This window comes from Tympanuchus pallidicinctus, unplaced genomic scaffold (assembly GCF_026119805.1).
Source record: "Tympanuchus pallidicinctus isolate F22 unplaced genomic scaffold, pur_lepc_1.0 scaffold40, whole genome shotgun sequence".
Taxonomy (NCBI): Eukaryota; Metazoa; Chordata; class Aves; order Galliformes; family Phasianidae; genus Tympanuchus; species Tympanuchus pallidicinctus.
In genome coordinates this window covers 895,895-967,592 of record NW_026294759.1, presented here as the reverse complement: position 1 = coordinate 967,592, position 71,698 = coordinate 895,895, and the positions used below count along the sequence as shown (strand labels likewise).

The window sequence follows — 71,698 nt, the reverse complement described above, 5'->3', positions numbered from 1 at the left end:
TTTACTTGCTTTCCCCATCCTGGCACACAGGTGTTACCTGCAGAACATCTCCTAATCTTACAATTGGCTTTGTAATCTCATCCTTGGGAGACTAAGTTAACCAACAAGACTTGTGCAGATTTGACCAGAAGATAAGGACAGTCCAGCCAACCACCCAGACATTCCTCCTCACAGTTACCAGCAGCACATTCTGTGAACTATTCAGGCAGAGAGAGGAAACCGTAGGGACCCGTAACTTGGTTTCCAGATGTTCCGGCAGCAGCGGGTGCAACAGTAAAGCACTGTGAGCACCTCGCCCCGCAGCCCACCCGCCCAGTTCCCCACCAAGGCTGAGGGGGGCACGAGCGCAGCCATAGTCCCCGCATGGCTCGCAGCCCAGGGAGCGAAGTTCGGCGAGTGCGAGTTGCATCCAACAGAGGGTGGGCTCAGCGCCCAATACAGAGCGGCCGTACGCTGCCTGCAGACACTTCCATCGCAACACATAGATACAATACGACATAGACTCGCCGGGAGGGAAGAGGGGAGAAAGGGAAAGAAAGCGAGGGAGGGAAGGATGGGGGAACCCGCCGCAGGATGCTGGCGAAGGAGGACAGGGGACGAGGCGCGACTGCGACCCCATCCCTGCGAAGGAAGGGGAGGCGAGGCCGGCAGCTGCCGGGCAGGCGGGAGCGCCGCTACGAGACGAAGTTACTGCCGACCACCGCTCCAGTTGCTCGGCGTAGGACAGACAATGGCCGCTCCGCAGGCGCTGTCAACTTGCGGCGCACCCTCGCCGGCCCCGAGGAATAAGCCGCGGCCGCCCGGGCCCCGGGCCCAGCCTCACCTGCAGTCGCCGCTCCCGCGCCGGCGTTAGCCCCGCGCCACCCTGTGAGGGCCCGGCGCCACCGAAGTCCCACGCCGCCTCCGCCGCCTGACACGCCCCCGTGCGCGGACAGCCAGGCCGGGCCAGGCCGGGCCGGGCGGGGCGGGGCACGAGTGCCGTTGTTCAGGGAGGGCGGGACGGGGGCGTTACCTCGAGGCGGCTCCAGGCAGCCGCGGCCCAGCCCGTCCCGGCGGTGCAGCCTCGGCGCACTGCGCGGCCGTTGTGGGTTGGCGGAACAGAACGGTGGGGCGGGGATGGTAAATGCTCCGCGCGCTCCTACCACGCCTGTCCCGCCTTTTTTCTTTCTTTTTTTTTTTTTTTAATACTGTTGGCCTCCGGGGCACCCAAGCGCTCGTCACTTCCTCTCTTGAGGCGCTTCCGGGCACACGATCTCTTCCCGAGCGCCGCTTTCTGTTGCCCGGGCGACGGCAGCTGCAGCCTGGTGGCGGCGTTTGGGAACCTTGTATGAGAGCTGTCTTTCCGGCAGTGCTCGCCTGTGGTTCCCGCCTCTGCGCCCCGCCAGGCCCCAGCAATCAGAGCGGGTGAGGGGCACGCGTCGCTGTCCTGTATTCTCTACCAGCGCTGGGGAGAGAACCAATGGACCGATAGCTCTAGCTTTATAACCAGCAGAACTGAACTTTGCAGGGCAGGTGCAGCACTCAGCTTAAAGAGTGTACTCTCTGTTGAGAAAATTTGCAATCAGCTCTTCCGGAGAATGGTTAATCTTACTAAACATCAGCAATTTTATGTAGGTAAAACATTTATCTTGATACTTAGGAAAACACTGATGAATGACCATGATGCAGCAGAAAGAGCTGTGCCTGGTGAACTGAAGAAGTCGATGCAAAAAGATTTAACAGCAAAAGTTTTATTACAGTTAAGCAAGTATTCTTACTGACGGTGCTGGTTACATGGAGGTGCTCCTCCAATTGTGCATAGCTTACACAAAAGATCTTCTGTTTATACACATAACTGGTGTTATATATGCAGAAATTTTCCAAGAGATAAGTTACATATGCAGAAGTTTCTAGGAGTTATGTCACATTTTTTTGTTACAGGTTTTCCCAGAAGTATGTTGCATATTCTGATTCTGAGTGACTGATTCTAAGCTGTACCTCCTATTTACTTAGTACAAAGACTCAGCAGAGCTTCCTTGATTCAGAGGCAGGTTCTTTCTGTTATTTAAACAAACTGCAGAACAGGGGTATCTATCAGTGAACACTAGCAAGCTTAATTATATTGTTATAACTTGTATCATGTTAAAGGAGGACGGTCTTACAACAAGTCTCCCCATTTATAATGCTACCTCCCTCACAAATGTCATCCGTAACATCTAAAGGCTACTATGGTGCTTCAGGCAAGTATTATTCATGTTATACAACAATTCACCAGCTATGCTTATAAGGATATATTAAGAGAACATTTTATTTTGTGTAATTCTTGAAATCACTGGAGTGTTCTCCGCCTGGATTCAGGTGCACAGCAGAAATCTGCATGAAGTGCGTTAAGAAAGTGCCAGAGCTGAACTACCACATTTAGAAATAAGAAGAGAAGCTATCTGCATGAGCACGTCAGCCTTGCCTTGATTGGTTCTGCTGAACATCACTTACGTCAGTTACCCAGCTTAGGGAACTAAGTTAAAGTTTGAGCTTGGTGTTGGTGATATCCTTAACTGAACAATACTTATTTTCACAAAACTAGCTTTTGCTAAGCGAAACTTGCCTTAATGGTCTGATGCTAAGCAAAACACATTTGCATAACATCCTTTACCTACTCAAGGAGCCCAGTATATCACTGTTATCTAGGTCGGTGTGGATGCCCTCTCCAGTACATCACTCCACAAGAACTCTTCCTATCATCTAAGTGATAAAGAGTTGCTCATTGTTGCAAACGAGCTATGGAAAACTTCCAACTTGGAAAAACAAGAGGAATGCGGTCATGAAGACTGCTAAATTCATTCCCCGAGGGTCTTGAGACTACCAACCAAAATCACTGAGCATATGTAAAGAGACAGGAGCCAATGTTAATGATTTTAGGGGGGAGTATTGAATATGCATATACTGCCAGGGAAAACCGGGCACATGTGCATATGTAACACAAGTACTGAATATAAGCTGAAGATCTTTTGAAAAAGCAGAACATGCGCGGTTAGGGCGGAAAAATCCCCTGGCACATTGGACGTCGTAAACGAAGAATGTCTGCTTACTAACACCACGTCGGAGTCGTCGGAGTTAGTGAATTTATTCCCGGATTTCAGATGACGTTGGAAAGAAGACTTGACCGGATTCAGTAATATAATTTCACAGGAGATGACTTAGGATCAGTAACATTTGCTGCTGCTTGAAAAACTGAAAAACACCATACAACGAGATGTTTGGGCTCCAAATGCTTGGTTTTGTTTTGCTTTAAATTCAGATGGAAAAGTGTTCGGCTGTTTCTCTCTCTCTCTCTCTCTCTTTTTTTTTTTTTTTTTTTTTTTTTTTTTTTTTTTTTTTTTTTAAGTCTGAGAGTGATCAAAGGAACGAAGACAAGGAGGCTGGAAACCCAGCCGACTTAATCCCTGTGAATAAACCTCTTCTACAACCCTTAATGGCTGCATGAATGACTAAGCTATTTGTCCCCGCTGCAAAATTCACTAAACTCATTCTGGAATCCATGCAAACAAAGGGAAATAGTAAAGAGGCATCAGGACTTAGTATGACTGAGCAGGAGGATTTTAGGATGCAAGAGAACTTGAGTATTTGCAGGACTATAGCTTGGGGTAATAATCACAGAAAGGGAAATGATATCAAGACGCATCAAAGATGAACAAATATGAAAAATGAGAAGGCTAAACTAATCTGCTAATGTGAGAAGGTTCTTGTCAATGTACTTATTGTACTTATGTACTCAATGTACTTATGCAGGCAAGTTTTGCACCTGATCACCAGTCTGTACTGTATTCTTAATAAACTATTTCAATTCTGTCTGATTGTGTTCAGTTGCGTGCACAGGAGACACACTAACAAACTTCAAAGTCTTTCTAGTTAGCAAGTAGGATGAGTGCTTTGGGAGCCAAAAATTCAAGAGAGAACTAAGGCCTGCCCTTAGAAACAGGCTACTCATGCTTTGTTTATATGAGTATCTTTAAAGTACTGTATCCTGTTTGTCTCAGGCAGTATTTGTATATGTACTGTGAATTTGACGACCCTGCTACTAATGGGAATTGAAATGGGTGAGAAGCTCCTGCTCAGATCCATTGGCCCAGGAGCAAAAGGAATCTTTGAATCTTTCAGTCCACCAGATTCATCTACACTTAATACTTTATAGGGACAGCAGGTTCACCTGGCCAATATCTGTGATCTATTTCCGTTGTTCTATTCCCTCATCGAAGCATGGGACCTTAAGGAACACACTGCTACTACCTGTCCCCTTTTTTATCTTTATAAACTGGCTTTCCATTAGTTTGTCTACAGGCATTGTGAATCTGTTGATACCTGCTCCTAAAACTCTCATAGCAGCAGGTTCTTGTGGTTTTTTTATTTGCTTGTTTGTTTTTTTATTCTTTTCTTTTCAAATGAGTCCCTACCATATTACGTGTCCTCAATTCTATCTTGGGTAGAACTAAAGAAAGCAGTCCTTTGTTACAGGACAATTTTCCTTTTGCTCTATCTACTTCCTTTGTTACTTTTGTAAATCTCAGCTCCTCGACTGCTCTCTAAATTGCTCAGCAAGTGGTAGAAATTCAACCTTTCTAACATCTCCTCATGAAGCATTTATTCCATCCTGTAATCATTTTCAGTAGGTCTCAAGCCATACTTCATAAAACTGTCTGGAAATCTTTCTAACACTATGCTTGAATGTAATCCAGAACTCATTTCATCAATAGCTCACATTCAATCACTTGCTCACATTTTAGGTGCAGACTTTCCCAGCTCCAGGCTTTTCGGGAAGTTACGATATTCCGACGTTTTTCAGCAAAGAAACTTTGTTAAAGAAACTAAAGCTTGCAGGGAAGGCTAGAGAGTGCTAGTGACACTTAGCGGTTCTACAGGAAAAGTGCACTTTTTCAAGTTCGTTTTCTGAAGCTGCTAGGTAAGCAGTGACTGCAAATGAACCTCATTCACAGATAAGTAAGCAGTGCTGCTTAACTTAAGAATCAGTACAAACTATGCTGTACATGTTCATATAGTACAAACGTACAAATGCGTATCTCATTCACTTTCTTTCCCTTACCCATGCTCATTTACTTACTTCAGGCTGGTAGTGATATAATCAACATCACATACACAGGTGGAAAATTCTTTCTCTTGTGATGAGGAAGTCTGGATTTTTCATGCACCCTTCCAAGGAACATGACAGCTTGTAATGGCAGTTAGCCTCAGCCATCAAGAGTTAATCCCGAAAGCAACACCATGGCGAATGCATGGGGAGCCAGAATTCTGAAGAAGACTGACCTTTGAGCCTAGGATTTCTTCTTATAAAACATGGCTTACATGCGGGAATCATAGTGTCTGGCCAATCAGCTCACTACAAGACTTTTCACATTTACTCAACACTTTAAAGGTGAACTTAAGGAACAACTGAATTCATCCTCCTATACAGGGCTGTTGGTGTTTAAGGAAGACAGTTCGACAGTTCCAGATAACACTCCTTCCTACAAGATGTGGCCTGAATGTCAGCCATTTTCTATAATATTCTCTTCTGAAAAAATGCAAGTAAGTTTCTGAGGAAGCTGAGGTAACTGTCTCTTTATTACAAAGCAGGCTTTCTGCAAGCCATTTGGTCCTATTTCTGAGAAGAAACTCATATGACTGTTCTGTTTTATAGGTCTTCCTCTGACCTTTTTAGCCCTGCATTTCTTATAAGTCTTTATAAGCCACCATTCCTCTATTCCTTGCCCTATATTTTATTTCCTGCATAACTGATCCTGTTAAGAATCTGCATCCTACCATAACTAGGGCTGTCCTTGTATGCAAGCAGAGATACTAGAGAGGCTGCAACTGCAAATCCCTTCATCCTTGTTTCCCGTTCTACAAAAGAAGGCAGGTCAATGTGTGCCAATTCACCTTTCTATTCCCCACATTAACTGGGACGCTAAAAAACATAAAGGAAAGATCAGAATGCTTTGCCTATGTCCAAGAAGCTAACACCAGGAACATGCAGTACCCTGAAGGCACCCTTCTCGTCTCGACTTACTTTGAAACGTGAACTGCATATGAAAGGAAAAGCAGATCAACAAACAAAAGCTAATACATATGAATAGACTTCCAGATGTTACTGAGTCTGGCTGTCAGGACAGTATATTCTTATCAACATATCATCCATTTCAACTGCATGACTCTCTAGGCAGAGTGGGAATAACCCCACTTTGAGATGTTATCTGTCAAACTGTACAACACAAAAGTTACAAATTGTTGACTGTTGTCCGGAAAGGAGCCTCTGAATGTCAAAGGTAAGCCAAGATCCTTTACCCTTAAAGTAAATCCGATGAGGTTAACAAAGAAATTCAGGCATTCTTTAAAAATCTCTTCAAGTTTAAAAATTATTCATGTATCAGATGTCTTGGCTTTACCTGTCAGTTGATACAGATTGATGTAACTGTTTGAGTTTAGCAGAAATGTAACCTGTGGAATAAGATTTAAAGTTAGCAAGCCATTGCATTTGAGTCTAAAAGCATGGAGAAAGTACAGATGATGAGATGAATCCATGGAGTCATGTAGTTCTTAATAGTAGCTATTTTAAAAGCCTGTTACTTCAAAAAGAAGAAAGTTTTGGAATAAACTTCAGAATCTGTATAACGTGCAACGTTTCCCAATAACAAACCTTAATATTCCAAAGTATAGCTCTACAGTTTTGTATTTCTTTACTGTTTGAGGGGCTGAAAATGAGAGAAATAAGAAAGGTGAGCTTATTGCATGCTACTATGTCTCCAAACTGAACAATGTTAGTTGAATATAAACTAATACACAGCAGTCCCTTAAAGTAGGCATGCTTTCAGAAGAGGTTGCCAAGTAATTGAGCAAGAGAATTGGAGTGACCAGGAACTTCTAAGCGCTAAAGAAACACTGAGGGTTCTCCTTTACAGAAAGGGAGGGAGGGTTGTTTTCGGTCACAGCTTAGTGTTTTTTGTTTTGTGGCTGAACAAGAAGACCAAAATCTAGGCAGATACCTACTGAATATTCTATTAAGGGTAGACACAGAGGGTTTTCTAAGCTTAGCTATGTGTTGAGGATACATACACCTGTCCTGTGTTCTAACTTTTCTGTGTATTAGGGTTTATTTCAGTGAAAATAAATCCTGTGATAACACTCTGTGAAAGCCTAGGAAATTGACCACTTCTGACTCGCTAGAAGCAGTGTGATCTTTCAATCCTGTTTGCACAATACTGGCAAATATTCACAAAGGCCCAAGTAAGCCATACTCACAAAATCATTATGCTTCAACTAAGCCCTATCTGTTCATCTTCTACGCACACAGACTTCAAGTATGCTACTTATTTTTGCCAACAACTCCCTAAAAATGTCAGAACTCATTTGAGGCTATCCAGTATGATAAAATCCTCCTTTTTAAGGGGCTTCTTTCTCATTCCTTTTAAGACATTTTTTTTTCTTTTTTTCCCAGAAAAATCCTTTTGTAGCTGAGATGTTACTTACCAGATTGCCTTTAGCTGCTTTCTGTACTGTGTTAAAATTTTATAGGAAATAAAGGAGAAACAAGGATAAAGTGTCCTTGCAAAATAAAATTTGGGAAGAACAAGGGAAGGATAAGGGGATCCCTGCAAAATAAGAAAAAGAAAAAGCTGAGAAAAAGATTTTCAATCACAAAAATCTGATTAAACCAAATTATTTTGCAAATATATGCCAGAAGGTGCTAGCTTAGCACCTGCACGTGAGTGTTGTTTGCTGGGCAGAACAAACAGAGATAGACTTTACAGGATACAAAGATAGTTCTAGCTGGGCAAAACAACAAACTCTGAATCCAGATTATAAAGTATGCATAAACAAAGGAAACAAAAGGGAATACCTACTGGATGGGGGATGGCTGATAGGCAAATTGAGAAGAATGTGAACATCGAGTACCTCACCCAATGGGGAAAGGGGGAAGGGCTCCCTAGTATCGGAGTACAGGGATAAAAGAGGGGTTGTGTCCCTCAGTACTCTGAGAGACCCTACAGGGTTATGCCCCAGTGAAGTCTCCCTTTGTTCGAATAAAGAAAGTCTAAGATTCTCCCCCATCTCTTTTTGGGATAAAGGTGATTGAGCAAACTAATTGGAGCAGAAATTTTCCTAACAGGAAATTTCCCCATTTCCTCCAGGCCATCTGGGAAACCAAATCTTGAAAGCTGCTATGATGGGAGTAAGTCACCTGGCCATCTGCCAGTTACTCAAGCTTCATTTCATTTACACAGACCAGAGGTTCTTTTCTGGCACTTGAAATTGAGAAACTCAGTAGAATAACTTGGCATCCCAAGGAGTTATGTGAAATTTCTTTAATACAGCACTGGATGTATGGGGGATTGCCCCACCAAAAATGCACACTGAGGGGGTACACAACTATACATATAAAGGCAAATTACATACATAGTCATCAGATTTTCCCAAAATGTGTTACATATGCATTGAGTTTCTGGGAACTCGTTAACATACTCTTCCACCCTTTTGAACCTGCTCTAAAATGTTGGAAGGAGTGTCTAGGCTCCACCTGATGGTCATTTGATGAAGCCTAGTAGTCATGCTTTTGAAGGCTTGAAGTCTTCCTCACTGTATTCTTTTAACCTTTAGAGAGGTGGTAGCCAGATGGGTTTCTGCTGATATTGCAACAGCAACTCTACCTTATCTTCACAGAACCCTGTGTTCCTGTGGTTTCTGTTCCTTAAGAAAGTTATCTGTTTGCTTTATCTATGAGGCCTAGTTTTAACAAGGCTTTACATTGATACTTGAAAGTTGTTTCTAATTGATATTGCCAAGAATAAGCAGCACCTATTCTACAGTCAGCAGAGTTGAGAAACATTCAGGTCACCAAGCCAGCGCATATACTGCCTGCTTACTTTGGTCCCAGATATTTGTGTCAACAGGCAACAACCTCACTGACATCCACTGTACACCCCTATCTTAGGGAAGCTTGCTCTGCATCAGTTCTTTTTCAACATTCTGATTTGCCAAATTCCTTAGCCCATCATTTGTTGCTGGACAACGTCAGCCTGATTTGAAACCGTGCCCTGAAAACATCTTTCTGTATTCACATTTTGCACCTTTCATTTCCTTACTTACCTGCCCCATTCAGACACAAGGTGGCAAGATTGCTTATCTACAGGAAAGGGGTTGAGGGAATGGAAGGTCAGGGATGGAATACTATGGATCTGAGCACTGCAGCCTGAGGGCAAAGCAGCAAACTGAGTAGGTGAGTTTCATCTCTCTGCTCGTAGCATTTCCCTGTCAGGTTCCTTGTGAACCCCTGTGCTGCTGCCCCATTGCAGTACTCCCATGAAACTAGTGCTATTCTTGATAGTATTAATGGAGATACCAGAAAGAGCCAGCAGTCAAACAAGAGGAAAGAAAGGAGGTAGCATGGTTTCCCTGTGTAAGCAGGAAATTGTTAGCCTGCCAGACCTGATGCTGGAAGTACAGCCACAGTACCACCTCCACATCACTGCAGAGCACCAAGGAATTTTCCTCTATAGCAGATCAGCAGATCATCCTTCTTTGTCAGCCCTTTCCTGGATGGGCTTTCTAGAATGCTTGCTTATTGGTATTCAAAAAGGTTGCTTCACCTGAAGGTTGAGACTGCACCATGACACTGCCAAGAGGTCTGCTTTTTGACCCCAGGAAAGGACAGAGGTTGGATGTTCTGGGTAGGCAACTGCTGGACATCTTCTAAGGTCTTTTTCATTTCTGTGCTCTCTTAAGTGACACTGCAGTCCCTCTGAAACTGCCAAGCAGAATAGAAATTTACCTACGTTGCTTTGAAAGTAATGCCTCCTAGTTATTTCCATGGAAACTAAAACATTGTCACAGTTCCAGCCTGGTTTGGCCTAGTTTCATTATTAATGGAGTGGAGGGATCCACAGACCCATGCCCTGGGAAAGAGGAAAGGCGGGGAAGGGATAAGGTAGGGAAATGGGCCTTAAAACAAAACAGCAGTAACAAGCTAAGGGAGAATACTAATTTAGTAAATACGATAGCAGAATGCGAAATAACACAATATAATGCAATATAATTGGAATTGAAGCTAATAAATCAAATAAATGAGAGTGTCCAAAACTGAAGGCCTTAATCCAATGCTGTAGACAAGATGGCTAGGGAGCAGACACTGCAGAGACAAGCAGAAAAAGAGAAGGCAGTCTTGCAACTCCCAGTTTTATCATTCATTTTAGAAATGAAAATGGAATAATCAAGACTTCTGGGAGCTGTAGTTCTTCTTTTGTGAGGCAAGTACCCAGAACTATAAACAGTCCATGGAACTGCAGCATTAACTCTTTAACTCCCAGTGCATTACACGATGTTATGATGTGGAATACTGGTAACAAAAAATCAGAAAACCGCAACAAGCGCATACAGAGAGCATAATAATACTATTTCATAGAGCTCAACTACAAGACACTATTTTTCAACGTAGTCACCACCATTAGCCAGTGATGAACAAGACCCTGCATGCCTATGCAGTACATTGGCATACATATTCATTCTTTTTCAGGGTCTCATAGATATGTGCTCATGTCTCTTTGGGCATGCTCAGTGGTATTTAGTGTGGTTGAGTACCCACCTATTTCTTCCCCTTTTTTCACCATCGGTTTCATCACTGAAACCTTTGTCTCACTTCCACCCTCTTTTCCCCAGTTTGGAAGATTGTCATTGCTTATCAGGCCAGAGTGAGCCACTTTTTAAAAACAACTTATGTGGAATCCAAGGAAAAAGACCTGACACATTTTGAGACAAAATACAGAAGTGTTCTGCTGTGACTCCAGTACTTCTCGTGAGGCAAAATCACTGAGGCAAAAGATAAAACATTCTACTATGTTTCCAGTGCAAAATTATCGATGAAAAACAAGGCTGTTCACCTACTAAAGCTGAAATGGAAAGTTTTAGAACTATTGCTTATGGATTCCTTTTGCTAAGCTAACACGTTAGCTCTTAAACTAATGTACTACTCCCTATTGCTAAGCAAACCTACCTAAATCAAATAGGTATATGCCTATAGCCCAACCTCCTGCTCAAATTAGAATCAGCTACGTGATCAGAGCAGGTTGCTCAGGGTTTTATCCAACCAGGTCATGAAAACCTACAAGGACAGGGACTATACAAGCTCTCTGAACAACCATTTCCAATGTTTGCCTGTTCTCACTATATCCAGGCTGAATCTCTCATTTCATATCTGCTGTCTCTTCTTCTCCCATTACATGCTATCATGAAGAACCAATTTCTACCTGCTTGGAAACCTCCTTGTAAGTACTGGAAGGCTGCTACTAGGTCGCCTACAAAGCCTTCTCTTTTCCAGACAACCTGTGCTTTAGCCCCTGATAACCTTTCTCACTAGTTTATCAATATCTTGTACTAGGAGAGTATCAGTACACTGAACACAGTAGTCTAGAAAAGGCCTAACAAACTTTGCACAAAGGAGGATAATAGCTTCCCCCAGCATTTGCCATAGAGCCTTAATTGTGACTACTGCTTCCATCCTGCAATACCACAGTCCTGGTACTACAAGCTGGTGACAGACAACAGTCTTTAACACAGTTGTTAGTGTACCCTCTAGCCATAGCTGATAGCTTTCTGAGGGTCTCTAAGCTAATATTAGTATACTGCTGCAATACAGATATATAGGGGAAGCTGTCAGGATATCAGTACTCCTTTTACTATGTCATCAGAAAAGTGAAACAGCCATATCCTTGGGAAGATCACAGACAGTTCACTGCATAGTAACATCTATTAACGTAATCTGTTTGCATGAAATTTCTACAGCAGATTATCCTACGTGCAAGCAGAGTTCATCACCACATCTCACTCTACACTTTTTATGAAAGGAAACTACATCTCAAAAAGAAGATGACGAATATCTACTTCCCTAAAAAAGGATAAACCAGACATAAAAAGGAACTCCACAAACCTATCCATATTTAGCCCTTCTTTTTTGTGGCACAGCAGACTGTTTTTTAAGGCAGTTGGCCCTGAAAGAAAATCCTGGAGACTTTGGAATGGAACTGGCATCTGAAAGTACGCTCTGAAAGATCATGCCCTCAAAGAATTTCTAAAATACTCCTGCTTGACATAAGAAATAGTAACAAACATGAGGCTACATAACATACAGAGAATTTGGAGAGGATTATTTTGACCTACTGGCCTCCCTTCATACATCACCATTATGAAGTTACTTGGAGAACTGGTTACGTAATTCTCCCTTGGCCTTCCTTTGCCTGTTCTTGTTCTTCAGCTGTGACAGAAAGATGATTCAGAGGGCTATGATGAAGGTTAAAAATATTTGGGTTTTTGCTCTGGATTTATTTGTTTGTTTCTTGTATTTTGACTGCAAGCAATCTGTTGTGTTAGCTCAATTGAGAAGGTAGTCCAGAAACAGTTAGAGGGAGCAGAATACTTAAGCCAATGTAGTGACCGAAAGAAAAATATGTGTATCTGATCTAAGAAATGTTTCTCTTTTTTACTTTTTTTTTTTTTTCAGACACTGAATTTTGTGCGGATTTAATAAACTATCAAGTCACTGCCTTCTTTTCAGTTTTCACATAGTTTATTTCACTTGAACTCAAACTACTGTATATCAAGTCAGGCTTCACATAGAAAATAAGGGCATCAAATGAAAGAGGGTGCATTCAACAGAGCAAAAGCGTGTACAGCAGGAGAGCCAGAGTAATGATGTTTTCCTTATGAAAGCAGGAAACTCAGATTACTGGTTCCAGAACCATGGTGTTCTTTTCAGAATCTTTGATCCAGACATCTGCAGAAAGAAAAAGCATAAGGCATAGTGCATGAAGAATATTTAGGAATAAATCAAAGGGCCAAGAAGTTGTAGAGAATGAGTTGTAATATCCTTTTGTCATTGACATAGACACTTCAGTTGCATTCAGAATTGGGATGCTGGGAGAACTGCACACGAGGGAAATACGGAAATGGAATAAAAATGGATCCTTTAAACTCTCCGTAGTATGTTCAAGCCTGGTCTTCATATTTGGATTAGAAATAGTGCCACCAGCTAGTGTAGTAGATTCCAAATCAATCTGCAGTCCGATCAGATGGAATTAAAGACAGAGCGGAAGTGGCTGCTTTGCTTGCTTATGGCCAGTTCTCAGTTCCAGCTGTTTCAGAGGTTCTCATCTTGAAAGCCTATTGACACTAACCCGAACTGCAAGAAGAATTGTATTCTCTTGCTGTACAGTCATCTGTAGGAGCAAAAGGAGAATGCATGGTGAGTCGCAAAACTACATAGTAAAATAATGCCAAGCTTCTTTCTCTTTAACACAACCATCCCACTCTCCTTATTTTCCCCTCTTTAGAGTGTGAATATAGGAACAGAAAAATGTCTAGAATTTTCATTTTTCTCTACTCCAGCTATAAAAGTTCCTATTATGCAGTATGATTATGTTGGCTCACAATGTCAGAGGCAGATGGTGGTGGTATGGCAGTTGAGGTTGAACCTTGTTGCCAATATTCTGTTACATTTTGTTGCCATGTGACAAGGGGCAATAGAGGAGCAGTCTGACAAATGGCACGTGACAACGAAGTGCATATGAAGAAAAAGTGTGGAATTGATTTCCCCATTAAGAAAAAATTGCACTCATTGATATTTATTGACACTTGTTGAATGGTTATGGAGACCAAACAGCAGATGTTAGTGTGAGGTAGTGGGCAGTGCATTTCAACACTGGGGACAACAACAGTAGATCACCTCTGATGGTACAGTTTTTTTTTTTTTATGAATGTGGCATGCAAGCTCTTATTCACTACTGGAAAAAAATGCACAGCCAATGGTGGTGACTATGTTGAAAAAAGGTGTTTTGTAGCTAAGGATTTGCTCTATCAAATAGTATTATTGTGCTCTTTGTGTCCGTTCTAGTTTTCATGGATATAAATAGGAGGCATTACTTTCAGAGTGACTTACATAATAGGATGTTTTTTAAAGAGAAAACCTTTTGGTAGGTTTTCCTAGTAGCCTTGTTTTTTTACTGATAATATATTCCTGTCTTACAACAAGCACAAAAATTATGGTGAAAGATGAGATAGCAAAGAGAGAGCATACTAGGTTACAGTACTTATTTCTGCAAAGACTGCATTAAGAATTCTCCTCTTGTCTTGAAATGGTATGGGAAAGGAGAGCAGGAATGGAATTCAGCATACAACATGTTCAGCTTTCTAAATCTCCAATGGTACTTTTGCATATTGCTCTCAAATTCTTTTCAGATAGTTCTTTTTATCCTGTGTGCTGTCTCATACTGAGCGTGGAGAGGTAGAGGCCTAGGATGAATTCAAGATCTCTGGGCTTAGTTCATGTAGAGCTTCAAGGAATTGATGCAAGTTGTAGCGATACCGTTAAACTTGCTAATGCTCTTTAATGGATAGCCCAGTAGTTTGTTTAGGTAGGGGGAAGAGCCTGTTCTTTGTACCGAGTACATAAGGAAAGTTCTGCTTTGAATCAGATTATAGTTTTGTGAAACCACTGTGAAAGTATTGTGCAATCAAGGTAAGAAGCTAACTGAGCATCTGTGTAGACCAGGTTCAACCAGAAGAAGACTGCTGATGATGACCACAGACCCCAAAAGACCACCACCATAAAAATCTCATCCTGTGCAAGGAGGCAGAAGCCTATGTTAATTATTTTGGGAGAAGTATTGAATACATATGTACTGCCTGGGAAAACATTTGCATATGTAACACAAGTAATGTATATAGGCTGAAGATACTTTGTACAAAACATGCATGGTAATCAGAGATGATTCACCATGCACCCAGAGCCAAAAATAAATATTGCCTGCTTTTGGAAACTCCAACTTGAGTCTTAAGCTAACAGGCTAAGAAATTATTTCCCTATTATCCTCTGGGACGTGACAGAACCTACTCGTTGTCTGGACTGTTACACTACACCTGAGAAGCATAGAACTTAATTCTGCCTTCTTACCAATTAAGGTGGCAGTACGTAACACTGATTTTAAATAAATGTCTAAATATTTTCAAGAGAGCTCAGGAGTGAAAGAAGACATGGTAAACTAACAGGGAAGCTTTCTTTCCACAGAGACATAATTTGAAGTTAAAAAAAAAAAAAAAAAACAGTCATTTTGAATATCCACCCCAAAACATAACCTCAGTGTCCAGCAGTCTCACTTCAAAGAACAGAAAAGAAAGTGATTCTGAAACGTAAATGTAGAAGTTCTGTACAGAGGAAACCCAAGCTTGAAATTGAAGGAGGAAGTACACTGCACTAAGGGACGTAAGTGGAACAAATGACATAGACTGCATTGTGTTTGAGTGGGAGGTAAGATGGTGACTCTTCATCAGTGACTGTGAAATCTCACCTGGTTTATAGTAGTCATAGACATGCACTGTGGCTGGTTTCAGGTTTTCTATTTCATTATCTTGTTCCACTGATATGTTAAGATTCAGAGAAGTCTTGTCCAGCTAGAGAGAAAAATAGACACTGGCTATCTCAATGTCATCTGCATTCCAAGTTCATTCCCTCTGCATCAAAGATTTTTCTCCACTTCTCCAGATTCTTTCATACTCTCTTTTGCCAATTTTGAGTTGTATGGTTAGTCTAGAGATTTGTATTTTCTGATCTCTAAAGTCCCAACACAAAAGACTGCTGTTGTTTTTATGAGAGTTTCAAAACAAAGTATTTCTGTTGTGCAGCAACTGCTTTAGTACTACTTGACTGAGCAGATCTATGTGGTCTTCCTCTTACCTCTTCCAAGTAGATTGTGACTTTGTCTGGTTTTATTTCTGCCTTTTTCACCAAGAGTACATTCTCCAACTTTGCAGGAAGACAAGAGAATGTGTTTTGTTAGCATCAGCTCATTAGCCTTGCCTGATGTCTCACATTTAGCTTGATATTTGTTAGCACACTACTGCTGATTATGGCACTTAGCCTAGACATGAGAGAGCCTGCCTTCTCTAACCGTAAGGGCCTGTATTCGCTAGGAGCACACAGATAACTTTCTTAGATTTGGAACAAATGTCCTTTGCCTATGATTCTACTTTAAGCATTTGTAACAAAGGTAAAGCCATTAAGAAGGAAAACACGATGGATCTTTTAGTTATCTCCTAGAAAAATAAAACATATCACTGAATAATTCTATGGGATTCATCAATGCTTAACGGAGTATTCCTCCAAATGACAACAGTGAGAAATTTCAGTGCACCCCAGATAGCTCTAATGAGGTGTTTTTCAGCTCCTTGCTAGCTTCTTACCTCATCAGTTATTCTAAATATCACAAACTACACAATCAGCTCAGCAAATAGAAAATTGCCTTGTGGAATAGCCCACTGTATCTGCACTTGCTTAGTTTATTTAACTAACTAACTAAAGTAAGATAACTTCATAGTAACTATTATACTCCAGCAGTTCTTAGGGGTTTGGGTATTTCTAGCTGAGATACATCTGGAAAGTCTATCTTCACATTTTCAGGGAAGGCCAGAGGAAAAAGTCTTACCTCTTTCACAGACTTTTTTGTAGGAATGAACCAATGAACCCTGACAGCATATCCACCTCCACCAGGACCATATTACTGGTTTCACGGTCCCCAGTGTAACTGAAAAAAAGGCAGGAGAGAAACACATTAGATGGGGAACTCATCACAACATTTACAGAGTATCATGATAAACTTTAGTCCAAATTCTGTTCTGCTCTACAGTGATATGAAAGCACAACTGCCTACGTAAAGAGGAAAAAAATCTTATTGCCCCAACTAGCTCAATATGGAGAAAGACTGTGCAGCAAATGTACACATTGCCATGTAGTGAGACGGAAGTTATCTTTGATGTTATAGATTAAGAGTGGTCTCCCATTCTTTTGTCTTCTCACCCAATAAAAGGAAGATGTTGGCATTGTCCTCTTTCAGGACAGTAGGCATGGAGAATACAAATCAAGACACACTGGTTCAGACCATGCCTCCAAATTCTCCCTGTGCTGGGAACTCTGGTTCTTGAGAACACTGGCTGTCTCATCTGCCAGTGCTCTAGGAACTGCTGTGCTGCACTGTGCTAAGACAGTTGGGCTATGGAAACCACTGCCAATGTTTTCCCTTGCTTTCCCAGGCCTTAGCTCTCTTTTCATTATCTTCTTTGAATCTGCGGAGAAGGCAGTCTGTCCCAGTGTTTGCCAAAAATAGAAGATATTTAGGGGGTTCTAGCTATACTGTGGAAGTTCTCACTGTTTTCTGGTGAAGGAAAAGCATCAGAGAATCCCATACCTAACTGATAAGTAGATGTCAAACTGTTTCCTGACACCATCACATTCTTGTATTACTGTTTCCACATCCAGGAGGAAGACAACTTCAGTTTTTGGTGGCGGGGTGTTATAGTAGAGAGTGCTCTGGTAGAAAAGAAACAATGTCTGTCAAGTACCCCAGAACTTTCCTGCGTGAGCCAAAGGTTTATTTGTGCCTCCAGCTTTTAACAAACCAATAACCAGTAACTAACACAGCTTGCTCCTGCTGTTCTTTCTGTCCAGACGTGCTACGTTGAGCCCATAGGGTCTCATAAAGCCTACGAACATAGCCCTAGGTTTGAAGGCTCAGATATCTTAATACAAGGTCCCATTCAGTCCAATGTTGTCTCAGTTTTTACTAAAAATAAAATAAAATAAGGCTTGAGAAAGCATATTAGCTAGAACACTGCCCACAAAGAGAAAGAAGCAAAATCCTATATAGAGCTTGAGGCTATAGCATTTGCTTAAATCAAAATCTCACTTATAGAGTTAGTGGCAAAACTTAACAGCTCTTTTTCTTATGTATACTCACCTGTATGTATACACACCCACTGCCAGTTGCCTGTACTGTGTACATCCCTGGGACTTCAAGGAGAGGTGCTTGATGCAAGACCAGTTTATTATTTTCGTGCACATGGAACTCTAGTGGAGAAGCCTCTTTGCCTTTCACTGTCACCTTTACATCTCTGACCGCATGAGGAATCAGGGCTGCATATTGAGCCAGGGCCTGCAGGCTAACAACCATATCCTGAAAGTAAAGAGAAACTCACTTTCCTATGCAGTAAAGCAGTACAAGATCCAGCACTCTAAATCAGGCACAATAGGGAAAAATACACATCTAATGGCCCCGAATCATGCTCTGATACAACTAGGGTATATATGCCATTGAGTTCACAGGCTTCTATATGACTTCTGTATGTGGTAAGCACGGCTTCTGAGCCCTGGGACTAGCAGTTCTAGTCCTGGGTGATCTCGCAAACAAACTAACAACTTCCCCACAGCATACCCCTTCGCAAGCAGGGCTCATGTATGCCTCTCTGCAAAGGATGGATCTGGAGAAGTATGCACACACACAACATACACGTATCACTCTACGTACAGTATCTCTCCCTATAACTTTCTCCCTATAACTTTCCCCAGATTGTTACCTGTATGGAAGCAAATCCCCCAAGAGCATTTCTTTGTTTACTGAGCCGGTGCACAAGCCTGCACTTTCATTGATGGCAAAATCTGGTTTGGAAACATGAGCCAGAAGGACATAGGCTACTATCTCAGTCATAGAGGAAGATTCTTCACTACTGGAATCTGATGTCAGATGTTCTGCTGATGCACAGAGAAAAAAAGTTTTGGAGAGAAAAACTTTAGACCCTGATGAACATTAGCTCATCCTGCCCTTCTATATCTGGAGGAGTGGCAGTTTCCTTTACAACACCAGAAATGGCTGCAACTTTCTGGAGAAACCCAGAATACAGAAGCCAATCTCTCCAGAGGTTTTTGTTCTCTGAAAATATGCAAGGCTCCAATTCTTCCTCTGGAAGCCCAGAGAGATCAAGGCTGCAGATGTGACCCCAAATTCTCATTCTTCTAAGAAACAGTTCTGCTAGGATCTGATTGATTCTGAACACAAGCTTTTTATTAAGAGCACAGTCCTGGTTTTATTCCATTGCGTGCATACTCAAAGCTATGTTTCTGTTAGTGGTGACAGAGATGAACTAGTTTTCACATGCCATATTCCAAGCTATGATAAGGAAGCCACACTTGTTATTACTACGTAGCCAGGCACTGCTTCCTCAGTGATATGCTGTGAGTATATCAGCTCTTGGATTGTAACTGTAGCTCACATTACTGTCATTAAGTGGAGAATGCGTAGGTTGACTTTAAGAGACCAGGGACCAATGGTGCACAGCATGGGGAATAAACTGAAGGAACTAGACATCTGTGTGTTGTCACAGGGCCATATTCTCACTGCAATCATGAAGATGGGATGGGACAGCTTGTATGACTAGAATGTTGTCATGGATGTCTATGTACATTTTAGGAAATATAAGTCAGCAAGGCAAGGTGATAGAGTTGCTCTTCATGTGGGAGAGCAACAGGAATGTATTGAGTTCTACCTAGGGATGAATTATGAATGAATTGAGAATTCATGGATAAGAATTAAGGGGTATCATGGGAAACACTGGAAAACAGGAAGTTCCAAAATAACATGAGAAAAAAAGTTATTTACTTTGAGGTTGACAGAGTACTGGAATAAGGTAACCAGAGAGGCTGCAAGAGTCTCTTTCTCAGGAGATTCTCAAAACCCATTTAGACTCTTTCCTCTGCAGTCTACTACAGGAAACCTGCTTTAGTAGGGGCATTGGACTAGATGACCTCCAGAGGCCCCTTCCAACTCCTGCAATTCTGTGAATCCAAAGAAGAAAGCCAAATCTTTGAAAGGCAACAACTTACCAGTTTCTTTCTCTAACTTATCCAGAAGCTCCTGTCTCATCTCCACATCCCTGGTCAGTGTGAATACATAAGCCATCAAGGCCTTGACATAAAGGCTGGTCTCATCAAATGTAACATTCTTAAGACAACGTAAGGCATATTCAGCATTATATCCTGAGAAAGGAATGAATTTAAAGTAAATTTCTCAATATATCAACAATCCTTGAGTATTACAGCTACATCTTCCCTGCAAGCCCTGCATCATTTTCAGTGACAACTGTTCCCCTAAGGTTAGCTGGGAATCATAGATGCTCTGCTTGCTGCAAATCAGGTCAGTGACAGCAAGAAAACATTATCCATGTTAAAAAGCCCTAAAAGAGTTCAAATGTGACTTACATTCTTCTCCAATTGGAGCTCCAGAAGGGCAGCAGCTATATAGGCTGTTAATGAGAGTGTATCATCCACACCACCCTGTAAATCACACAGACAGACAAAAATGAACATTGCTTGCCTTCAAACATTATGCGAACTGTCATTGTTTAACTACGAAAACTGCCTATGGATAACATAACTACCAGAGTATAGTAGCATGCTGTGGGCATTCTTGATATGGTGGTAAGTTATTGATTTATTTTTTTAATATGTTACAAGTAAACACTAGAACAAAGGTTTTATGATGCAGAATTTGTATACAAGATGTGAGTTTGTATAGAAATCAGCTGATTGTGAAAAGCTACAGGTTAGCAAGGGGAAAAACAGTAATCCAAGTCTCTTTCTCCATCAGAGGACAAGCATTCCCAATGAAGTTCTGCCAGCATCCTCAGGGAAGAGACAAGACTGCATCATAAACAATGTTGTGAGACATTATTCATACTGACAGCAGAAACTTCAAAGTGCAAAGAGAGGGAACTTCATTGTGCCCCAAAATATCTATTCAAATAAAAAGCCCATGTTGAGAAATGAGTGGAAATCAGATTAGGATAGACTATCTGTACACTCTGGTTTTAGTTTGTACTGCATTGAAGGAAGGGAGGGAGGGAAAAAGGGAACCCTTTACTTTGCTAAAATGTCAGCCTGTTTTATTTCAAACTGTGCCTTGTGTTTAGTAGGGTGACTTTGCAATCTGAGTAGTCCTGATTATTTTTCCCTTTACAGAACACATGAACCCACGTACTGCTGCACTATATCCAGTTGTTCGGTACTCTAGCATCAGGGCATGTTCATTGTGCATTTCCAGCTACAGTGCAGGGATCAATCTGGGAGTGCCAGGCTCCAGGAAAAGTAATACTTGGTGGGCAGTGAAGGGTCAACAGTGTCTTCAGATCATTCCATGTTAAAGCACAAAGTTAGGCCTATCTGGAGTCTTTATTGTGGATCATAATGCATGAGAAGAGGGACAATCCAGCCAGAGTTTTTTGTACAAGCACTATAGAATACAAATATTTCTCCCTGTACCCCTAATGTGCCTTGGCACAATCAGTCATGGTGCCATTTATCTAGAGAAAAAAAAAAAAAACAAAAGAGAACGCTCAATAGAGGTTAAAAACTCACGTAGAGAAAATATATATTGTTCTAGGCTATGCTTCACTCTGCTCAGGGAATATGTTTAACTGAGTTAAACCATGCTTTGCGCAGCAGAAGAGCCTGGGAGTTGACCCTGTCCCCATATTGGGTTTCTCCCACTCCTACTTCCACTGCCATTAGTCATACCTTCAAGTCATTATTGAAGAGCTTCCCCACACTCTGAAAGCAACCATTGGGTAACTGATGCTTCTGCAGCCAGAGCACAGCATCCTGCACATGATCTTTGCTGATGTAAATGTAAGAGCTGGCCTGCCCAAAGGACCGGGCCACAAAAGCTGTCAGCCTGTGGGCAGAGCACAGATGTCACAGACAGGAAATAGAATGGATGCTAGGTTTGGGATGACAGTACCAACTCTAGTCACTCACCATGTGTTGCCCTGGGTGTCAGACTTCCCAAAGGCACTGTAGGAGCCATCATCATGTTTGTAGAGCAGCTGACGCTGATAACCTATGAAGACAGGGGCAAAAACAACTCAGCATGAAAACATGTACCAACTCAAACTGTACTTTTAGTGTAGGAAGAAGCCATTTACAGCAAGAGACTTCACCAGCTCCTACAGAGACATTGAACCAAACTTACTACATCAAAATGCCTTGAGCATCCCACAGTACCAGAGTGACAAGAAAAAGTTGCACAGCATCACTGAAGTGTGCCATGCAGCTGCTCTACATTATTAGCTGATTTTGCAGAGTAGAGACATGCTCAGCCATTTCACCTCCCCACACTTTCCAAGCAACACTGACACCGTACTGTGAACAGAAAGATCAGTAGGAATGGCTAAAAAGGCTTTTCTCAGAAGGGACAAAGAGAAATCCTAATATGGTGTACTTTGCAAAATAAGACACTAAATTTGGATTATATCAGACATAAGCAAACACTAAGTAAATTATTTATCTGCTATGGCCACCCCTTATTCCAGTTAGTAGCAACTGTTACCCTGTTTCCACAAGGAATTGTATGTGCATCAGACTGATGACAGAATGAAATACAGGCATCACAGTATAATGGAAATAATTACCTACACCCTCCTGAGAAAAATAGGCTTAGTTCTTCAATAATATCCAGAGACAGAAATAATGATTCTTCAAAAAGATGCTTTACCTTTTTTGAAACCATTTCCTTATACTCAGTGATCTCTTTCTTTGGCACAACTCTGGCATTGCTTCCACTCATCTTGCACTCTCACATTAAACAAATTTACAGATTTACATTTACAGCACTTTTTTTTCCCCAAAAAATAGAAGAAAGGACAACATTTACCAGTTCTCAGGCAATAGAGTGCCATAACTTCAATTTCTGGGTCCAATTGTTTAGTCTTCTTCAAGTACTGGAGTATGAAGATGTTTGGTGCAAACTGAACCATGTTCTGTTCACCACAGCCAAATGGCATCTTAAGCAGCTGATCTAAATTTTGAAGTGCCAGGCCCATGATATCCCCTAAAATATGAGGTGGAGAGTAAGGAGAAAGAAAAGCATTCAGCGATATAAAATGAAAGGACTCCTGCCTTCTTTAAGCTCTACTGGAATCCTGAAAAAGAGGTCCTCATGAAACTGATGTGTATAATATCACAATTAGATTTCTTCCTGCCCCTCCTGAATAAGTCCAGAATAGCAAAGGAAGTCGTATCATTCTGGGAAGAGGCAGGGAATGCTAAACTTCAGGGGATCTGAGGAAATCCTAAGAGAACTGTCATTCCTGAGGTATCAAGGAGAGAAAAGAATTATAGAGGCCAGCCAGATGATAAACCAGAGAGATGTTATTGGTTGCTTTAGGTGGATGATTGAGAGACATCAAGAGGAGATACCGTGTTTTGCTCCTTCTTCTCCAGACACTTGGGATCCTAAGATCCTTCCATATGAAAGGAATAACTGCTGAAAAAGATTACTTGATACACATTTCTAAGGCCATCATCACACTCTTCAGATTATCTTGTGGGGAACTGGGAACAGGCCAAAGCACTGTGCAATCTTTTCCCACTAGGGCCCAAGAGCAAGGAAAGCCTTTATCATCAATCACAGAGAAAGTAGCTCGGCCAGATCCCTCCAGTGTTTCTGTAGGCAGGGTCAGGAAGAATTCTTCCGAGACTGTGTTATCTAAGGAAGGGAAAAGCCAGAAATTTACTCAATGGAAAACTTATCACACGCAATTGAGACAACCCAAAGGGGACCCCACGAGACTGAGTATGAAAGCTGAGATCTGAAAACATGTGCCTCACACAGGAAACGCCAGGCAGAAGATAGATATGAAGAAACTACAGTTGTTCTCTCAGGCATGGCACAGGTGCTCATTCTTGGACAAATTCCCCCCACCTCTGGGTACCTGCAGTAGTCCCATCCCTTCCATCCTGATAGTAGTCAGTGAATTATGTTCTATACCTGTAACACAGAGAAAGGCATTTTGGGTCTTCTCTTGTAGAATGCCTCCTGGCTGCAAGTGGAGAAAGAGTAGTTCAGAAGGTAGGAAAGGAAGTCTCCATGCCTCTGTAGGCCTGTCTGTTTCCAAGAAAGATCTAAACTTCCTCTTGCTAATGCTTCATGGGATAACACACTGTTCCCAGGTATTCTCCATCATTGATCTGACTAACCTTCACAATCAAAGGTTTTATCACTGTGTCTGTCTTTCCTTGCAATGGTGTCACAGCAACCCTGTTATCACACAGATTATGCGAATCTTCTGCCACACTGCTCACAGTGATATTCACTTTGCCTGCAAGAAGCATGAGAGTGCATCACTGAGCACTTGCAGCAGAGTTCTGTACATACAGGTGATGGAACCAAACAAAGGGGCAGGCAAATTTCACACCTCCTCCCACTGGCTACCACACATCCCTCTGCTTAACCTCACCCAGTCTAGTGGCTGTCACATTCCACGCAAAGATTTTTGCTTCATTGTCACAGAGGCAGCTGGTGAACTGGCAGCCTGGACGGCATGCACCTTTAGTTCTGGAGTCTCTATGAGGGTGGTGTGCACCTGAGTGTGTTGAGGTGTACAAACATACATTGGCATAGAATTAGCACCAGGCACCGATCAAAGGAACAAACATCATGAGTCACAAAAATGATACTATGTTTTGTGTCCTAGATACCAGTATATAGCTAATAGCTTGCCTTTAGGCTTTTACTCTTGCTCTAACACAAAATATGGGACTGGGAAATACTCACTTGGATACAGTCCTCAAGGTAGTTGAAGACGGTGGCTTTCAGGCTGAAAATCTCTCCTTGTATCACAGAGTATGGCAGAGACAGGTCTACAAAGAAAGGCTGGAATACCCTAAGTGTAGCTGAATGAGAAATCCCAAAGCCACTATCAGCAACACAGAAGACATTAGCATTCCATTCTGTAACAGTGTCAGGTACAGTAATTTGGAGAGATGCTTGACCTTTACCACTACAGCAGGAGGAGAGAGAAAACTTGTTTAGAAGTAGTCAGAAGTTTCCAAAGATCTCTGAAAAAGGTAGGCAGAGGCTATTGCCAACCTGACAGAGACTAAATCCCAAATCCAAGTTTCTGGAAAATATGTCCGTGGTTTGGGCTTTGCGTCATCTGACTGAGGTATAAGACTGGCATGAACAACATGACTGTCTGCAGAAAAGCAAGTAATACGTCAGAAAAAAGCATAAGTCACAACAGGTGAAATTACTTCTTCATTCATAGGCAATCTAGCATAAACCATAAATTATCTGTGTATACAGGGTTAGCTTTTCAGCGAGAGTATGTCCCAGAGTCTGCATCTTTAGGGAACACGACTTTAGGGAGAAAGAGGTAAATGGATTTTGGTCTGAGGCTCAGACTGACAAATTCAGCAAGTTATGGTATGGAATACGAGGGAGATAGAATACTTAATTGGAGTCACACCATTTTAAAAAGTCTGTGAAAATACTTGTGGAGAGCAAGCCACGTTTTCTGTGAAGACTACAGAACCCAAGGACAGCTAATAAGGGACATAGATTTGAGCTTTTAACTATTATTGATTAACTGGGTTATCCTGGGCTTGCTTATGAAACTCCAGCAGAGCAGATCTCCAGAAGAGATCCTTCCCCATTGGTAGCCAGCTCTTAAATAGGTCTAGGAGAGGTGCAGCCAGACTCCACCCCTTCCTGCAGCACAGGTGAATTGCCTTCACCTGTGCTCCCGTGGCTGACTCATTGCTCCCCTCAGGTGATCAATCAGAGGTTCAGGCTGTGATTCACCAGATCCCATACACTTACCCACAACACTGTCTGTATTAGACAACATCTTTCTCTCAAAGTTTTGTTGCACACAGGAAACTGGTTTCTTGATTTTAGTACTGGTAAATATTTTCATGCGCAGTAACTGGGAAAACAGTAAAGAGAGTAAATCAGTGGTAAATAACAGGCAATAAGGAATGTTGAAAATATCTTGAGATATTTTCATATTATAGCAAGTTTCATAAGGCAGTTGTTGGTAGCTAAAAAACTTTAAGATTCTGCTTGTTTGTATACACATACATAGACATTGAGAGCAGCCCTGTGGACAAGGACTTGAGGGTTCTGGTTGACAAGAATCTGGACACGAGCCAGCAGTGTGTACTTGCAGCCTCAAAGGCCAGCTGTATCCTGGGCTGCATCAAAAGAGGCATGGATAGCAGGGCAAGGAAGCTAATTGTCCCCCTCTGCTCTGCCCTTGCGAGGCCCTGTCTGGAGTACTGCATTCAGGTCTGGGGCCCTCATCACAAGAAAGACAGGGAGGTGTTGGAGCAGGTCAAGAGGAAGATCATAAAGATGATCAAAGGAAGAAACACTTCTCCCTTGAAGAAAGGCAGAGGGAGTTGGGATTATTCAGCGTGGAGAAGAGAAGGCTCTGGGGAGACCATATTCTGGCTTTCCAGTAAGTGAGGGGAGCTTATGAACAGGAAGCTGACTGATTTTTTATGTGGTCTGATAGTAATAGCACAAAGGGGAATGGCTTTAATCTAGAAGAGGTGACACGTAGGCTAGATGTTAGGAAGAAATTCTTTCTTCAGAGTGTGATGAGGCTTTAAAACAGATTGCCTAGAGTTGTGGATGCCCCATCTCTGAAGGTGCTCAAGTTGGATGGAGCCCTGGGCAGCCTGATCTAGTTATTGGTAACCATGGCAGAGAGGTAGGAATTAGGTGATCTTTAAAGTTCCTTCCATGCCATTCTATTATTCTACAACTCTGGGCAGTGCATGAGGAATGCATTGTCCTTACTCCTAAATTTTAACTTTCCCCATAATCCCCAAGTGAGTGTGGGTACACTGGATTTAAAACATGACACAAATAACTTGTAGCAATGAATGACAGGGAAGCTGAAGTTCACTAAGGCTACATATTTGTAGGCATTCAGGATGGCACAGTGGCAATCACTGGTTCAGGAAAAGTTTGACACAAATGCAGAGTCTCACCTTAAACAAATTAAAAACATCAGCATCATTTTGGTACCATGGTGCTCCCATCTGAGTCTTTTTAATGAGACTGGATTGCTGGGGCAGACAAGGGTATGCATCAAAGTCTTCCAGGTGATAAGGGAACCCCCGTCCTCCAATTGTAAAACTGTCATCAAAGACCTTCTTATATAACTGCAAAGGAAAAACAGAGGTCTTTATGAGGAACTGGCCAACAAGATTGTGTGAATGAGCCAAATATTTGGACTATAGCCCTATATTTTATTTCATAAATCTTCATAGTTGACAAAGTTAGCACTGAGCCATCTTATGCTTAAGGACATGAGGCCCAAGGAGTGGATGTAGGCAAGAAACCCTTAGGCTCAAGATCTTCACCTCTGGCAGTTCAAGCCTTTTAACTCTAAGGTGCAAAATCCGGATAAGACACATCTCAGTTTGAGTGCAAGGCATTGGCATATCTGACTTATAAGTTTGATGAGTGTTATTTAATATGTCTGTTAGAAATAAGTGCTGTGCCTTAGAACAGCATTCCTGTAAAAGAGAACACCAGATCACACTGAGGTGCCTACCTACAGCTGCAGTAAGTCCTTCCAGATTTGGATGAGGGTTCTTTGTAACAGGCTGGCCTACTGTAACTTATCTTACAACTTTGTATGAGGCATACCCATGTGTATCATCTCTGGTACGCTTCTAAATTTTCAGTTCTTGCAATGTTTTTGTTCTAATAAGTCTTAAATTCATTCAATTGAACCACAGCACTGCTTTAAGGATAAGTTTCTTCAAATCTTCTCAGAATTATTCTCAAAATGCACCTGGGTGCCAACAAAATCATGGCCACTTTTCACCAGTGACCTCATGGCCAGTATGGGTTTTGTCCCCTGGCTTCTGTTTTCTAAAGAACTGCTTGAGTGCTCAGACTGAGTCATGCAGTTATAATTCAGCAATATCTGAGACAAAAGGACACGAGGGCCCTACCAGCATAAAATTGATTTTTTAATTGTAGACTACCCTGAGTTGGAAAGGGCCCACAAGGATCATTGAGTCCAGCTCCTGATTTCACAAAGGACTATTCAAAATTCAGAACATACTTAAGATTAGCTTAGCCTCTCTGCCTGGTAGCAGACAGAAGAAGAGAAAGGAAGGTTTATGTGAGAAAAGAACTTTTCTTCTAAGCAGTAAGCACCAGCATCTCTTTGAAGCTGCTCTCCTGACCTACCCTGGCAGTGGTGCGCAACTTCCATTACTCTCCAGGTTGAGATTCAAAGCACAAGGCAAATGCAGTAGGAACATGAAGAACACATAACTACTCAGAAAAGACCTAGGAGGGAGAATGCCAGAGCAGCCACATAACAATGCATCTGGGCCTAGGAATGGCCTATGGGCCTTCTCCTTCCAGGAGCCTCCTGTCAAAGCACGGAAACAGAAGGCAGGCAGACATTAGGGTGCTAGTCATGGCAGGCTGTACTCACTATGTCTGCTGTTAGAGTATTGTTCTCCATCAGGAGGACGCTTTTGTCAACAGATTGGACAGAGCAGAGGGATCCTGGAGCAGCTTTGAGATTCAGACTGACTTTTGACCCTGGGACTTCCTGCTTGCTTGAGAAGTCCAATTCCACCTGCAAAAGAAGATAGGATCAGGCACTTATCATTAGAGAGTCTTAGGTGTATGGGCAGTGGAGTGAAAGAGAATAGGGAAGGGATGAGATGCGGAGAGAGTCCATCCTGGAAAACCACTGGAAAGGTTGCTGGAGCTGCAATGTACACAGCCCAGTCATAATTCCCCTACTTCTTTGCAGCCACCTCCTGCTGATTCAAGACAGCCTAGGCAGTGAGAATTCTTCTGTAGCTAGGTTAGCAGAATTCTCTTTACATTAGGGAGAGAATAGAGGACACTGTGCTTTCAGATCACTGGGGAATGTAGGGAGAAAACAGTGTTCAAAGGGGCATGATTTACTCGTTGGGAGGGGCTTGCCACTCAGTGCAGGGGAGGGCAAAACTAGGAATTTAGAGAAAAAGGAGGTTACTTATTTTGTTTCTCAGACAAAAAATACTGGACATTTGTTTTAGCAGGTATCCAATTTACACCTTTTGACTAAAGATGAAACAGAACCAGAAACGACAACAGACCAGAGAATATCAGTGATGTGATTGTCCTCTTCTTCCACTTTGCATTTCTACTCACCTTGTGTCTGAAGCACTTGGCTACTTGAAACTCTTCCACATCAGCCACTACTTGTCCATCCAAGAAGAGTGTGTACACTAGAAGTTTGATGTCAGGCAGGAAGTCATTGTCAATAGTTAGAGTTGATGAGAAGGAACCATGCAGATCTGTACGATGCAGGAAAGAATAGAAGAGAGGAAAAGGACTCACTTGAATCCATGCCATTTAGAATCAGCTGACTGGAGACAGGAATCAGAAGAGGGAATTCATTATTTTCTACCTGTAAACAGGAACACTTCATACAGTGCCACAGATTGCAGATTAACAATAATTTTAGAATAGTAGCCAATCCTCAAGGTTGGCAAAAATATCTCTCTTCCCTCCTCCTGCACATTATGTAAGCAGATGAACTACAAAATTTTGTATCTTCTCAAAGATACAAGCTAGCAGCAAAGTCACAAGGTCAGGAATTAGATCAATTAGATCTAATTAGATCAATTAGACAAGACTGGAGAAGGACACTCACCTGGAAGGCCACTGCACCAATCATAATGGTAACTGTGTTGATCTAATAAGGTGGACCACAGTCTAACAACTCTTTCAATAGCCCCTGCCTGTGGTTAATAGTAACATGTATAGTATTTGGCATTGTTTGGCAGTCATGCTTTCCTGAGATGTGCACATAACTTTCATGAGGTACTCACTCTCATGCTGCGGGATTGGCACCTGCTTCTTTCCACTGAAAAGGATCCTGCCTTTGGCTATCACCTGAAGAGCAAAAAGAAGAGCCATTGAAGGGCCTGAATTCTGTAAGCATGAGAACGTAAACAGAATGAAAGGGGAGAGAAGGAAATGTTTGATGGTTACTGTCACAGAAGCTCTTCTGGTAGGACGTGCCCTAAAAATCTCGTCAGCAAAGATGTTGATAGCATCTCTGGCAAGGGAATTCAGAGGTGTTTGTTAGGCCATGAGAAGTGGCTACTTATGTAGCCAGAGTCTAGCACCAGCAGCTGCTATTAAGCACCAGTGGAATCTGATCTTCATGTTACTAAGATACAATTTTTTTTTTTACCTTAAAAATGTGCCCAGTTCAGTAACTGATACTCATCAGGTCAGTAACAGATAATCATGACATCACAGCTAAGTTGTAGCCAGACTCTTGCTTTAGATTCACTTTCCTGTAAGCAGACTTCATCAGCGCATGTTCATGTACCTCTGCAGTACATTAGCATACTGTGCAAATTCGATGTTTTTTTTTTTCCCTGTACAGATACAGACAAGGAGAGGTCAGCTACCTCACACAGTTGGAAGTCTGGAGCACTCTATTGGATAGAAACCAGTCCAGTCTTTCAGTGCTACCCATGTGAAGATAATAAATACTAGACTAAATGGCAGTCATCTGCCATTGCTGCTCTCAAGGGGTTCTTCACCCAGTCTGTATAAATACCTGGGACTGTCCTAGCCCAGGTTCAGCACCTTTTACTTGGCCTTGTTGAACTTCATTAGGTTAAAAGGGGCCCACTTCTCCAGCCTGTCCAGGTCCTTCTGGATGGCTTCCCTTCCCTCCAACATACTGACTGCATTGCTTAGCTTGGTGTCATCTGCATACATGCTGAGGATGCACTCAATTTCATTGTTTAAGTCATTGATAAAGATGTTGAAGAGCACCGGGCAAAACAAAGCAGTTTTACTGGCCTCAGATAAGTTTAACATCTCCTAATAGTATCTACATGTTATTGTGAAAAGGACAAAATAGCAGTATGGTCTTGCCCTGAGATTCAGATGTCTTCTTTGCTTACTAGATAGTAGAAATCAATGTGGTCTGTTCCAGAGCTGAGTTTATTCTGGTTGAGGATATAGTCCACTTGCACATTCTGCTCTTGATCACAGGGCATCACATCATTCCTGGCCTTGATCTCAAGGAAGCTGTTGCTCTCAGAGTAGAAAGGTTTCAGCCAGTGGAAGCTCTCCCCAATCCCTTAGTTCTGCTCAGAATTGTCCATGGGTAATTTTCAAGGTAGTAGGTACCCTTCAGAGTACAAAAACATGAATAAGCAATCGGTATGACATGACAAGAGCTTGAGACAACTGAAAACACTAGGATTATACCTGAGCTACTTGGCAGATTACATATCTGGTATGTTTTAAAAGTTCTTTTGTGTAAGGTCAATACTGAAGTCAATAATACTGTCTCTTATGAAGTTTTAGCAAAAAATTTTTAATTTAATATTTTTTTTAATAAAAGTATTTAATATTTTGCCCCAATCTTCCTTTTCCTTCTATATCTTTGTAAGGACACACAACATCAACTTTTAACCATCTACCATGAATATAACACCCAAATTTTCTTAGTATTTCTCATTATATGCCCTGAAGCATAACAGGCAGCAAAAGAACCTTTGCATGATGAAACTCTATTCCTTGCAGAGAATCTACAACTTTGTGAATAATAGCTGTGAGCCTATGAAAAAAACCTAGAGCCTGCTTGAAAAGATTACAGAGCCCAGACAAAATTAGGAAACTTCACCACGGATAGACTGTTGCCTCAGGAGAAAACATAAAATCATAGAGTCATAGAATCATAGAATCCTTAGAGTTTGAAGAGACATCTGAAGATCATCTAGTCCAATGCCCCTGCAATGAACAGGGACATGCACTGCAAAATTAGGTTGCCCAAGGCATGATCCAGCCTTGCCTTGAAAGTATCCACGGATAGGGCATCAACCACATATCTGGGCAGCCTGTTGCAGTGCCTCACCACCCTCATTGTGAAAGACTTTTTCCATATATCCAACCTAAATCTACCCTCTCAGAACTTGAAGATATTTCCTCTTGTTCTATAACCACAGACTCTGCTAAAGAGTCTGTCCTCTTCTTTCCTGTAGCTCCCCTCTACTTTCCTGTAGCTTCCCCTGTCCACTACCAGGTCACCTCAGAGCCTTCTCTTCTCCAGGCTGAACAGCCCCAGCTCTCTCAGCCTGTCTCAAAGGAGAGGTGTTCCATTCCTTGGATCGTTTTTTGGCCCTCCTCTGGATGTGCTCCAACAGATACATGTCTCTCTTGTACTGAGGACTCCACATTTGGATGCAATACTCCAGGAGAGTTCTCACCAGTGCAGAGTAGAGGGGCAGGATCACCTCCCTCGACCTGCTGGCCATGCTTCTTTTGATACAGCCCAAGATACGGGTAGCTTTCTGGGCTGTGAGGGCACATTACTGGCTCATGAATCCCATACCATCTGCAAGAATACGGATAGTGGGAATACACATGTACTGCCAGGCTGGATACAATGAATTCAGAAGTTGTGAAGAGTATACAAGTGCTTCAAAGTGTAGTTTTGAAAAGGAGGTCAAGAATAGCTACCTGCCAGGCTGAGCCTGAATAAGACGTGCTGCTGCAGGGAGACAGCAGCCGCTTGAATTGGACTTCAGCAAAGACAGATGTCAGCTGCAGTTCTGCTGAGCCATCTCCAGTACATCCCAGAGAAAAAGGAGAGATTTCATCTGATGAAGTGGTCAGATTAAAGAATGATTTTAGTGAAGTCACTCACTTTTAGAAAAGTGAGAGGGATACAAAAGATGGATTAGGATCATGCTCCAGCTCAGGACAGCAGAGCACCTTTGATGAGTGTTTAGCTGAACTGTTTCAACAAAGCCTCTTGTCTCTCAGGGAAGATGGAATCAGAGAGTAATTAAAGATGCTTCTACAGATATAATCAGATGAGATAAGGAGCCAGAAGCCTGTGCATCACACCTCAGATGTCTTCCCCTTTCCTTTCCATCCCTCCTTATTTCACTGATCTTTTTTTTCTGTGGCTGATGCTCACCTTCAATGAAACAAGTGACATGTTCCAGCTGGTGGTATTCAATGAGAAGTGGATTTTCCCTTCCTCATCTGTGAGGAATGACAGGCTATAGTTAGTAATGGCCCAGATAGAACTGTTTTTAGCCCCAGTTGGACACCTGTCCAAGTATCATCCTGGGAACTTGAATCAGAAATGACTGTTAGTGAATAGATATGATTAGATACACAAAGCTTTAGTGATTTGCCAAGTTGCAATTACCACTTGCATGGCTGTCCACAGGCTGTACAGGGAGTAGTATCTCCCTGCTTCCACCACACCCATATCCTTATACCACATAGACTAGAGCTATGTCTATTTCAAGAGCTGCTCCTGAAGAGCCTTGCAGAGACTGCAGCTGGTCCTAAAACTCCTGTCCAGGGAAATTGCTAGGTTAGGGTGATGAACAGAAATTGCTTTTATAGAGGGCTTCAGTCATAGACTAAAGATTGCTTCCTTCTGCCAACAGAAAACAAGACCTATGATGTATCCTCAGAGAAGGGACACATGGGGGTTACCTGCCCTGTGTATGGTAGTCCACGTTTGTAGAATGATTGGAGATTGATAAACTCTATAGATTTCATTCTTGTCACAATAGAAATTCCAGAAAAATCTTTAGTCTGTGCTCCTATTTAGAGAGAGAAGAAATCTATTAAACTCTAGCAGTGCTCTTAGAGAAGCAGAAGACAAGATGATACTTCCAAGCCATATACAACATTCAAATTTAGAAAAGAAAATACATTGTGCTAGTGTGTAATTCCTTTAGTCTTTTGGGGGACATCTGCATTATGAGGGGGTGCATATAAGCACCTATTTCTCTTTATTGCTGATTAAGGGAAATCAGATCATTTTTACTTATAGACAACTACTACCATATGTGCCTAAAAGTGGCCTGAAGAATCCCATTCACAGTGTGGCACTCCAAAAAATGGACACCTCCAGTTGTCACATCAATGGGACATTAACATTCATGCTGAGAACCTACTACGTTATAGTCAATATTGTGGCAGACCAAAAAGGAGCAGAATGAGATTCCTGACAGCAGAAGTGTACATAAGCAGACTTGCCTGAGGTTTAGGAAAAGAGAGGATGAGATTTTGGGTACGAACTGCTTGTCAGGATGGTGCACTACAATCAAAAAGAACTGTGAGGGTTTTTTCCATGAATTTTCCAGGGCTTTGCAACTAGCTAAGAAACACCTTGGTGTCCAGGCAATCACTAAAATGACATCCACTAGCAGGTAGATGTGGAGATGAAGGGTAGAGAGGATTGGGAAATCTGGTAATAATAGATAGAAGAAGTACTAGAATAGAGACCATCATCATGATGGAAGACAGAACTACTGCAGGAAGGTCAAAGCCAAAAAATTTCAAACAAAGAAAGAAGCCTGCTGCGAGTTATGAAACTTTTCACATATTCTCCAGTACCTGTTCCAATTTCCTCCATTTCTCCTATCACAATTATGTAGTTGTCAGATTCATTTAATTCCAGAGCCTTTGTCTTTACTGTAAATTAAGCACAACCATTTTTGTCTGTCTGGAGGAATGGAAACACAAACAGAAGGATGATCTGGAGGTAGAGGAGCTGTTTCATATATGGTAAGTAATCCTAAAGAAATACTTCTAAATACTTATGGAACAGAAGGAAGCTCAAAACCTATAACTGCACAAATCCATCATGGATAACAGCAAGAGAAGAAACTCACACACTTGGATTTAAAAAAAAAATGTGGCATTTAAAAAGTTCTTCAGTTAAATTATACAGTGGTTAAGTAAGTCTAAAACAAACTCAGAAGGAGACTGCACTAGGCCCAGATCCTGCACCTAAGTGACTATGTTTCCATCTGAATTAGAGGTAGCCTCCTCCCTAAAATCTTTTGGCCGTTGTGAATAAAGGCTGACATGATGGCATTCCAATCACAACTGTCTCTCTGATGTGACTATTTTAAAAATTGGCATCCAACCAGTTACAGATTTCAAGAGCTGTGCCAAGCATTAAACAGCGACTTGGTACAGACAGTCTGCCATGAGAGGTGGGGTGAACAAAGTGTTTTTAATTGTGCCTGTTGAGTTCTCCTGAGAACCTTGCAGGGATTATTGCATGATGAAGGAAGCTGGCACTCATTTGGCGTTTTGCACAGCTAAGACTGCAGCGTTTCAGATGGAGATAATTTGCTACTGGATGAATTTTTAAAAATGCAGCAATCCATCTGGATTTTTCTATTCAGACTTGTTGCTAGCTGACATGATATTTAAAAATGTTATATTGTGACTTTGAGCCTTAAAAAGGTGCATCTGAAAGCTGTAAGAAAAACTAGGCTTGCAGCTTAACCACAAGCATATAATGAGCATAGATGTGCAAAAAAGTGTAACTAACACTGGACATAATCTTTGACAGGACACTGGTAAGTTTAAGATGATCTATAAACTGTATGAACAGTACAACAAATAGTGCATCGAGTCTGTGACTTAATGCTCTGATACCACATGTGTTGGTGGGAGCAGACACAGGGCTGAATAGACTAGTGATTTAATTCTACATAATATCATACAAACTCTTTGAAAGACCAAAGACACTATTACTTTTATAGAGCTTACACCTTCTCCTGAAACAGTGAGTCAGATATGGGCAGCCAAAAAGTATTTGAGCAGTAAAGTCACAGGAAGATAAATGGTCTGATCTATACATCTAACAAGTAGGAAGAAACTACATTAAACAGATTTCTGTGCATTAGGGGTGCAATCAGGCAGGTTAAAGGGACAGACAGACAAATAGACATTTTCATCAGGTGATAATTTCATCTATCTTATTTGTTCACCCACCCAGCTCTGTTGCTTCCTCATCTCAGAAGAACTTGAGAAATCCTGCATTTCATACTGCAACAATGTGATAAAAGTAATATCTGTTTTCCCTTGAGCAGGCTTTCCATAGGTATACCTGTGTCAAAGGAGAGAAAAATACGTCTGAAGATGAACTGCTTCGGCAGAAATATTGAACCAGGTCCCCTGCCCTATCTAGGGTTAAGTGGAGCCCAGAAGAGTGTTGTATCTTGCTTGCTCAGAAACATCATCCCTTAAAATCAGCTTGCATCCCACTACCATACATTGGGAATGTGTTTCAAGCCACTGTCTCAAGTGTGCCCTCTAACCAGCAACCTTAGTATCCTTCAGTGTCATAGTAAATGACTTATATAAAAAAGAACTAGCTTGACAGAGTGATTTGTCTCCCTCAACAAAAAGTTAATGTAAAACCACTGTACTGATAGGCCACTTCTCTCCTTCTAGCAATCTGGAGGTGATTATGGAGCCAGAGGACAGATCACAACAGTGCTTACTTGCCACATAGTTTCAGCTGAAATTCCTCATCTTCTGTGATGAAGGGAAGGTGCTCAAAATTTAATTCAACCTTTGTCAGCTCTGCAAACAGAAGTTGGAAAGATACAGACCAAGGGAAAAAAAAAAAAAGAAAAAAAAAAGTGATACCAATTAGAAATTCTGCTATAGCTACAGTCCAGAGGGGAAAGAATATAATATTCCCACTTACTCATTCCAGTGCTGTGACAGAACTTACTCCTTTTGCCTGTGCCTCCCTCTGCTGCTGCAGTTCCACGAAGAACTGCTTTCTACTCCAACCTAGTGAGCCATAAACACTATAAACAGCACAGGGTTTTATTTTTACACATATCACTGCAACTGAATGGGGTTAAGATGTGATGCCACTCCTGTTATGGCAGCTGAACAGTATATTTAGCTTAGAAGAAGAAAACAATGAGAAGCAGCAAGAGCTCATTACAGGGCCCAGCTACAACTAGAACAACATGATAGACTACAACCTTTTACCCTACCTGGCTGCAGAACCTCTAGAGTTCCGAAGGTTCTGACCACGTCCCCTGTCTGCTCTTCTCCCAGAGCAAAAGGTCTGATGAACATGGCCACATCACCCTCGTCTTTCTCTAGATATCCACAGTGTTTTTTCCTCACTTCTGCTGTCTAAGTCTTACCATATTCATTAAAACTGAATGTTTTCTGAGCCATGTCTTGTTGCACTGAAATGGTATATTTCCCAAGGGCTGCTTCAGAGGCCAGGGGAAAGGATAGATCCACAATGCCATGTCTTGACTTCACATTCAGCCATTCAGCAATGCGATTATTTTCAGGATCCTATTTTGGAAAGAGCATTCAGAGCCACCAAATCAAATTGACAGGATGGGTAGTCCAACTATACTCAGGCACAAGAATGCACTACCAAGACTTACCCTTGCCTCAGGAAATAGTACACCTTGCCACATTGTGATTCCTTCTCCCTCCAGTAAACTAAACTCTTGAATTGCAAAGGCTGTCAGTAAAGGTACTGGGAAGTGGTAACATCATAATACCTTAGGAAAGACAAGCAGCTGTGCTGCATCTATTCATCATTTTGCTTTGTGCTTTATGCTCTGTACAGACCAGTTTTAGGGCTTGAGGTTTTTGAGATTCGCTACTGTTTCTAGCTCACCTATGTGCATCATAGAGAGCTGGTTTGAATGAAGAACCCAGGGTGACCAAGTAGAAAGGTCTCCAACTGACTTATTTATTGGGTTACATTTTTGGTGCAGCCCAGTCTAGAAGTGAAAGGCACAGTGGAAGAGACGGACATCTCCCTGTGGTCAGATATTCGTCACTTACCTGCAACCATATCTGAAGATACTGTAAAAAGAAAAGAGAAACAAGCTCAGTTTTGTATAGACCTAAACAGTACACCAGAAAAGTTCTGCTCCATCCAGATCCTATGTTATGCGTCTGAGGAAGATATTACTAGAACCTCCTGTTCTAGTCTGCACTGCAGTCTTTCTCCAAAAGGCCAATAGATGAGTGGTTTCCTTTCAAAGATCATTTATCCTTATGATTTAACAAGCACGCAGGAAGCTTTACATGAGCATCTCAACGTGTATCATGCTTAGGCTCCTCCATCTAGAAACGCACAGGGTTACACTTACCTCATTTTTAATGACCATAAGGTCATCATCAAGGTTGATGATTCGAAATTTCACTGGAAATATAAAGAAAATGAGAGTAAAGCATTCTGAGTGCAATATATGCTTGCACGAATACTCTTATCATTTCCTCTGCTCCATTATTTGTGTCTCTCTTAGTATACTTCAGCAGTATTCTGGTCTTCCCCCAAACAGCTCTTCTATCACCTATCCTAAAACATCTCCCCATCTCATCCCACCTAGAACTTTGTCTAGGAGATAAACATACAGATATACATACATGCATGCTGTAGAAAATAATTTTACCTGGAAAGATTGTAAAAAAGTATAAAACAGTGTCATTTGTCTTTCTGCAGTCTGTTCATACTGTGAAAACTCTGGAGCAAGTCGCCATATTTATAGAACTTGGAGGTGCACTAAGCACGCAGCATCTACGCAGTGAATCTAAAGTCTACTTAAAGGTAAACAAGTATGCAAAAAATGACAGTAGATTTTTCAATATTTTGGAAACTTCTGGCTTTCCTTTTAGGCATCACAAGACACATTTCCCCTGAATGACACACAGGAGCAGCAGGCTGACCATCTGATGCAGCATGGATCATAAGAGTGCATGCTGCTACACATTGTTCCTGGAAATCCTGAAAATAGAGACCTGCTTTCTTCTAGTTCCAACAAGCTTAGCTTGATGCGCTTGATGAAGATATCCCACCAAATATGGCTGCTACTTTGAACATTGCCCCCCATTTCCTCTTCACCTTCATTCCTCACCTGTTCCACCAGGTTTGTAGAAGGCCTTGTCTGTCTCTATCAGAATTATGCTTTTCTGGGGCTTGACCAGAACCTTCTTGTAACCCTCAAAGAGCACATTGTCACTGCTGTGTATCAGGACATGAAGAAAAATCACCTCTTCTGACTGTCAAATTGAAAAAAACAACTGTATAAGACTTCAAGTAGCTTGAAGAAGAAACCGAGGTCCCCTTCCTACTAAAATCTTCAACTTCCTTCTTTCCCTCCACTCTCCTTTCCTTAGTCATAGTCTACTCCATATTCCTCAGTTTCCTCATTTTTTCTCTGCCTTTCCCCTTATTATGCTTGTGTCTTTCTATGTCTTTCCTTTCCTTATGATCTTTCTCACCCTGCATCTCCCCCCTTGAGTATACCTCAAACACAAGACAGATGGAATTCCTGTTTGTAAGAGGAGAGGCAGCCAAGAGAAGTGTCTTACTTGTGTAGCTGAAGCAACTGTTTCTGACGAATTTAACTTTGGCACCTAGGTTGATTGATATAAGAAAACAGAAAAAGAGTCATCAGAGACTTTTCATCTTAACCCAGAAGTGAGACATTAACTCACTCAAACAACTTCCAAATTCCTGAGTCCAAATTCCACTACGTGAATCTGTCTTTAGTGAACTTGATATCATGGGAGAAAGAGCAATCACCATCTGTATGGGAACTGCTGAATCACTGCCTGAGCCTCTGATTGATCACCTGAGGTGAGCAATGAGTCAGCCACAGGAGCACAAGTGAAGGTTCCAGCAGCAAAATTCACCTGTGCTGCTGGAAGGGATGGAGCCTGGCTCCATCTCTCCTAGACCCATTTAAGAGCTGACTGCAACTGGGAAAGGATCTCTTCTGGAGATCCCTCCTCTGGAGTTTTGCAGTGGGTTCAGGACATGGGTAAGCTTTCTATCTATTCTCTTTCTGTTATTATGATCTGTTTTTCCACACTCTCTTGTTTATTTTGTAATTATAGTATCTTTATACTTATTGACTACGTACCATCTTACTCATGAATGTTAGAGTGAATAATTGAATGTGTCATTCTCACCATTCACAGAAATGCAAGATCTTTGACAAATGACGAAAAACCACAGGGAGGCCAGATCTGGAACTGATCAAGGAAGTTATGAGAAACAAGCTAGTGGTCAGACAAAAACTTTGGGTATCTCACTATCAGAAAGACTGAACTTACCTGGATGAAGGTTTTGTTTTGTTTCTAACTACAAATGTCCCTGGCTTTCCATTACCAGGACTTGTTCTTCTATGGCCTGGCACCAAATGCTTGCCTTCTTGATGTAAGAACTGAAAGTGACTACAGCCCCTTCTAGGCTTCTGCTGACTTCACAAGATAATCAGGACATAGATATACTGATTTAGTATGGTGCTGAGGAAGACAGAGAAAGTTTATAGCCTCAGCACCAGACAGATCTCCATGGCTCTCCTAAGATGTAACTGAAGTTCTGCAGTTATGTCACAGCCTCAGCTTCGCTAGTTTAGCTAACTACAGCAGCAAGGTTTCAGTGACAGGAAGTCAAGTCGCCAACAAAATATCTACCAAGGTGAAATCCAGTTCACTGTGGATTCAGCACCATCAGCACCAATTACAGGTAACATAAAGCAAGCTCGATGTCTATGTAGACTGCAACTACAACTTATCGTACAGATACAATCTTGGAGTAAAATCATCCTCTTGGAGCTGGAAGGACAGATTTCTGAGGAAGTGAGAATGAAAAGAATGCATTTCTTATGTATTAAATTGCACTGTGATTTTTTTCGAACATTAACTTTTACTCACTGTTTAGACCATTATAATGTTTTCCAACAACCTTTAAGTAGGGTGAAATGAGCTAATACAGATCAAAAGAACAGTTTTTTTTTATTTATACAGTGAAAGATTCCCTATTTTGTGTGAATTGGTAGGGAAATACTTTTCACCTGTTTGCAGCCCATGGCAAGGCAGAGAAGGACCACATGCCAAGAGAGCACTATTGTCTGAAGTGAGTGTAAGAGCATCCACTGGTAAGACAGCAATCACAGCTACACTCACCTTGAAACCGATGCACTCAAAAGTGCCTGGCTTCTCCACATCCTTTTCCACCACTGTTTGATTCTAGGTTTCCAACTCCAAGGTGACAGCCAGGTGGACATCCTCAGTGACAGAGCTGAGGTGAATACAGAGCTGCTCCTCTTGGAAACGGTAAATGACAGCAGGGAACACCACCATGTACTGACTAGAAGAGAGGAGAGGGGAAAAAAAAAATTTTTAGAAACATCCAGAAGTTGAGACAGTCAGACCAGAATCCATTTCTGCTGCTTTCATGAAGAGGTAGAAACCAGAGGTCAGAAATGTCTAAAGGCTGCAGAATTGTAATGCAGTTCTCTTTCCATATCCAGAAATGGCAACATGCCTCTTACATGTTTGTCATCTTTCCATTAGCCAGGACAGAACTGCTCAATAGCAAGTATACAGAAACAAAATGGTGGTGTGAGGAATTACACCGAAAATTCAGTGACCAAAGCTTCAGTTTCACTTTGAATTTCACCTCTGCCAGCAGGATGAGCAAAGGGAAGATTTGTGGCTTTTATAGGTTTTTGGTGTGTGCAGTACTACATTGCTAGAGCAGCTTCTTCAGTAGCAAATGCCAGGGTTTTTACCTGCAGCAGTGTTTGAGACTCCAGTAGGAGTTGCTTCTTCTCAGTCTCCCTAATAACAAGATTTCCCCCATGCAGCTCCGTGATACTAAACAGTGCAGCATCTCAGCACTGTATCTTTCAGTGAGGACACATACACAAAGCCCCCCTCCAAAATCAAAACAAGATGGTCTCACAGTTCCAGACTTGCTTCATCTGCAAATAGGAATAGAGTCAAGGCTAAGAGGAGTGCTGATGCTCCCATTGCTTGAGCTGGGACAGACAGCTGCCAAGATCTTCCTGGGACAGAGAACTGCCTGTACTGATGGGCAGGAGCAATCCTAAGTATACCCCTCAGATGCTCCTAAGTCCAAAGAGGGGAGGGAAGTTGTTATATCTACCAGGCTAATGACACTAGCTAATATTTACTGATTTCCACCAAGGGCAGAGTGAAGGCCACACAGTACAGTTTTCCACCCACATTTAAATTCAGATGGCATTCCAGGTGATGGGGTGTTGGAGTCCTACGGGGAGATGTGGCATGGGTGAAATCTAACCCAGGCTGATGAGGACTTAGGAGAAAAGGTTATCTCAGTTGTGGCTGGCCTGGATTCTGTCTGTACCTCTGGATGAGAGCCAAAGCAGCTGTTATGCATAACGTGTGAAAAATCATAGAATCATACAATCACCAAGGTTGGAAAAAACCTCAAAGATCATCCAGTCTAACCGTCCACCTACCAATATTTCCCATGTCCCTCAGTACAACATCTAAAAGCTTCCTGAACATCTCTAGGGACAGCGACTCCATCACCTCCCTGGACAGCCTTGTTCCAGCACCTGATCGCTTTCTCAGAAAAGAACCATTTCCTAATGTCTAACCTGAACCTGCCATGCCATGACTTCAGGACATTCTCTCTAGCCCAATTGTGAGAGGAGGCCAACTTCCACCCCACCACAGTCTCCCTTCAGGTAGTTACAGAGAGTGATAAGCTCACCCCGAACCTCTTCTCTAGGCTGAACAATCCCAGCTCCCTCTGCCACTCCTCATGAGGTTTGTCACACATCAGCTTGTCACGACCCCTCATCAGCTCCATTGCCCTTTTCCGAACATGTTCCAGGGCCTCAATGTCTTTCTCATGGTGAGAGGCCCAGAACAGAGCACAGTACTCCAGGTGCAGGCCTCACCAGTGTTGAGCACAGAGCTACAATTGCTTCCCTGCTTCTGCTAGCAACACTGTTTCTGATACAAGCCAGCCTGAAGAGATTGCTCCCCAGGGCCTTACTACCCCCAGGCTGATCAACACTTCTGGCCAACTTGGTGTCATCTGCAAACTTACTGGCGGTGCATTCACTGCCCTCATCCAGGTCATCAATAAAGATATCAAACAAGACAAGTCCCAGTACCGACCCCTGCGGAACACCACTCATGGTGGGTGGCCATCTGGATGTGACGCCATTTATTACCACTCTGGGCCCGGCCATCCAGACAGTTCTTTACCCAGCAAAATGATTCTTGTTACTCTTAGTGTGCTTTGTCAGTGATCTTTCCCTTATCCAGTTTTTCATCTGTACTTCGATTCAAAATCTTTCAATTCACCTGCTTTTCCTTTGTTGACACCTCTGTTCACTCATCCATCCAACTCAAGCCTGATCTTCCTGGGCAGAAGACAGAAACCTTCTCCAGGGCTGCTCCTATCTACCCACTGGAAGCTCCTGTTATAGTTTCATTGTAAGGACTTTCCAAAGAAAGCAATATATTTTAAGGCTCCACATATTTTACCAAGTTTCCCCAAACTAGTTGTCCAGTCTTCTGCCAGCTTCATCCAGTCATAAAGTACTTCTATGTTGACACCACCACCTATCTCCTCCAAAGTCCTACCAGGCACTGCAACATTTTTTTTCACTTTTCTTGAATGGGAGCGATGGCAGCTGAACTGAGCAGGGCTTGAACCTATTTGCCTTCTAGATACAACCTCATTTGAAGGTTGTTGTCTTGATCCTGTCCTGGCCCTAGCTGTATTTTTGCAGAACATAACCAAAGGTGTACAGTATAGAATGAATTTTTTGCCTGCCCACTCTTTGATCCCAGTTTCCTGAATTTACTTTGGCATGGTTTCTACATGTGTGTTTGGTATCCACTCTCTTAGATAACAAAGTAATGTAGCAAGAATGTATGCTTTTAACCTAGCACTGACATTCAGATAATCTGCAGGTTTAAAGCACTCTCTGTCCTTGATCTGGGAACGTATTTGATTCTCTGAAATCAACAGGGTTTTGAGTTCAAGTCAAAACTAGCAGGACAGAAAACAGGTCTGATTTCAGATGCATTCCCCATGGCTCTGCATCTCCACGATGGCTGCTGATGAAATTACATGGGAACAGAAAGAAAACTGTAAGATAATAAAGTGCTAAAATTCTTCCCTTAATTCACAGCGAAGTGAGAGGCACTGGCAGGACTATGCATAGAACCATGAGTTGATCTGGCCAGAGGCTTAAGGGCAGGAGTAAAGTTGCAGTAAAAGAGGAAGTTCTACAGAAATTCAATCCTAAAGCAAAATCACAAAGAATGAATTTGCCCATCAAGATGCTTTCAGTAAAAACCCAATAAAGATACCTTATAAAAATAGAGCCCCTGTATCAAAACAAGTAACTGAGCACTCTTGCTGCCATAAGCTGTGCTGCATAAGATAGGGCTGTGGAAGATATCTCCCAGAAGAAATATCAATAAGCCTTAGTGCCTAGGCAATAAACACTGTCTCCACCCCTCCTATCAACCCACATCCCAGCCCCAGCCACGCGGTGTAATTTCTACCTTGGTTTCAAACCAAAAGAGAGATACATTCATTCTTTCAGGGCAAGAGTTGCAAGAGTTCAGCTCTGGATAAGGGGGAGAGGAAGGAAGGATATTAGCAAAAGCAGACATGAAGGAGGAACAGAGAAAAGGCTCAGATTTCCATGGAGGGATTCGACTAGCAATCAGCTATGTGGAGAATCACTCTTCTGTGGACAGCATTCTTCTGCCTCACATGGGTGGAACATGCTATGAGAACCTTATCTGCTTTGTATATGCCCACTGGTCTTGGGGACGTCCTTGGGAGTGGCAGGGCAACAGAAACAGGACAGAAGGAATATTTTCCCAGAGGAATTTCATTTTTCATATGCCTGAGATTTCACTTGATTTTCATGTGTCCTCCTTAACATGCTCTCTCTATTACATGGCTCTCTTTAATGCCTATTAGTATAGGCCGTATATTTCTGCAAGTACTCTGGTCAGATAACCCTGCTAGCTTTCTGCATGTGTTTATTTCTGACCTGCCAACATCTCGTATGTTCTACTGTGCTCCAGAATATACTTCTTCGGGGCTTTGCTTTTTTCTCCAGTAAGAAGCTGACATTAAAATATTTAGTAGGTAAATTAGATGCCTTTACAAACAAGGCAAAAATGAATCTATGGTATCTACTGTAGGTGCTTTTTGTAAAGCAACGTGTTAATTCTGGCTTAGCTGGCTAAGTGCTCCCTACAGTAGAAGTTACAGTGGGAAACACATCAGTGGTTCTTACAAGATCTTCCTCAAACCGTATGTAGTATGGAATGCAAAAGCTTAGTTTTGAAAGCCTTTTCTAGTGGGAGTAAAGCCTTTTCTCTTTGGCTGACGGAGCTTTCATTCAAATAAGTCTTTTGGTGTTTCCTACTGCTGCCTTTTGCATGAAGCTTTGTTTGGTGGTATAACTGCTGGCTTCAATAGGCTGTCTGCTGTCCCACCTTTATGTCAGTGCTTTTTGTAGCTTCATCAGAAGGTAATCCAGCCTAGCTCTAGAAATCCTTGAACAACAACCTCAGAGAGTCTGTCTCAGACTTTTCTAGCTCAAAAGGCAAGAACAGGAGATACATTAGCAAAGGGAAGTAAGAAAATGTCCCAGAGTAGAGTGTGCTCAAGTAACATTAGGAGCAAGGCAAGTTTGGGAAGTTCAAGCAGCATGCCTTTATTGCACATCCTTGTCCTGTGTTGTTGGCACCTGCTATCAGCTCCCCTGATATTAGCAGCAGATGGACTACTCAGGGTAGCTTGATAGCACTCAAGTGTGAAAGCATTCAAGGCTCATGGCCAACAACACTCTGGGGCTGCTACTGTGATTTTTGGTTTAGAGTTTGGCCCAGATAATCATCTGTTGACAGCAAGTCTCAGTCTTGGTTTTTGTACTTACAAACAGTATTGAGCAATGTAGATACTGCTCATGATGTTGTGTCATGGGAAGTCCTGGGGAACTGCTTAAGGAAGAGTCATCAATAGCTGGGATACAGATGTGCTGAGGGTGAAGAGGATCTGTGGCTGAACAGAGAGCATTCGACCAGTGACTGTTATTTCCTTCCCACAACACCTCCTAGTGGAGCTAAGGGTAAAAAGCATCTACTTCACTGAGAGTCCTGGCTGTCCCTTGAGGAAGAAAAAGGTTTGGAGAAGACTGAGGGGAAGATATGGATGCAGAAAGCCAATTAGCTCAGAATGAATGAGAATTACCCTTGGTTCCTTCTTGTTGCTTTAGTGTCCGTGCAAATTTAGCAGTGCAGTGTTGTGAAACAATCTCAGAGTGGCCTCTGCAGTAAATGATCAGTGCCAGTGAGAACAAGTCAGCTGCCCAGCCCACTTTTCTAGAGTGGTCAGAGTACTTTCAGTCCCTCTAGCCTGTGAATTAAAGTTATGAAAATCCTAATTTCTCCAAGGAGATTTCTAATATGTAACATACAGAAAATAAAAGTTTGATCAGTTAGTGCTGTAGTTACACAGCTACTTGAGAGAGCTGCTTTTCCTAAAACAGCTCTCAGGGTATTGATTGACCTTCAAATCTGTTAGTTTTAATATGAAAAATAAAATATGGACCGCAACCACCTGAGCTGAGGAACGATACCAGAAAGAAGTATGTTTGTAACAACCCATACAGAGAGGTCTGACTGGGAGAACTGTCTGTCATGAACTGACTATAGCTATCAATAAAGCCTCAAAAAGCCCTTACAACTCCACAGCCTCTGCTCACCACTGAAGTTCTTAACATCCTCATTTCTATAAGATGCATCATGGTCTCTTGCACAAAGTTCTGAGCTAATTTCCCAAGACTTTTCCAGGGATTCAAGATATCATAATCCACAGTAATCACTCTCAAGTAGATCATGACTCAGGCAGCATGTGCTGTCAGTGTTGCCCCGCTCCACAGTGACCTGAGGGCTGTGCCAAATCAGGTCACCACAGGGAGCTAGCAGTAGTACTGGTAGTGCAAACAGAGAGCAATAGCAGAATACATTGATTTTGTCAATGTATTTGTCAATGAGACAGGGAGAAAAGTCCTTCCCTCTTCAATCTGGGACATACCTGGGCATTTTAGATGTGTCACAGATCTCGGTTCTCAGGATGAGTATGTGTGCTCAAACAATGCTGTGGCAAAGCAGATAATCCTGCAGAAGTGTCTCTTGTTGTGCTTGGAAATAACCACTTTCTATTACTACATGTCAGGTGAAATCAGATGCTGTACTACAGAAATCACATAAAAATACACCAGAAGGAATTTTATGAAGTTATATTTCTGAATGCGCGCTTTCAAGTCTAAGATAACAGTAACGCTAAAATTGCTGCTTAGAAATTATCAGGTGATAGATTTACCCTTTCAGGCTTCCAAATTATGGATTTTTCTTTGTTGTAAGATTGGAGTTACCTGGCTTCACTTAGAGTCTAACTCTTCTAACAGGAGGCAAGCAAGAATTTCAGAGTACTGCTTTTGTTCACTCATTTTTTAAGAAGCAACTAAGAAATAGGGATTATAGCAAGGGGTTTTCTTAAAGTAACGACAGTAATTTTATTTGTCCTCCATTCTCCGGGGTCTTTTGTGAGGAGAAAATCTGGAAATATGTCTGGAATCATTATTACTTCACAAATTGAGAAATTCATAACCATACCAGAGCTATTTGGAACTTATGGCTTCTCCACATCACAAGTCCCATAACATGGGTGAATCCAGCTAGCTGCAGCACAGAATCTTTTTTTACATAGAAGTGCTTTCCTGTGTCACAACAGAGGGGAGTCATGGCCTGTAAGCTGTCATTTCTCCTAGAAAAAGAGGCACAACAGTGGGTTGCATCTGTCATTTTTTGGAACCTTTATCTCACTGGTACATATTCTCTTGAATCTTGAAGAAACAAATATGATCCGATACAACAAACATGAACAACCTCTGCATGTAGGTGAGGGCCCAAAACCTATTTTCTCTTCATAGGCGGAGTTCTGAATAGCAGGGAGAGGGAGTGAAATGCAGGCAAGGACCATTTTAAAGAAACTTTCCACCCTTAGCCTTGCTAATTTTTTCCTACCCTCAACCTGCAGTGTGAATTTCTGTATCCTAGTGGTTAAATGAGGAAAAGAACTGAAGGTGAAATAGAAAGTTTGAGGTATCCAGTTCATGACAGAGTTGAAGTGCATAGCAGAAAATGGGCTGACTGTCCTGAGTCCTACCACCAGTCCTGGCATTTTGTATTGAATATATTTTCCCTCAAGTCTAAACATTCTTATTGCTGTCATTTTTCTTCCAATTATGTAAACTTCCTGTTGCTCTGCACATGCTGTCTCCAGCTTTACTGCAGGGCTGGACTTTTCAGTGGCACACTTTTTGCAGCCTTGAACTGGCTTCCAAGCCATGACAGGAATCAGTCACCTGTTGTAAAGGCAGCAGGACCACCCTCAGATACGCACAACAAGAAGGTGTTACAAAAAAATAAAAAAAAAAAAAAAAAAAGAAAAGAGTTCCTCACCCATATTTGAAGATACAGGCTCACAGGAAAACTCCACAAAGGAGGGAACTCTGACAAGAGAGCCTTCCTTAGTGGCAGTCAGCCCTTAAAATGAGGACTAAGGGGGGTAGAGCCAGGCTCCAGCCTATTTGATCATACAGGTGACCAAAGCACAGGCCTTCACCTGTGCTTCCAGGGCTGATCAGGTCTTCTCTCCAGGTGCTCAATCAGTGATTCAGGCCATGACTCAGCAGTTCCTATATATCTGTCCTGTTTCCAGTCTGGGTAAAGCCAATGCTTAAACTGAGTGTTTAATTCTTTTATAAGTCTTGCCACATCTCCCCATGTCTTTGTCTGCAGTCCAGCCCAGAAAATGGAGAAAAACACCTGCATCATAAGTCACCTTGTGGGAGACACACAGCCCTGCTTTGGGATGCCTGTCACAAGCCCCACACATCTTGGTGAAGATTCTGCTCTAGACTTTGTGCAGGTAGCTGAAACATGCTCAGAGGACAGTCAGAGAGATCCCTGTCTTTGATGACTTGGCAGTCCTATTTGGCCACAAGGCACACACAAAAAAACACAGAGTTCCTATTGGTCAGTTTTAATATTTCAGGAAAATAGACTTTTTGTCCTTTGTTGTCTCCACGGGAACAGACAATCTCTGCAGTCGCTGTGACCATCACTCCTCTCGTCACTCCTGTTAACAGCTACTACATGGAGATGAGAAGCAAAGAGAAAATATTTGAAAATAACCTCCTGAGCTGTTAGCTTCTTAAATGCTGGAACTATGCCTGGTCTCTTATTAAAAGTCAGGAGACTAGAATGATCCAGTTGAGTGACTGTTCAACGTTTTTCAGCATTTTTCTCCCAAACCAGGAAAATCATGGTTAGAAGTACCTGGGCAAAATAATTCCTTCAAATCTGTTCTGTGTTTGCATAGAGTGCAAAACTCTAGCCTGCCAGTAGCAGACATGCACCGGAAAAACCCCTCAAGGCAGAGTTTGTACTTTGCAGCTGTGATCATCACACAAGCTTCAGTCAAAGGCAAGGAGGGACTGGGATAAGTTCAACACTTTGTCTGCTGTACAACATAATAGTTGCTTTCAAAGAGCTTTGCTAAAAACAGTGGGCAAGGATGTACTGCTGAGTAGGGGTGATGGGCTACAGTCTTAATTACACTGCATTACTGTGTGGAGACTGCTTCAAAGCAGGCTGATGGAACAGGAGCTTGCATAAAGGACACAAGCAATAAAAAAATGTGCAGTTGCAACTTACGACCCAAAACTGCCTGGGCCTTCCTCAGTGGAAAACTGGAAACTCCCACCGTGCTCTATGGGATGATGTCAGGATACAGCATGTTCTATGCCAAAATTCTGCTTTGTCCTTCCAGGAGGGATAGTTCCAGACCTGTCCTCACCTCAGGCTGCTACTGACAATCCATTCCCTTTCCAACTGCCAGTTATGTCATCCCACAACAAAAAATATTACATTGTCCCAGCTTCAGCTTGTTCCTTTCATTTCCCAAGTCCCTGTTTCCTACCCTGCAATGAGTGTAGCAGGTACTCAGGAGGGAATGGAATCTCTTTGTTAACTCTGCCTTCTCATTCCATGTGATGCAGTCACTATGCTTAGTCTTTCCTTCCCCACTCCCATTTTGAGGCCACCAGAGTCTTTCAGCTGTCTCTCTGGCTACAGAATTGTCCTTAGCCTAGTTCTAGATGCTCTGTTACAGACAACTGCTTATTCCTCATTTTTTCTGGATATGTACTCTCCACTTCTTAACCACTTCCCGGTTCAGATTGCTTATATTCTTCCCAGACATTCTCTTCTCTCTCTCACTCAAAACCCACCATTTCATGATGACACTTTTTGAATCACACAGGGACTTGCTGCCTACCTCAGCTACAGACAGCACTGTACATAGCCAAGGCTTGCTCCTCTGCAAAAGGAAATGAGGAAGACAATTACACAAATGTACATGCGCACAAGGAATAGTGCTCAACGACTTTGCTTGGACACAGCTAGAGAACTAGGAATTCAGCTTCCAAATACAGAGTAGGAAGGAAATTGGCAACCCACCTGGCTGGTAGTAATCATAGATTTTGATGATGGTTGGTTTCAGATTCTTCATCTTAATTATTTGTTCCAGTTGCAGAATCAAAGTCTGAGACTCATCACTAAGCTAGTGGAAGGAGGAAGGAAGAAGTCAGTGAATCTTCATCTTCCTAAGCTTGAATTCTTTCCTGTACAAAATCTCACTCATCCATTCAAGATTCAGGATTTTGGAAATGGAGTGCGTGAGGAAAACCAAACAAAATAGGCAAGCTTCCTCTCACCACAGTTTTATCAGTGTTCTCTACCACGGCCTTGGGTTTCTCATATAGTTCCTTGTCCTCTGGCCTGCTCTCAGTATGCCAAAAACTAATGCTGTCATTTTCATTTACCTTGTCCAGATAAATGTAGATGACATCAGCTTTCACTTCTACTTTCTTAATGATGGTTTTGCGCTCCAGCTGGGACAGGAAACAACAAAGAAATTTGTGAGCATTTCCCTTATGGAGTGCTGATCTGAGGAACTGTTGTCCATGTTCTGTATGCGTGGACATAACGTGGAACTGGACTCTGAGTGGGACTATGTCTTTTGCACACACAGGGGTTTTTTGGCTCTATCTTCAGTGGTCCCTCCTGGGGAATCTCCTGCAAGCTTCATCTCAGGGGTGAACTACGCTGTTCCTACTCAGAGGAACTTCTCATTCTGGGGACAAAAGGCAGTGCATTGTATATAGGACTGATCATTAAGCATGCACCAGTAAAGGCTGTTGTTATCTTATCTCACTAATAACTAGAATGCTCTTAAATACCTGTCTGGGGTTTGTGTGAATAATTCAGCATTCAATTTCATAGATGAACTGGGAAAAAAACGTATCTTACTGGCTAGAACTAAAGCCTCTCTAAGAAATCTTTCTTCAAAAATTCTCACAAATGAATGCTGGCATTTAGTAATCCAACAGCATATTATTTTGGTCCAGAATAGTGTCAGTGGAAGAAGGCGAACCACCTCTTGTAGAAGAAAGCGAACCTCTTGTAATAGACCCTTGCAGGACATGTATTGAAATGAATGTCTTTGGTTCAGTGTCAGTAGCAAAGGGTGCCCTACTAATGTAGTTACCTCATAGCCTGAAATAAATAGTTCCTAATAGCAGCAAACATGTGGGACATGTTTACCAGAGGCACTTTTATTTTTATTCCATACCCCTTACCAACTTCCTGGATCCTGGAGCTAGGACAAATCCAGACAACAAGGAGACTTCCATGATCACCATGTTGGATGTGCCTCTGCTGCCAGTGTAGCTGAAGAACATCAAACAGTCAGAGGGTCTGATTTAGGGAGAGCAGAATCCTCCCAACTCCCTCTCTACCACCACATCTTGCATGTAGGATCCTAAGCCAGGAAGCCTATCTGGGACTGAGACAAAGGCATCTATTTCTCTTCCCATCCCGTCCACCTGCCAGCTTCACCCTCTCCCCTGCCTGTGTCCAGTCCCTCCATTGCAGCTCTGAGGCTTTTCCAGCTGCAGACTGCAAGCATGTGTCTTACTGGAGGAAGAAATAGTTATTAGGGTTACCTGGCAAGAATGTGGACGGTGAGAACATGCATATTGGCCTGGCTACAATTGGCCAGCTCTGTGTTGACATGCAGACTGAAGGTTATGGAGGTTTGTGGAGTTGGCTCATAGTACCTCAGCACTGTCTGTGAGGTGGGGTAAAAGACAGACCAGGAATGATCTCATGAAATGAGAAGAGACAGAATTCCCCACCTCTCTCCCACATTCACCTCACCTCCTTACCCGAGCAAACACACAGCTTCTGCCTTGGACCTGCACCAAGAACTGCCCTGGGATCTCTGTCAGTTCTGCATGCTGCACAAGGAGACGTTTCTGGCGAGTGACTTGGAATGTCTTTCCAAAATCCCTCTGTGACTTCACCTTCACAAGTGCTTGGCCTGATGTGCTGAACATCCTTGCTGCATATTTTGCTAAGGCTTGCAGAGCAACAACTGTGTCCTAGGAAGGGAGAAACAGTCACTTCCCTGAAAGTATTATCTCTAGTGAGGCCAGATCAGAACAGGAAGACCTTAAGAAGGCTTGCCCTGTCAACTTCAAGTGGAAAAGTAGATGAATCCACATGGAGCTACTTGTTACCTGAGTGGAGGCAAAGCCTCCATAGGCATTCTGCTGCTGGGTCAGCCACACCACAATACCAGCTGCAGTTTTCATATCCCTTGCATTTAGTTGTGGCTTGGAAAGGTATGCCAGGAGTACATAGGCTGTCAATTCTATGTCCACTGACTGGGTACTATGCCAGAAGTCGGTGGAAGCTGGGGAGCTTGTTTTGGGACTCCAGTGTATTTGCCCTCCTACAGAAGGAAAAGGAGAGGCTGTCTGAAATGAAAGAAACAGAGGGTTCTAGAAACAGGAAATAAAACTCTAACCCCATCTCCTCCCACAAGAGGATTTTTAAGTTCTCCAGGCGGAGGAAAAAAATTCTGGTAAGTTACCCTTTATAGCTTCCTAAATAATATGTTGCATTTAACGTGATTCAGTTACAACACAAATGCAAGTGTAGCAGGTGTATTTTTTTTCCCTCATTAAGCCTCTTCCATAGGTTAGCATATTTGGTTATAAACTCCAGGCAAGCAAAATGCACAGACACACTACTCCAGATCCTAGCAACTGAACAAGAGGTATTGCCCCAACAGTCAGCACCTGACTTGATGGCCTGTTCCTCCAACTTGTACAGTAGCTCCTGGGTTATCTCATAGTCTCCAGCCAGGGCAAAAGCATAGGCCAGCACAGCTTCTGTGTATGTGTTGGTGATGTTGTGAACTGCATGCTGTAGGCAGTGGAAGATAGTCCGCATCAACTTGCCCTGCATTCATAGAAGAGACATATGCCAAACTCTGAGGTACAAAGAAAGTGTCAGACTCTTTCTGGTGGTTGTTCCAGGGAGCCAGACTTTATCTTTAAAGTGTGGCTCCAGCAAAACCCACTAAACTACCACTCTCTCTCGAGGAAAAAGAAAGTAGTTCAATCCCATTGTGCACTGGAAACCATAGCCACCAAACATTATTGCTTTATGCTAATGTTACAGTGCTGTCTCTTAGAAGGAGTTAACAATTTCACCAAACACTGGGACCCTCTTAGCAGCACCTGATCTGTTTATGGTCTGCAGGAGCCCAGGGTTTTGACGTTTTTCTCCACTGCAGGGAGCAGGCACAGGAGAGAAAAGGACAACAGCAAGTAGCAGGGCTCTGCTCACCTTCAGTGGCTGACCCAGCTCCAGCAGTGCTGCAGCAACATATGCTCCCAAAGAGATTTCATTATCCAAGCTGCCCTGTGGAGGGAATCCATCACCAGATATCACACATAGGGGACAAACCGTGAGGAGCCATCAATTGCCAGAGATACTCTGCAGGTGAGAGATTTCATCTAGGTGGAGACACACCACTACACCTGGAGCTTCTCATTAAGCATGGATTCCACAGCTCTCACATGTGTTCTCCCAGACTGTGCCAAGACCTGAAGCACCTTTCACTCTCTAAGTAGCGTTTGAAGGGCTCAGAAAGTGACTTCCAAGAAGAAGCATTTCTTATGCTTTCCCTGCCTCAAACCCTGTTCTCTTTCAGACTGGTTGCATGATTTGTGGAAGTGACTTTCCAGGATCCCACAACCCTTTGCCACCACAATATTTGTTCCACCATTCCCCAGCTGTGCTTCCTGACTTGGCTCTCATTTACCTTCAGAGAGGAATGAAAGAGATTTCCTTTGGTGGCAAAGCAGCCACTGGGGAGCTGGTTTTGCTCTAGCCAGCGCAGGGCATCCTGGATATTCTTGTCATCTATATAGATATATTTCTTGGCTTGGCCAAAACTCTTGGCTACAAAAGCTGTCAGCCTAGGAAGAGGATGAGTTGTGAGAGAAATAGAAACACAAAAACACAAAAAGAAAGACTAATGCTTCCCGAGGCATTTGATTTTTCCTGAGGCCTTCTGATACACTGTAGGTGCTTAAAAAATGTCTCTTTCACAGGAAAAGCAAGCTAAAAGTGAAAAGTAACTCCTCTCCCTCACCCTTGGTTCACGCAGTCATGCATGTACTATTGCATTACTCATTCATTTCACAAATGAAAAATCTCTGGCCTTCTACTTTTACCTCTTGCACCTCATCTCCCTTGAGTACGCAGAGACAATACTGAATCTCCATTCCTTTCACTTCTCCCAGCCCAGCCATCACAATGACAGTGGAATTCTTTGAAACTCTCATAAGTAACTCCCTCACTGGGAAAACAATTTCTCATTGCCTTTCCCTGATGCTTCTCCAGTCAGAATGCACCCCTCTTGGCTGCTTGGGCATCACAGGAAGAACCTGATGCTGTGTTTGGGTCCACAGAGAAAAAAAGGGATCTCCTGCCCCCTGAGATGATACCTTCGTGTTCCACTTTCCCAGCAGCTCTGCTGCCCTGCCTGACTCCTTTTTAAAGTGTCTCAAATCCCTCAATCTGTCTCCAAAACAGAGAACACACATCCTACCAGCCATTCACAGGCACATTAACTGCCCTGGCCCAGACAGTACAAATTATGAACAAGAATTATTCCCAGTGCTTACCAAGTGTTCCCTTCCCCATCCTGCTGCCCAAAGACACTGTAGGACCCATCTCTATGCCTATAAAGAAGCTGTGTCTGGTAGCCTGGGGAGATGGGAACAAGGATTAATAAAGCATAGTAATTCAGAAAGGCCAGCGCTGACAGAATGACTGGCAGGGAGAAAGCTGTTAGTACATTGGACATGGGGGACATTGGTGAATCTATTGTACTTGCCTTTGTGCAAGAAGCTGGTTGCTCTCTCTTTGATCACAGGGGTCAGCTGCCTTGTCTTCTCCAGGTACTGCAGCACATAGACAATGGGAGTAAACAGAACCATATTCTGCTCCCCACATCCATGGGGCATCTGCACCAGACGGTCCAGGTTCTGTAGTGGCAGTCCCATGAGGTCACCTGTGCAACAGTATAAGAAAGAAGGCAAATTTAAGTAAAATTTGAGATAATCTTCAACTAGGAATTTGATAATAGTGTGTTATCTCAGCAAAGAAGGAAAATACTAGAAAAGGGAAAGAAAAAATTGAGTGCAGAATGAAGCAAGATGACTATTCTGCATCTGCTCTTTCTTGGGAGGATGTGACACAGGACAACTCCTCTATGGAGTTCTCACTGAACTTTTTCAGTGTGAAGTGCTCCAACCATAGCAGGTGCTGTTGTAAAATACTATGAGCAGGGCTAAAATTACTCAGGCAATGCCATACAGACATACAGGTATAGAAGCTCTTAGACAAAGTTTTAGATGACTTGGGTTTTTAGGTAGCCTATTCTACCTGGCCATGTTTTGAACATCAAAATATCACTAAGCCAGTAGTGGTGCTAGTCAGATGGCATGAAAGTGTCTGTGTGTCCCTCAAACAGTGAGAAAATTCTTGTGTTTTATTCCCTTATTTGAGGAATTATGCCAGGCCTAGCTTAATACCAGTTCTGTCATTGGTGAAGGAGTCAAGTCAAAGAAGCATAATGAATGGTAGGTATGTCTGGTCCCAGTAGTCTCTCCCAATAACTCTTCTGCAGCTTAGCAATGCTGAGAAAGATTTCTCCTCTCTAGTAGCTTTTACTATTGCTGTGAAACTTAATGGAGAATAAGATAGTTTTGAATTTTAAAGATAGTATCTACAAAAACTAGCCAGACTCTCAAAGTCACAGAAAATTAGTTTTCCAGGCTCTGCTCCAAAGTCCTTGCCAGAAAAAAATGAGGATTATTCTTCTCTGCAAATTAGTTTTCCCATGAAAATCGAAGAGCTAATAAACATACAGAAAACCTGGTGTTGTCTGATCTTACAAAGCAGTGAAACTTAGTGTCTTCTCTTTTGAGCAGCATCATTTCAAATGGATACCCTAACATTGTTACCAAGTTAGACCTTGCTCTTCTGTAATAGCAGTCAGTGAGCTACTTGACTTACTTGAGATGGAAACTGATGCACTGGCAGATCCCTTTACTACATTATCAGGGAGGTGAATCAGCACAGGTTCTTCAGCCATGTTTCCTGATAACAGGGAAAAGGTTCAGTATGAAAAATCAAATCTAAAGTCCCTAATCTGACAAGCAACACTGGAACAGATAAATGGAACATTGCCTATATCCTGTTTATGCAGAGTGCTCTCTATAGGCTGTCCCAGTCATCACTCCATTGCTTGGAAACTTCTGATTAGAAATAACTTGAGAGGTGCTGGACAGGATGAGAGATCACCGAGCTTCGCAACTCAGTTTGCCATCCTTCACAAGTTCCACACAGATCACAGCTGATCATTACTAGCTGGGGACATCCTAGAGGGACTTGCAGTGCTGCAGGATGATATGGCAGGAGCTCCTCATTTACTGATTATCATGCTTCAGGAACATCCAGGAGTTCAGTGGGAAAGGAGGCAACACAGCACAAATTTGCCACCTCAGGGGCAAATTCAACAGGGAAGCAAGTGTAGAAGTAATATTTCCTGTCCTTTTCTGTCCTAATAAGAAATGAAATTTCCTATGTGAAAATATTCTTTCATCAGCTCTCCCGCAGTTCAGTCCTGTTCTCAAGTCAATTTCTTTTCAGTCTGCAGGACCCATTCAACCTGTCTACATACCTCCTCTTGGGCACAAAAGGGAGCTGTAAGACTTCTCCACTAGCACACCTTCTGGCTGCCAGGGCAAAAATAAAGGCATGAGATGTAAGGAACAAGATAATGCACAAAATTCCCAAGCAGCAGAAAAATTGGAGAGCAGTTTTAGGTCTGAATTGAGGGGTCTGTCCACAAGCTGTTAAGGACTCCATCCTCCTCACCTTTGGCAGGGCTGCACTGAAAGTGTCTGATTAAGAAATCAAAAGTAAGCCCACAAGACAGGACTCTCTTCTCAGTGCGTGTATGCAAAAATTAATGAACAGCAGATGATTGAACACAAAGGGAAGGCAAGAAACACAGTTTGGCATACAAATGCAGCTCAAGAAAGAGTAATGCAAAGAGGGAATAGGCTTGACTGGGTCCTGGGGAAAACAAAGCAAACTAAAGACCAGGCTGGGGAAAAAAAAAAGAAAAAGAAAAAAAAAAAAAAGAAAAAAAAAAAAAGAAAAAAAAAAAGAAAAAAAAAAGGAGAGAAAACTGCTTAGCACAGCTCAACCTCCCTTCACTCATGCAAAGATAGTCTGGAAGAGAAACGAATCCACTCTCATACTGACCCGAACCAGCAAGTGTTTGATCAGAGCATGCCTCCGCCTCATGGTAGCTGGCAAGGGCTTCCTTCCCCCACAGCGTGGTGTTGTGTCCAGTACTTCAGTCCTGATTGTGATATTCAGAGTCCCTAGCAAATAAATTGAGCAGAGCTTGTTTCATATGTCTGTAGGCAAACTTTAACTAAAAGTGGTCTCAGGTCTGGAAGGAAGCCTGTCCACATAGTCTTAGTGGCTTAACAGGCAAAGAAGAGCCAGTCAGTGCTGACAGCTTGTTCAGACAGCTTAAGTATGAAGGTAATGCCTCACCAACAGTGACTGTAATCCAATACATGTGACTGTAGTGTAAGAAAGTTCAACTCCTTGGTCTCCAGTGATGCCTTCCCATTTCATATGAAGTATAGCACCACACTGGGTTCCCCCACTCCAGTCTGTGAAGCCTCTTTCTCCCCAGCTGCTCCTACATCTCTCTCCCTAGGAATCCTCTGTGTCACCCATTCAGTTCCTGCCCTCTTCTAAGAGCCTGTCTAAGACAGGAAAAAGAAAGCAAGTACAGTGGCTTGCATTCTTGTACTACTAAAGATAAACTGAAGGTTCTGCCAGCTTTTCTGGATCTCCCACCCCCCCTTTCACTTCAGTTTTAAGGTTCCCAATCACTACTCCCATTTTTCCTTCCACACCCAGCTGGATTGCTGTCACATTCCATGTGAAGGTCTTGGACTCTTCCACACACAAGCACTCTCTGTTCCTGCAGGTCTGGCAGTCCTCCACCTGGAAGTCCAGCAATTTATCTAGGGCCACATGTATCTGAAAGAGCGATGATACAGGAGAATGACTGAGCAGCTCTGGAAAGATGAGGTGGTACATGTTCCGTAAAAATGGAGGGCTTGATAGACCTGTCCCATACAGTATTTCCTGTGGCACAGGCACATTACCTGTAGGCATTGCTGTAGGTAGTTGAAGACAGTAGCCTTCAGCATGAAAGTCTCTCCTCGGATCACAGAATATGGCAGTGTCACATCCACAAAGACAGGCTGGACTGTTCTGAGACTTGTGGTTGGAGCAAGGCCAAATGTCCTCCCAGACAAGCAGAACATCTTGACTTTCCACTTCGTGACAGCATCAGGTGTCATGACTGGAATGCTCCTGCTGCCATTGGAACTGAGAAGAGGAGAGCACTTGCATAAATAAATTTGTCCCATCTTGAGTTAGGGGATGAAGGGTAAACATGGGCCAGCTGTAAAGGAAGACAAGACAAAAGAATGTAGCAAGCAGAATGTGCAGTAAATAAGGGTTAACAATTGCATAGGAATGTGAGTAAAGAGAGGATAAGATAAGGGTTAACTATTGCATAGAAATGCAGGTAAGCAGGATGTGAGGCCAGATAAGAAAAGAACATCTTGAAACTCCATTGTAAACTTAAAGAGAACATCACACAAGGAACAGGTCTGATCGGATTATTTCGGTTGAAGACAATGAGCCTTCATCCCATGACCACCAGAAGAAGACCCCCACGGAGCACGTGCAAGAGGGAGGGCCTGTATGCTGGTGGGTTCTCGGAAATGTAATGAATAAGTATATGAATTCCAGGAAAAACACTGATTATGTATTAGTTCAGCCTGTATCTGTACCACGCTTTTGTCCTACGGGGTGCGAGTTCGGAGGAGCTATCCCCCTTGCACCCAGTTTGGCGCCAAATGCTGAATAAAACATACCTGCTTTATAACCTAACTCTGGGTTATAGAGTTTGATTCCATAAATCAATCTCGCTGCAATGGGAAGAGCTCAAAGGTCTCAGATGAGGGATGCAGTACAGATACTCAGTCTCAGATCAACCTCTGCTCTGTCATAAGTTACTTCCCCTCCAATGGCTCAGAGCAATGTAGCTCTCTGAATCTATTCCCAGAAGTCGTATTTCCTTCTTAAATGCTGTTAGCAATGATGTTATATTCTTTTCCCAAACAACACACTGACCAGCATTCCAGCTCTGTACACTCAAGTCAACAGAATGGTGTTTTGGAAAGCAGCAGCACCACATTCCCCTGACTGCTGATTAGTCCTAATGCAAGCACTGTGGCAACAAAGACTACATATTTAACTGATGCACCCACCAAATCGTGAAGTCTAAGTGGAGTGTTCACTAGTGTGTGAGAGGATACTCAGTATTTTGATCATGAGAAGCACTGGTCTTTTCTAAGAATGTATGGAGCTCTGCTCCTCAAAGACCACTAGTCCTTCATTTGGATGCACTGTAAGTTTAGGGAAGAGCCATAAAATTCATACAGAGACCTCTCTTCACACCTGTGAGTGCTGTTTTGAATGGATACAAGTTAATAACGAGGGTTCATTCTTCCATCTGATTGTGAAGTCTGGCATGACTTACCCAACGAAGAAGAGATTCCAGATCCAAGTTTCAGGCAAAGAGTTCTGAAATCTTCCTTGGGTTGTAAACTGGGGTTGTTCCTTAGTAATTCTTTGATCTTCCATAGAAGATACCCCTGAAAGAAAAACTAAAGTTCTCCACTACAGCAGGAATTCAGAGATGAGACCTATTAATGACAGACAGTCAAGCACTGGGGCAAGAGGCAAAGTAAGTGAAAAGAGTCAGACAGAAACTGACACAAGAGAGTGAGATGACTTGGTAGGAAAGGGAAAATAGGAAGAGGAGGAAAAATGGTAACGGAAGAATCAGTGGCAGTATCATATCCAATGAGGCATGAGTATTGCTCATTGAAACTGCTGGCAGGTCTAGAAGTTTACAGAGATTTGGCTAGACAAAACCCTTGCTGACATGATCAAAAGTTGCTGCTAAAAAATTAATGAATCTCTAGAGGGCCCTTTCAACCAACATTACCATAGAATCAAAAAATCATAGAATAGCTGAGATTGGAGGGGAACTTAAAGATCATCTAGTTCCAATCTCCCTGCCATGGACAAGTTGCCAGCCACTAGATCAGGTTACCCGGTATCCCACACAACCTGGCCTTGAATGCCTCCAGAGATGGGGCATCCACAACCTCTCTGGGAAACCTGTTCCAGTGCTTCATCACCCTCTGAGTATAAAAATGCTTCCTAATATCTAACCTACATCTTCCCTCTTTTAGTTTAAAGCCATTCTCCCTTGTCCTACCACTATCAGACCATGTAAAAATAGGTTCCTCTCCTGCTTATAAGCTACTTTCAAGTACTGGAAGTCCACAATTATGTCTTCCTGGAGCCTTCTCTTCTCCAGGACAAACAAGCCAAACTCTCTCAACCTTCCTTCATAAGTGATGTATTCCATTTCTCTGATCATCTTCATGGCTCTCTTCTGAATTTCCAACAGCTCTGCATCCTTTGAAAACTGGAGTCCTCGGGCTTGGATGTAGTACTCCAGTTAAAGCCCCATGAGGGCAAAGTAGAGGGGAACAATCACCTCCCTCTCCTTACTGGTTACTCCTCTTTTGATGCACCCCAGGATATACTTGGCCTTCAGGGCTGCAGGTGCAGGCTGCTGGCTCATGTCCAGCTTTTTGTTGACCAGGATACCGAAGTCCTTCTCCACAGAACTACTCTCAACAATTTCTCCCAATCTGTACTTTTATCTGGGATTTAAGTCAAGTGCAACACCTTGCACTCGGTTTTGTTAAACCTCATTAAATTCTCATGTGCCCTCTTCTTGAGCTTGTCCAAGTCCCCTGGATAACATCTCTCCCTTCTTTTGTGTCAGCTACATCACTTATCCTAGTGTCATCTGCAAACTTGATGAGGGTGCACTCAATCCCACTGTCCATCATAAAGACACTGAAGAGCACTGGACATGAGTCAAAGTCCTATGGAACATCACTTATCACTGGCTGCAACCTGGACATAGAGCCATTGACTGTAACCCTCTGACTGTGACCATCCAACCAATTATTTTTACACCTAATAGTCTAGCTTTCAAATATTTATATCTCCAATTGAGAGATAAGGATGTGGTATGGGACTTGACCAAAGTCTGCAAACAAGTCTAGGTAGATGACATCAGTTGCAACCTTTCTTTGTCCACTGCTGCCATCACTCCACCATAGAAGGCCACTGGATTGTTCTTGCCTGGTCTGATCTGCCCTTGGTGATGCCATCCTATCAGTCTTGGATCACTTTCTCAACTCACACATGCCTTAACGTGTCTTCCAGGAGGATCTGCTCCATGATATTCTCAGGCACAGAGGTGAGGATCACTGGCCTGCAGTTCCCTGAGTCTTCTTTTTTTCCCTTTCTTCAATATGAGAGAAATGTTCCCTTTTTCCAGCCACTGGGGACTTCACCTGACGGTCACGAATTTTAAAATATGATGGACAGTGGCTTGACAACCACATCAGTCGGTTCCTTTAGAACTCTGGGATGCATGTCATCTGGCCCCATAGATTTATACACATTCAGCCTCATGAGGTAGTCTCAGATTTGCTCCAGTCTTATAGTGGGAGGAATTTTGCTCTCTTCACTCCTGCCTGGAAGTTCAGGCAGAGGAAGTTCACACAAGAGGCATAGGAAGCCTGCCATGCAATGAAGACTGAGGCAAAGAACTCATTAAGAACTTCAGTCCTCTGCATATTTGAGGAGGCCAGCTTTCCCTTTTTGTTTATCAGAGAGGGTACACTCTCCTTTGTCTGTCTCTTCTTCCCAGTGTAGAATCTCCTCTTGTCATTTTTCACATCCCTTACCATGTTAAATTCTGTCTGTGTGCTGGCTTTCCTGATCACATCCCTGCATATCTGGACAACATCCCTATATTCTTCCCAGGCCACCCCTCCTTGCTTCCACTGCTTATACTTTTCCTTTTTTTGCCCTGAACAAGACCAGCAGGTCCTTGTTCAGTAATGCTGGTTTCCTGCTTTATTTCTTACTCTGGGGGACAGAGAGCTCTTGTGCTCTTAGAAAGGTGAGTGTAAGTGTTTAATTCTGTGCAGAACACTATTCCTGTTTGTTTGCAGAAAACTCACAGCCCTTTGCAAACAACTGTAGTTTAAATATCAACAGGCAGATGAGTTAGTTTGGGAATATTATTTTGTGCAAATTGAGAGACAGAAGAAGGAAACAACAGCCCTCATAGCCATGGCTGGGGTCAAGCCAGGCCACAGCACAGCCTAGTATAATCACTAGGAAACACTTCCAGATCTTAGTCTGTGCTCAGGCTTGTCTGTATCAGGAAATGGAGCATCATCCTTTAACGTCAGAGAACACACAGATAGTGACATATTTCAAATGTTTTTTTTGCTTGTTTGTTTGTTTTTATAGTAACTTAGGCATTCCTACTGAGGGTTGATAGGCCTGGCAGTGAGGCTGTGACAGCATCATTCATACTCCTCACCACTGGCAAACTCCAGTGATCAGACAGCTTGTGTACCTATGTGACCTCAGACCCCAGCACAAGGGTAGGCAGAAAGTACAGCTCACCCATGGTTGGCTTCCTCTCTGCCTGCTGAGTGCACTGAGTTGGCTTCTTGATTGCAAGGTTTGAGAAGACTTTCAGACCCATGTCCTGTTGGAAGAAGAAGGAGGGCAACGGAAATAGAAAAGCAGGTGTGAGTGGGGAAGAGCAGCACTGCTCCTCAAAATGACTCTGAAAATCATCACAGCTAGGAAAGCCAGTTTCCCAGGCAGCTAGAAGTAGCACTTGCCCAGACAGACACCATGCTGAGGAAGTAAGGTTCAGCTGCCCCAGTCCCTTCTTTTACTAAACAAGTACCTCTGTTCTGTGGGACAGACAGTTACCTTGCTCCTCTTAACACATTTCCATTGCCAGTGCCACTTCCCTTCCCCTCATGTGCACCAGAGGGAATAGCTGGAATTAAATCTGCCACCTGAAACACAGGCTGTGATGAAAAGCTTCCTCCCTCATTCTTCCTCTAAAGCTGTGACAATATGCATATCCACAAACACAGGAATAACTCCTGTGCTGTAAAAGAGCCTGCTAGGATGTGGCTAAAAGAGAACAGGATCTGATCCTCATGTCCAAGGCCAAATGGCACTGCTAGTCTTGTATTCACACAGCTTAAGTCTAGTCATTTCTATTTGTAATCTCTAATTTCTATTTGTAATCTCTAGAGGACATCTACCTTGAAGAAAGCAGATTTACCTTGGAAGAGTCCAAAACACTATTAGAGAGAAGGCTAATGACTTGGTCATGTAAACAATCTGTTGGTTGGGACCATTCCCTGTCTGTCTCTTCTCTACTAATGCAAACAAACGTTACACATGCCCATGACCTCATTCCTAAATCCATAAATCTGGTTTCTGCCAGATCAGGACCTTATCAACTTTCTTTTTGCATCAGTGCGGGGAAATAAAGGTGCTCAAACTAATAATGGTATCTCACATCTCTTGAGAAAGCACAGCTATGTCAGGACAGAATGCAACAGTTGCTTGGAGAAGGCAAGGTTTTATCAGATTTCTTGGGAAGAATAATGTATCAGATGAACATAGTTTTGGTAGCCCTGGGAAAATATACAGTTGATTACCCAGAAGAGGTTGAAAATATCAGGCTGAAAGGGATGCTGTGGTTTTCCTTGGCGCCAAGATGACATGAACTGGGGCTGAAAACAGTGATCTGAATGCTCTTCAACTTGGGCAGGGTATCCATGTCTGTAGATAGCAGGGAACAAGCCATATACCTAGAGAAACTCGCAGGCAGGGAAGAATCAGGCAATGAGCAGATAGCTCCAGATGCTTCACTCCATCCTCCTCCCCAGCACACATGCTGCCATCTGTCAAGGCAGATCCTGCTTCCTACTCTAACTTCTCTACACAATCATCCATTAGCCTCCAGTTCCCTTTGCCACAGTCCCTGCCTATCTCTCTTAGCTCACACATCACTCCTGCTTTTATTTTTTGGCTAGTTGCACTCACCTTTTGGCTTGTCAGCTCGTTCTCCGGTCTCATGAGGAGCACGTTTTCATCCACTGCCTGTACTGCACACATGGAGCCAGGGGCTGCCTCAAGTTGGAGCTGCACTATTGACCCTGTGTGGCTTTCTTTAGTTGGGAAATCTACCTTGACCTTGAGCAACACACCACAAAAAGAAGCATGAAAAAGAGAGTAAGAAAGATGAGGAGGCTGACGGATACGTGGCACAGCTCTCCCTCAGCTTTAGGTGTGAGTCTCACCTGGTTTTGAAAGCACAAGGCAACATCAAAACGGATGCTATCAGCTGTCACTCCTCCATTAGGGAAGACAGTATACACCACTAAGCAAGGTGAAGGGGTGAAGTCAGCAGTGAAGGTCAGCAGGATAGAGAAAGAGCCTTTCAGCACTGAGGAAATAAAACCAAAGTGTTGCTCTGTTTGCCCTCTCCCTCCACTTTCTAACCCCATGAACTCCATCTCTTCAGTTTTTCCCAGTCTCTCCTCCCTTCATTAATTCTTTTTCTGCTGTTTCTCCTCTCCAAGATGGTACAATTACTTCCTCCATCTCCCTCTGTCCTATTCTCTGACAGCCCAGGAGCTGTAGTTTCAGGCAGTTCAAGAGAAACTCCAGCACCTTTCACCATCTGACCTAGAAACCCAACAGGCCAAACTGTTTCCTGTAGGTCAGCCAGGCCACTGCAGACTTACTGTTCAGCTTTCCAACCTGAACACTTCTCCAACCTCTGTTGACAATGCCAGCCTTTCCAGTGACCTGAAGGGTGAGAACACTGAATGAGGAGATTGCTGTTTGAAACCAGGGCAAACTTACGCTCAATCTGTGTGCATTTTGCACTGTTAAGCAACCACAGGAATGAACTGTTGGTCCAATTCATCTTCATATTTCAGGCTTGGCAGATTTACAGGTACCACAGTGGGAGAGAAAAAGAAGCTTTTATAGATGAGATTCTGGTGTGATCTGTCCAGGTAGTGGATTCACTGAATAAAAGAGAGTGAGAGCTAAGGTATTTCCACTCTAGCAGGCATGTTTCCAAACTAGAAGCCATTTCCACTGAGCAGCTGCTTGATAACCAACTTGAAAAGTGATCCTTCCATCCAGTTTTCAAAGAGAGAAGAGTATGAGAACAGATTCTGCTTAAAACATTTCCATCTCCCATTGCAAAATGGGCTGAAGATAAGGGTACAGTGAGTTGCAAAGGTCTCCTCCCATCCATGCAGGAGGGATGTCTGAGCTCTGCACGTGTGTAGAGTTCCCCCATGAACAAGCCCATATTGTCATCACTTTAGGGATGATTTAAATTACACACATAATACTTCACTATGGTCTGGTCTCATAGGCGCTATCTTCCCCCATCTAGTTTCTTGTCTACCTTACTCACGTAATATGCAAAATCAACGCGGTTGGTGTCTTCTCCCACATCAGCCCTACTGAGTGTGAAGGTCACCTGGACACTCTGCTTCAGCCCACAGGGCAGTTTCCCTGTGAGTGGGTGTATTTTCAGGAAGCTCTTGGTTGTGACGTGGAAGGGCTGCAGATGATGGTAGGCATTTATATAATTGATACTAGTTTTCCAAGGTTTTTGCGTGACATTCTCCAGCGTGAATCTTCCCTGGGATGGAAACAGAGATGTACAGAAATCAGGACACAGGACACATACTTCAAAGCTCTGTTAAGATGCCCTTCATTCAGTTTGGAAAAGTCTTATCATTGTTTTCTTATAGCTCTGTACTGGCAGAGCTGTGTGGGGAGCACAGGATTGAACTGGCAGGGGACTGCAGGGCAGGAGTGGAAGTACTAACCACAAGGTTTATCATTTTCCTGTATACAGAGGTGGAATTTACCTCCAAGGAGACTGAGGAGGTGTTCCAGGCAGTTGTGTCCAGGTTGAATGATGCTCTTCCACTGCTGTCTGTGATGTAAGTTTTAATAAGCTGACGCCTCATGAACTTTATAATGAGATTAACTTTTCTGTTTTTCATACTATTTCCATAGTGGTCCTGAAGCTTAATCTGGTGAGAATAGGGAAGACAGAAAAGCCAAGTTCAGATGTGTGTTTCAGTGTCATACCTCAAACTTTCCTTCCCACACATGCCTTCCTGTTTTGGTGGCATTGGCTTCAATCTGACTCCAAGATAGGAAATCTGTAAAACCCCCTTATCTTTGAAGATAAGTTGAGGCTGATTTAAAATTATCTTCTCCAAAAAGAGCATGTGACTAGAGCATGAGGAATTCAGGCCCTAGCCAACAGCTGAGAAATACTTGCAAAAATCATTCACTAATCCTAGCAGAAGCCACAGATGTAATCACATGAGAGAACCTGAAATGCAGAAACTGGAGCTATACTGCACCATCAAGTAACATCACACACTGTAAGATAAGCTACTCTAAGGAACAGAAAATGGTCTGGGTCAGGAAAATTTGCTGACACTAAATTCAATTGTAAATAACGGGAAGGGAAGAAGCAAGGGAAAAGTCACCTTCCCCTTGAAGGGTACTCCAGGGATATAGTAAGCATTTGGTGTCTCAAACACAACACTTGCAGCTGTCCTGGAAATGACAATTTGGCTGGATGTGTTGATTTGGACTCCTGTTGGAAGGTAGAGAAGCAAGATCAGTATCGGAAATGACCACCTAGTTTAATCTTACTTTGTTATTCCCAGGACTGCCGATCGGAATGCCTCAGGCTTCCTTCCTAAATTAGCACATTTCAAGGTGTACAGGCTGTTCCTGCGGTAGTTTTGTGTGGGTGTTCCAAAGCTGTGAAGGATCACATGCCCAGCCACACCTCACCTGCCTGCTGCTGGACAGACCAAGTTCCTCAAGCATGTGCACCCTTTGAGTCTTCTAGTGGCCCCAACACATCGCAGTACAGGAGGAGGTATGCCTCCTCTGATGCTTAATCTCCAGGAAAGGACCCTCTCATCCTTGTACAATCTCTGCTTCAGACGATTGTAAGCTTCTGGGTACCTGTGCCTTCCTCCAGGAGAGAAGCTTCTGCATAGATTTTGCTGTCTTCCTCACTGGGAGACAGATTAAATACTGTTGTGCTTACTGAAGATGTGAAGCAACCCTTTCTTGCTGTCTGCAATGGGAAAAAGTAGATATAATTGGAGGCTGGGGAGAAGGGAAGGAATCAAAAGTACACAACATTAGACATTCTGCCATAATTGTTGATTGCAGTAAGTAAGAATGTGGACTCATATACACTGATACCATTTTTAATTTAGTATCTTAATGTTATATGCATGAATATGTGTAATTCATATCGTAGAAATATAAACAGATCACTTATCACAGCTACATTAAAGTTACAATGTTGGTAACTTTCCAGCTTTAGTAGGAAACTCAAGGCTGCACTAACTGGATCACAAAGTAAGTATACAAGCATTTTAAGAGACTTGACTGAGAGAACTGAAGAAATAAAATGAATCTGCAGAATAAAAGTATTTGTTCTCAAACCTGGAAGGTTACAACTACCATAACATATCATAATGACAAATCATAAAGCATGAAAAGTACTAATCATTTATGCAGAAGGGAAGGATCCAACTGTAACATACTCTTTTTAGGGATGGAAAAAATGAAAGAATATTAAAAAAATAAATTAAAAAAAGGTAAAAAGAAGTGTCTGTGTGAATTGGCTATTGAAATAACCTTGTCTACACCTGTGCATAGGCATTTTTGTGCAGCTCCAGGGAGGGTGCACCATAATGTTGTATTTTTGTATCTGAAAAAGTTCTATTAATTGATGTTTCTTACACTGTGTCTATTCCTGGCTAGTTATACTTCTTTACAAAAAAGAACAAATTTTCTTTTTCTTTTCTTCAAGTTTTGTCTTGTGAAATTCCTCTTTTCTGTTCCCTATACCTATAATAAAAATAACAAAGAATTTCTAGCAATAAAAGCCTGTCTGTTGGCCTGGATTACAATAATTGCATTAATTGAATAAAAATGATTACTTATTAGCCTACAGATACATTATAGGGGTTGGCAAACCTCCCTTAAGTAGCAATTCATTCTGTTCTCACAGCCCTTGACACATGGTCCTATGTGATAGTCCTCCAGTACCCATATATCTTCCAGGATCATACTCACCAGACCGCTGTATTCTCTACAGATATCTTTGCTGACATCTTGAGGACACCCCTTTGCTTTCTGGCACAAAGTCACCCACACAGTTCCTTTCACCGCTTTCCCATAACTGTACCTGCAGGGAGAACACCACATGAGCTGCCATGCAGAGAACTGCTGTATGGTTTGCTGAGCATATTATTCCACACAGGTGGACATCCTGACATAGGTCTTAATGTAGTTTGTAAGCAAACAAGAACAAGTGAAAATACAGCAGTACGTATAGCTGGGAAGTATAAGATGGTCAGAAATGGAGCCTAGGCAGGAGAGCGACCACACTTTCCAATGCTCTCCCACTTCTGGGTGCTTAGTGTCCTGGAATTGCAGGCAGAATCAAAGAGCTGATCTAAGCTGATGTGTCCACACAGCACCCAGTAGTTACAGATCAGATATACAAGAAGCAGAAGCTTGTTTCCCCATAAACATCAACAAGATGGTGTGAGAGTGTATGGGAACTGCTGAGTCGTGGCCTGAAACACTGATCGAGCACCTGGGAAAAGGACTGAGTCAGCTCTGAGAGCACAGGTGAAGGCTGAGTCAGCTGTGTGAGTGGAAGGGGTGGAGCCTGGCTGCACCTCTTTTAGACCTTGTTTAAGCAGTGGCCCCCTCTGGGGAAAGATCTCTTTATGGAAATTTCTCTTTGGTGAAGCTTTCTCCTGCAAATGTAGACTCTTCTGGTATGGATGAGTTATCTTCTTTTCCTTTGTAGCACTTTTCTGTTGTGCTGGTTCTTCTGTCATCACACCTTTGTTGTAATACCTTTCCCATTGTATTGATCTGTCTATTGCTGCAGATAGTAGTAGAATTTCACAGAATGTTCCTTCCTGGTGTTGGCCTTACAAAGACAGTTTGAGTGTTTCTACCCCTCCCTCTCCCCACCCTAGTGCATGCATCCTATCCAGCACATCCACCAGAAGCATTTTTCACTGTCACACTGAGTACTACATCGCTGTAAATCAAGAGGTGATGGAATGGTTGGTAGAACAAATGTAAAACTCATACTCAGTGGCTTGAAAATCTATTGTTTGTTCAGCAAACTGACTTTCTACGTGTCTGTTAACAGGTCTGTTTAGTTGCAGATGTGGAAGACTTTCTGCAGCAGTATCTGCCAGAGCCTTCCATGTACCAGTAAGCTTTCCTTGCAATCTCTTTCCTTCCTTTCCAGGGCTTTGGTTGAAAGACAGCTCTGATATGCTGAAGCTTTGTGATCTTATAGTAAAAGCTGTTAGAAGCTTCACTGGCACCTGTCTATCTGGGACCTGTATTTAAGCTCCAGACTGTGAGCTACACTGTAGGCATGCCTATACCAAGCCATACACCTCACTGTTCCTCAGCCTGACTCATTGACCTGACTTGCAAGATTGACCTCAGACTTTTCTCCTCACTATGGGCTTATTTCATAATCTCAACTCTTGTTTTCATTATCAGACCTGCTGTCATTTTTGTTGCTCAGCCACAGCAGAACCTAGACCTCATCAGTGTGGACTTTTCTGCTGCTTGTCCTGTTTCCCTTCCTTTCCTTGTCTGTATTCTCGTCTTTTTACAGTAGTGTTTCCTGACTGTACCAGTGACAGGAGAACGTTCAAAAACCACCCTGAGGATGCAGAGCACTGTACTGTTTTCCACTAGTGCTTCATATGCTCTTATGATAAACGTCCCAATTAATAAGAAATTATGCCAGTCCATTAACAAAAAGGCAGCAATAATTTCAAGACAATGCAGCCCCAAATATGGTTCAGATCACCTCTTTTGTCTGTCCAAGAAGTGTTTTCTAGAACATTCTTTCTTCCTTCATGCTCATATATTCTGAGGCGGAAGACCTCTGCTTTACATTCCCATATGTTCAGTTTTTGCTAGTGATTGCAGAATGAGAAAAATCTACCCATTGCTCTGAAGGAGGAAATATTTCATGCTGCTAAACTTAATACTATATTCTAAAGAAACATCAGCTCCTGATCCTGTAGCTCAACAGATCGGTTCCATATCAAATATGCATGTTTCCCCACATCATATCTTTCATGGTCAGACACATGCAGCTTCCAGTACAGGCTATCTCCTGACTATAACAAGTCTGACTATAGCTGGATGGTCTCTCCCAGGTGTGGGTCATGAACATATTTCCCAAATAAGAACTCTACAGTTTGACTCTTGCACTAATTATGATTTCTTTTTTTTCCAAAAAAAAAAAAAAAAAAAAGGTCGTGTTTGGCTCTTCCTGAGCCACTTCTCTTTCTTGGATTCAAGAGAGGGAACAGTCATGATTTCCCTTCTCCAGAATTGCCTCCTCACCTGCCACACACACTCAGAAGGAAAGTTTTATCTGAAGCATAAATCCGAGCTGGTCCTTTGAAGAAAACATCAAACTTTTTCAACACTGGAACAAAAAAACAGAGTTACTTCATCAAAGGCAGTAGTCTACCTAAACGTGAGATCATTAATGGGAAGAGTGTATTATCATAAGACTGCAGTCCCATGGAGGAACGTGTTTAGGAGAGGAAAGCAAGGATTAACTAAAACCAGGGAAACTAAAGGAAGAATCCCTTTTTTTCTTTTTTTTTTTTTTCCTCATAATATATTAAGAGTCACAGTGGTTTTAGGTGTACTTTCACTCTGTGCTATCCTACTTGTTACTATATATCCTCTTCAGGAATCTGCAGTACAACATCCTTTGTTGGCATTTCTGATATTGTCCACTGGTGAATTATTCTATAGATTTCTGTTGAATCTTAGATAGTAAATCTTAGTTTACTGTGTTTGTCTATAATATTGTTATACAGACAGAAATAAGCATTTTTTCCATACAGTTCCTTGTTCTCTGTACTGCATCTTACCGTGATCTTCCACCTGAAAAGTACTGGACACATTTGGGTTTGCTACGTTGATTGTGTAAGTCCCCACAAAGACTTCAGAAGCTAACGGGAAAGAAAGATCTGCCATGCCCTGTTTTGGTCTCACATCCAGCCATTGGCCAATGCGATTTTGACGTGGGTCCTGCAATGGGAGGAAAGGAAATGAGGTAGTCACTAATGCCTTTCTATACCAAAGCCCGCTGGATTCAAAGTTTGAAAGATTTCAGAGTCTTTCACAGGCCATGCTAGTTTTCTACAAAAGGTACAGAAGCAACCCAAACACCGGAACTCCAACAGCGATGAGCCCAACGCACCAAGGGTTACCTGCTCTGTACTGCCTTTGAAAAAGAAAGTATAAAAGGTCTTGACAACTAGACTTTATAGCCTTATGTAAAGATAAGCATTAAGAGTTAGCTAAAGTCTATCCGGAGTTCTAAATGCAGAAAGGAATGTAGGCTGAATGATTTAGCTCTTCAGTTCTTGCTACAAGGTATGTGGACAGGGTGCATATGTGCTCTGTCTTACATATTAAGATAATGGCCTAGATACCCATCTTGAAGTACCCTCCTTCTTCGTAACACCTGGGGAGTCTGACATACCCACCTGGACTTCCACCTTGGAGTACTGCAAAGCAAACAGACATCAGTATCAGAATCCGGTGTGATGTAAAAACCTGTCTACAAACCTATC

The 71,698-nt window shown here is 42.6% G+C and overlaps 2 protein-coding genes, 1 long non-coding RNA gene and 1 pseudogene across 4 annotated transcripts in view; 1 reads left to right on the top strand and 3 right to left on the bottom strand.

The window, feature by feature from the left end:
* Nucleotides 1-938, bottom strand: part of PHC1 (polyhomeotic homolog 1) — a 22,352-nt gene extending 21,414 nt beyond the window's left edge. The window contains exon 1 of one of the 2 annotated variants that reach the window (XM_052701766.1): nucleotides 824-938. The gene's annotated coding sequence lies outside the window, so the exon portion shown is untranslated. The remainder of the gene's footprint in view (nucleotides 1-823) is intronic. The other variant, XM_052701764.1, reaches the window with a different exon arrangement.
* An 11,507-nt stretch (nucleotides 939-12,445) lies between these two features.
* On the bottom strand, nucleotides 12,446-41,632 carry LOC128089843 (alpha-2-macroglobulin-like protein 1; annotated as a pseudogene).
* Nucleotides 41,633-48,431: 6,799 nt separating this feature from the next.
* On the bottom strand, nucleotides 48,432-68,589 carry LOC128089914 (alpha-2-macroglobulin-like protein 1). The gene is made up of 28 exons (XM_052701777.1): nucleotides 68,124-68,589; nucleotides 66,996-67,110; nucleotides 66,506-66,615; nucleotides 65,870-66,037; nucleotides 65,407-65,637; nucleotides 64,718-64,781; nucleotides 64,271-64,416; nucleotides 64,014-64,163; nucleotides 63,626-63,778; nucleotides 62,562-62,646; nucleotides 59,527-59,641; nucleotides 58,079-58,304; nucleotides 57,824-57,950; nucleotides 57,153-57,274; nucleotides 56,563-56,617; nucleotides 55,896-55,979; nucleotides 54,712-54,888; nucleotides 54,500-54,581; nucleotides 53,632-53,788; nucleotides 53,154-53,228; nucleotides 52,601-52,763; nucleotides 52,037-52,251; nucleotides 51,683-51,898; nucleotides 51,461-51,585; nucleotides 51,095-51,185; nucleotides 50,279-50,347; nucleotides 49,914-50,016; nucleotides 48,432-49,773 (listed from the first exon to the last, which is right to left on the bottom strand). Exons 1-28 carry the CDS (start codon nucleotides 68,253-68,255, stop codon nucleotides 49,733-49,735), a joined length of 3,597 nt encoding a protein of 1,198 aa, XP_052557737.1. The 5' UTR covers nucleotides 68,256-68,589; the 3' UTR covers nucleotides 48,432-49,732.
* A 180-nt stretch (nucleotides 68,590-68,769) lies between these two features.
* On the top strand, nucleotides 68,770-70,852 carry LOC128089917 (uncharacterized). The gene is made up of 3 exons (XR_008210716.1): nucleotides 68,770-68,836; nucleotides 69,223-69,287; nucleotides 70,435-70,852. It is a non-coding gene; the product is annotated as an uncharacterized LOC128089917 (long non-coding RNA).
* Nucleotides 70,853-71,698: the final 846 nt, after the last annotated feature.

Excerpts from the sequence above, each read along its gene's own strand:
- LOC128089914 (XM_052701777.1), bottom strand. The coding sequence starts at position 68,255 with ATGTGGTGTTCTCCCTGCAGGTACAGTTATGGGAAAGCGGTGAAAGGA. Across the intron at positions 66,616-66,995 it reads TCTCCTGGAGGAAGGCACAG|GAGTCCAAATCAACACATCC; the intron begins GTACCCAGAAGC and ends ACCTTCCAACAG. Across the intron at positions 51,586-51,682 it reads GAAGCTGTGTGTTTGCTCGG|ACAGTGCTGAGGTACTATGA; the intron begins GTAAGGAGGTGA and ends CCCACCTCACAG.